The sequence below is a fragment of the Heptranchias perlo genome, unplaced genomic scaffold (assembly GCF_035084215.1).
Source record: "Heptranchias perlo isolate sHepPer1 unplaced genomic scaffold, sHepPer1.hap1 HAP1_SCAFFOLD_76, whole genome shotgun sequence".
Taxonomy (NCBI): Eukaryota; Metazoa; Chordata; class Chondrichthyes; order Hexanchiformes; family Hexanchidae; genus Heptranchias; species Heptranchias perlo.
The window spans coordinates 1,623,880-1,695,968 of NW_027139793.1; positions in this window are offsets into that span (position 1 = coordinate 1,623,880).

The following is a 72,089-nucleotide window of genomic DNA, read 5'->3' on the forward strand; positions in this document are numbered from 1 at the left end:
GCGTCAGATTTTATCTTCAAATACAAGAACTTTTCGTGGTTTTGTTGATTTTCAGCAAATGAACATGTTTCAGCGAGCGAGAAGTTTTTTCTTTAAAAGCGTCAGATTTTATCTTAAAATACAAGAACTTTTCGTGGTTCTTGTCAATTTTTGTTGGTTCTCATCGAATGAACTTATTTCAGTCAGCTGAATCTTTCTTCTTGAAAGCAAAAAGATTTTATCTTCAAATACAAGAACTTTTCGTGGTTTTGTTGATTTTCAGCAAATGAACATATTTCAGCGAGCTGGAAGTTTTTTCTTCAATAGCGTAAGATTTTATCTTAAAATACAAGAACTTTTCGGGTTCTTGTCAATTTTTGTTAGTTTTCATCTTATGAACTTATTTCAGTCAGCTAGATCTTTCTTCTTCAAAGCAAAAAGATTTTATCTTCAAATGCAAGAACTTTTCGTGGTTTTGTTGATTTTCAGCAAATGAACATATTTCAGCGAGCTAGAAGTTTTTTCTTCAATAGCGTAAGATTTTATCTTAAAATACAAGAACTTTTCGTGGTTCTTGTCAATTTTGGTTAGTTTTCATCTTGTGAACTTATTTCAGTCAGCGAGATCTTTCTTCTTCAAAGCAAAAAGATTTTATCTTCAAATACAAGAACTTTTCGTGGTTTTGTTGATTTTCAGCAAATGAACATATTTCAGCGAGCTAGAAGTTTTTTCTTCAATAGCGTAAGATTTTATCTTAATATACAAGAACTTTTCGTGGTTCTTGTCAATTTTTGTTGGTTTTCATCTGATGAACTTATTTCAGTCAGCTCGATCTTTCTTCTTCAAAGCAAAAAGATTTTATCTTCAAGTATAAGAACTTTTCGTGGTTTTGTTGATTTGCAGCAAATGAACATGTTTCAGCGAGCGAGAAGTTTTTTCTTTAAAAGCGTCAGATTTTATCTTAAAATACAAGAACTTTTCGTGGTTCTTGTCAATTTTTGTTGGTTTTCATCTTATGAACTTATTTCAGTCAGCTGGATCTTTCCTCTTCAAAGCAAAAAGATTTTATCTTCAAATACAAGAACTTATCGTGGTTTTGTTGATTTTCAGCAAATGAACATATTTCAGCGAGCGAGAAGTTTTTTCTTTAAAAGCGTCAGATTTTATCTTAAAATACAAGAACTTTTCGTGGTTCTTGTCAATTTTTGTTGGTTTTCATCCAATAAACTTATTTCAGTCAGCTAGATCTTTCTTCTTCAAAGCAAAAAGATTTTATCTTCAAATACAAGAACTTTTCGTGGTTTTGTTGATTTTCAGCAAATGAATATATTTCAGCGAGGGAGAAGTTTTTTCTTTAATAGCGTCAGATTTTATCTTAAAATACAAGAACTCTTTGTGGTTCTTGTCAATTTTTGTTGGTTTTCATCCAATGAACTTATTTCAGTCAGCCAGATCTTTCTTCTTCAAAGCAAAAAGATTTTATCTTCAAATGCAAGAACTTTTCGTGGTTTTGTTGATTTTCAGCAAATGAACATATTTCAGCGTGCTGGAAGTTTTTTCTTTAACAGCGTCAGATTTTATCTTCAAATACAAGAACTTTTCGTGGTTTTGTTGATTTTCAGCAAATGAACATGTTTCAGCGAGCGAGAAGTTTTTTCTTTAAAAGCGTAAGATTTTATCTTAAAATACAAAAACTTTTCGTGGTTCTTGTCAATTTTTGTTGATTTTCATCAAATGAACTTATTTCAGTCAGCTAGATCTTTCTTCTTCAAAGCAAAAAGATTTTATCTTCAAATACAAGAACTTTTCGTGGTTTTGTTGATTTTCAGCAAATGAACATATTTCAGCGAGCTGGAAGTTTTTTCTTCAATAGCGTAAGATTTTATCTTAAAATACAAGAACTTTTCGGGTTCTTGTCAATTTTTGTTAGTTTTCATCTTATGAACTTATTTCAGTCAGCTAGATCTTTCTTCTTCAAAGCAAAAAGACTTTATCTTCAAATACAAGAACTTTTCGTGGTTTTGTTGATTTTCAGCAAATGAACATATTTCAGCGAGCTAGAAGTTTTTTCTTCAATAGCGTAAGATTTTATCTTAATATACAAGAACTTTTCGTGGTTCTTGTCAATTTTTGTTGGTTTTCATCTGATGAACTTATTTCAGTCTGCTCGATCTTTCTTCTTCAAAGCAAAAAGATTTTATCTTCAAGTATAAGAACTTTTCGTGGTTTTGTTGATTTGCAGCAAATGAACATATTTCAGCGAGCGAGAAGTTTTTTCTTTAAAAGCGTCAGATTTTATCTTAAAATACAAGAACTTTTCGTGGTTCTTGTCAATTTTTGTTGGTTTTCATCTTATGAACTTATTTCAGTCAGCTCGATCTTTCTTCTTCAAAGCAAAAAGATTTTATCTTCAAATGCAAGAACTTTTCGTGGTTTTGTTGATTTTCAGCAAATGAACATATTTCAGCGAGCTAGAAGTTTTTTCTTCAATAGCGTAAGATTTTATCTTAAAATACAAGAACTTTTCGTGGTTCTTGTCAATTTTGGTTCGTTTTCATCTTGTGAACTTATTTCAGTCAGCGAGATCTTTCTTCTTCAAAGCAAAAAGATTTTATCTTCAAATACAAGAACTTTTCGTGGTTTTGTTGATTTGCAGCAAATGAACATGTTTCAGCGAGCGAGAAGTTTTTTCTTTAAAAGCGTCAGATTTTATCTTAAAATACAAGAACTTTTCGTGGTTCTTGTCAATTTTTGTTGGTTTTCATCTTATGAACTTATTTCAGTCAGCTAGATCTTTCCTCTTCAAAGCAAAAAGATTTTATCTTCAAATACAAGAACTTATCGTGGTTTTGTTGATTTTCAGCAAATGAACATATTTCAGCGAGCGAGAAGTTTTTTCTTTAAAAGCGTCAGATTTTATCTTAAAATACAAGAACTTTTCGTGGTTCTTGTCAATTTTTGTTGGTTTTCATCCAATAAACTTATTTCAGTCAGCTCGATCTTTCTTCTTCAAAGCAAAAAGATTTTATCTTCAAATGCAAGAACTTTTCGTGGTTTTGTTGATTTTCAGCAAATGAACATATTTCAGCGAGCTAGAAGTTTTTTCTTCAATAGCGTAAGATTTTATCTTAAAATACAAGAACTTTTCGTGGTTCTTGTCAATTTTGGTTCGTTTTCATCTTGTGAACTTATTTCAGTCAGCGAGATCTTTCTTCTTCAAAGCAAAAAGATTTTATCTTCAAATACAAGAACTTTTCGTGGTTTTGTTGATTTGCAGCAAATGAACATGTTTCAGCGAGCGAGAAGTTTTTTCTTTAAAAGCGTCAGATTTTATCTTAAAATACAAGAACTTTTCGTGGTTCTTGTCAATTTTTGTTGGTTTTCATCTTATGAACTTATTTCAGTCAGCTAGATCTTTCCTCTTCAAAGCAAAAAGATTTTATCTTCAAATACAAGAACTTATCGTGGTTTTGTTGATTTTCAGCAAATGAACATATTTCAGCGAGCGAGAAGTTTTTTCTTTAAAAGCGTCAGATTTTATCTTAAAATACAAGAACTTTTCGTGGTTCTTGTCAATTTTTGTTGGTTTTCATCCAATAAACTTATTTCAGTCAGCTAGATCTTTCATCTTCAAAGCAAAAAGATTTTATCTTCAAATACAAGAACTTTTCGTGGTTTTGTTGATTTTCAGCAAATGAATATATTTCAGCGAGGGAGAAGTTTTTTCTTTAATAGCGTCAGATTTTATCTTAAAATACAAGAACTCTTTGTGGTTCTTGTCAATTTTTGTTGGTTTTCATCCAATGAACTTATTTCAGTCAGCCAGATCTTTCTTCTTCAAAGCAAAAAGATTTTATCTTCAAATGCAAGAACTTTTCGTGGTTTTGTTGATTTTCAGCAAATGAACATATTTCAGCGTGCTGGAAGTTTTTTCTTTAACAGCGTCAGATTTTATCTTCAAATACAAGAACTTTTCGTGGTTTTGTTGATTTTCAGCAAATGAACATGTTTCAGCGAGCGAGAAGTTTTTTCTTTAAAAGCGTCAGATTTTATCTTAAAATACAAGAACTTTTCGTGGTTCTTGTCAATTTTTGTAGGTTCTCATCGAATGAACTTATTTCAGTCAGCTGAATCTTTCTTCTTGAAAGCAAAAAGATTTTATCTTCAAATACAAGAACTTTTCGTGGTTTTGTTGATTTTCAGCAAATGAACATATTTCAGCGAGCTCGAAGTTTTTTCTTCAATAGCGTAAGATTTTATCTTAAAATACAAGAACTTTTCGGGTTCTTGTCAATTTTTGTTAGTTTTCATCTTATGAACTTATTTCAGTCAGCTAGATCTTTCTTCTTCAAAGCAAAAAGATTTTATCTTCAAATGCAAGAACTTTTCGTGGTTTTGTTGATTTTCAGCAAATGAACATATTTCAGCGAGCTAGAAGTTTTTTCTTCAATAGCGTAAGATTTTATCTTAAAATACAAGAACTTTTCGTGGTTCTTGTCAATTTTGGTTAGTTTTCATCTTGTGAACTTATTTCAGTCAGCGAGATCTTTCTTCAAAGCAAAAAGATTTTATCTTCAAATACAAGATCTTTTCGTGGTTTTGTTGATTTTCAGCAAATGAACATATTTCAGCGAGCTCGAAGTTTTTTCTTCAATAGCGTAAGATTTTATCTTAATATACAAGAACTTTTCGTGGTTCTTGTCAATTTTTGTTGGTTTTCATCTGATGAACTTATTTCAGTCAGCTCGATCTTTCTTCTTCAAAGCAAAAAGATTTTATCTTCAAGTATAAGAACTTTTCGTGGTTTTGTTGATTTGCAGCAAATGAACATATTTCAGCGAGCGAGAAGTTTTTTCTTTAAAAGCGTCAGATTTTATCTTAAAATACAAGAACTTTTCGTGGTTCTTGTCAATTTTTGTTGGTTTTCATCTTATGAACTTATTTCAGTCAGCTAGATCTTTCCTCTTCAAAGCAAAAAGATTTTATCTTCAAATACAAGAACTTATCGTGGTTTTGTTGATTTTCAGCAAATGAACATATTTCAGCGAGCGAGAAGTTTTTTCTTTAAAAGCGTCAGATTTTATCTTAAAATACAAGAACTTTTCGTGGTTCTTGTCAATTTTTGTTGGTTTTCATCCAATAAACTTATTTCAGTCAGCTAGATCTTTCATCTTCAAAGCAAAAAGATTTTATCTTCAAATACAAGAACTTTTCGTGGTTTTGTTGATTTTCAGCAAATGAACATATTTCATTGAGGGAGAAACTTTTTCATTAATAGCGTCAGATTTTATCTTAAAATACAAGAACTTTTCGTGGTTCTTGTCAATTTTTGTTGGTTTTCATCCAATGAACTTATTTCAGTCAGCCAGATCTTTCTTCTTCAAAGCAAAAAGATTTTATGTTCAAATGCAAGAACTTTTCGTGGTTTTGTTGATTTTCAGCAAATGAACATATTTCAGCGAGCTGGAAGTTTTTTCTTTAACAGCGTCAGATTTTATCTTCAAATACAAGAACTTTTCGTGGTTTTGTTGATTTTCAGCAAATGAACATATTTCAGCGAGCGAGAAGTTTTTTCTTTAAAAGCGTCAGATTTTATCTTAAAATACAAGAACTTTTCGTGGTTCTTGTCAATTTTTGTTGGTTCTCATCGAATGAACTTATTTCAGTCAGCTGGATCTTTCTTCTTGAAAGCAAAAAGATTTTATCTTCAAATGCAAGAACTTTTCGTGGTTTTGTTGATTTTCAGCAAATGAACATATTTCAGCGAGCTAGAAGTTTTTTCTTCAATAGCGTAAGATTTTATCTTAATATACAAGAACTTTTCGTGGTTCTTGTCAATTTTGGTTAGTTTGCATCTTATGAACTTATTTCAGTCAGCTAGATCTTTCTTCTTCAAAGCAAAAAGATTTTATCTTCAAATACAAGAACTTTTCGTGGTTTTGTTGATTTTCAGCAAATGAATATATTTCAGCGAGGGAGAAGTTTTTTCTTTAATAGCGTCAGATTTTATCTTAAAATACAAGAACTCTTTGTGGTTCTTGTCAATTTTTGTTGGTTTTCATCCAATGAACTTATTTCAGTCAGCCAGATCTTTCTTCTTCAAAGCAAAAAGATTTTATCTTCAAATGCAAGAACTTTTCGTGGTTTTGTTGATTTTCAGCAAATGAACATATTTCAGCGTGCTGGAAGTTTTTTCTTTAACAGCGTCAGATTTTATCTTCAAATACAAGAACTTTTCGTGGTTTTGTTGATTTTCAGCAAATGAACATGTTTCAGCGAGCGAGAAGTTTTTTCTTTAAAAGCGTCAGATTTTATCTTAAAATACAAGAACTTTTCGTGGTTCTTGTCAATTTTTGTTGGTTCTCATCGAATGAACTTATTTCAGTCAGCTGAATCTTTCTTCTTGAAAGCAAAAAGATTTTATCTTCAAATACAAGAACTTTTCGTGGTTTTGTTGATTTTCAGCAAATGAACATATTTCAGCGAGCTCGATGTTTTTTCTTCAATAGCGTAAGATTTTATCTTAAAATACAAGAACTTTTCGGGTTCTTGTCAATTTTTGTTAGTTTTCATCTTATGAACTTATTTCAGTCAGCTCGATCTTTCTTCTTCAAAGCAAAAAGATTTTATCTTCAAATGCAAGAACTTTTCGTGGTTTTGTTGATTTTCAGCAAATGAACATATTTCAGCGAGCTAGAAGTTTTTTCTTCAATAGCGTAAGATTTTATCTTAAAATACAAGAACTTTTCGTGGTTCTTGTCAATTTTGGTTAGTTTTCATCTTGTGAACTTATTTCAGTCAGCGAGATCTTTCTTCTTCAAAGCAAAAAGATTTTATCTTCAAATACAAGATCTTTTCGTGGTTTTGTTGATTTTCAGCAAATGAACATATTTCAGCGAGCTCGAAGTTTTTTCTTCAATAGCGTAAGATTTTATCTTAATATACAAGAACTTTTCGTGGTTCTTGTCAATTTTTGTTGGTTTTCATCTGATGAACTTATTTCAGTCAGCTCGATCTTTCTTCTTCAAAGCAAAAAGATTTTATCTTCAAGTATAAGAACTTTTCGTGGTTTTGTTGATTTGCAGCAAATGAACATATTTCAGCGAGCGAGAAGTTTTTTCTTTAAAAGCGTCAGATTTTATCTTAAAATACAAGAACTTTTCGTGGTTCTTGTCAATTTTTGTTGGTTTTCATCTTATGAACTTATTTCAGTCAGCTAGATCTTTCCTCTTCAAAGCAAAAAGATTTTATCTTCAAATACAAGAACTTATCGTGGTTTTGTTGATTTTCAGCAAATGAACATATTTCAGCGAGCGAGAAGTTTTTTCTTTAAAAGCGTCAGATTTTATCTTAAAATACAAGAACTTTTCGTGGTTCTTGTCAATTTTTGTTGGTTTTCATCCAATAAACTTATTTCAGTCAGCTAGATCTTTCATCTTCAAAGCAAAAAGATTTTATCTTCAAATACAAGAACTTTTCGTGGTTTTGTTGATTTTCAGCAAATGAACATATTTAATTGAGGGAGAAACTTTTTCATTAATAGCGTCAGATTTTATCTTAAAATACAAGAACTTTTCGTGGTTCTTGTCAATTTTTGTTGGTTTTCATCCAATGAACTTATTTCAGTCAGCCAGATCTTTCTTCTTCAAAGCAAAAAGATTTTATGTTCAAATGCAAGAACTTTTCGTGGTTTTGTTGATTTTCAGCAAATGAACATATTTCAGCGAGCTGGAAGTTTTTTCTTTAACAGCGTCAGATTTTATCTTCAAATACAAGAACTTTTCGTGGTTTTGTTGATTTTCAGCAAATGAACATATTTCAGCGAGCGAGAAGTTTTTTCTTTAAAAGCGTCAGATTTTATCTTAAAATACAAGAACTTTTCGTGGTTCTTGTCAATTTTTGTTGGTTCTCATCGAATGAACTTATTTCAGTCAGCTGGATCTTTCTTCTTGAAAGCAAAAAGATTTTATCTTCAAATGCAAGAACTTTTCGTGGTTTTGTTGATTTTCAGCAAATGAACATATTTCAGCGAGCTAGAAGTTTTTTCTTCAATAGCGTAAGATTTTATCTTAATATACAAGAACTTTTCGTGGTTCTTGTCAATTTTGGTTAGTTTGCATCTTATGAACTTATTTCAGTCAGCTAGATCTTTCTTCTTCAAAGCAAAAAGATTTTATCTTCAAATACAAGAACTTTTCGTGGTTTTGTTGATTTTCAGCAAATGAACATATTTCAGCGAGCGAGAAGTTTTTTCTTTAAAAGCGTCAGATTTTATCTTAAAATACAAGAACTTTTCGTGGTTCTTGTCAATTTTTGTTGGTTTTCATCTGATGAACTTATTTCAGTCAGCTCGATCTTTCTTCTTCAAAGCAAAAAGATTTTATCTTCAAGTATAAGAACTTTTCGTGGTTTTGTTGATTTGCAGCAAATGAACATATTTCAGCGAGCGAGAAGTTTTTTCTTTAAAAGCGTCAGATTTTATCTTAAAATACAAGAACTTTTCGTGGTTCTTGTCAATTTTTGTTGGTTTTCATCTTATGAACTTATTTCAGTCAGCTAGATCTTTCCTCTTCAAAGCAAAAAGATTTTATCTTCAAATACAAGAACTTATCGTGGTTTTGTTGATTTTCAGCAAATGAACATATTTCAGCGAGCGAGAAGTTTTTTCTTTAAAAGCGTCAGATTTTATCTTAAAATACAAGAACTTTTCGTGGTTCTTGTCAATTTTTGTTGGTTTTCATCCAATAAACTTATTTCAGTCAGCGAGATCTTACATCTTCAAAGCAAAAAGATTTTATCTTCAAATACAAGAACTTTTCGTGGTTTTGTTGATTTTCAGCAAATGAACATATTTCATTGAGGGAGAAACTTTTTCATTAATAGCGTCAGATTTTATCTTAAAATACAAGAACTTTTCGTGGTTCTTGTCAATTTTTGTTGGTTTTCATCCAATGAACTTATTTCAGTCAGCCAGATCTTTCTTCTTCAAAGCAAAAAGATTTTATGTTCAAATGCAAGAACTTTTCGTGGTTTTGTTGATTTTCAGCAAATGAACATATTTCAGCGAGCTGGAAGTTTTTTCTTTAACAGCGTCAGATTTTATCTTCAAATACAAGAACTTTTCGTGGTTTTGTTGATTTTCAGCAAATGAACATATTTCAGCGAGCTAGAAGTTTTTTCTTCAATAGCGTAAGATTTTATCTTAAAATACAAGAACTTTTCGTGGTTCTTGTCAATTTTGGTTAGTTTTCATCTTCTGAACTTATTTCAGTCAGCGAGATCTTTCTTCTTCAAAGCAAAAAGATTTTATCTTCAAATACAAGAACTTTTCGTGGTTTTGTTGATTTTCAGCAAATGAACATATTTCAGCGAGCTAGAAGTTTTTTCTTCAATAGCGTAAGATTTTATCTTAATATACAAGAACTTTTCGTGGTTCTTGTCAATTTTGGTTAGTTTGCATCTTATGAACTTATTTCAGTCAGCTAGATCTTTCTTCTTCAAAGCAAAAAGATTTTATCTTCAAATACAAGAACTTTTCGTGGTTTTGTTGATTTTCAGCAAATGAACATATTTCAGCGAGCGAGAAGTTTTTTCTTTAAAAGCGTCAGATTTTATCTTAAAATACAAGAACTTTTCGTGGTTCTTGTCAATTTTTGTTGGTTTTCATCTGATGAACTTATTTCAGTCAGCTCGATCTTTCTTCTTCAAAGCAAAAAGATTTTATCTTCAAATATAAGAACTTTTCGTGGTTTTGTTGATTTGCAGCAAATGAACATATTTCAGCGAGCGAGAAGTTTTTTCTTTAAAAGCGTCAGATTTTATCTTAAAATACAAGAACTTTTCGTGGTTCTTGTCAATTTTTGTTGGTTTTCATCTTATGAACTTATTTCAGTCAGCTAGATCTTTCCTCTTCAAAGCAAAAAGATTTTATCTTCAAATACAAGAACTTATCGTGGTTTTGTTGATTTTCAGCAAATGAACATATTTCAGCGAGCGAGAAGTTTTTTCTTTAAAAGCGTCAGATTTTATCTTAAAATACAAGAACTTTTCGTGGTTCTTGTCAATTTTTGTTGGTTTTCATCCAATAAACTTATTTCAGTCAGCTAGATCTTTCATCTTCAAAGCAAAAAGATTTTATGTTCAAATGCAAGAACTTTTCGTGGTTTTGTTGATTTTCAGCAAATGAACATATTTCAGCGAGCTGGAAGTTTTTTCTTTAACAGCGTCAGATTTTATCTTAAAATACAAGAACTTTTCGTGGTTCTTGTCAATTTTTGTTGGTTTTCATCCAATGAACTTATTTCAGTCAGCTAGATCTTTCTTCTTGAAAGCAAAAAGATTTTATCTTCAAATACAAGAACTTTTCATGGTTTTGTTGATTTTCAGCAAATGAACATATTTCAGCGAGCTAGAAGTTTTTTCTTTAATAGCGTAAGATTTTATCTTAAAATACAAAAACTTTTCGTGGTTCTTGTCAATTTTTGTTGATTTTCATCAAATGAACTTATTTCAGTCAGCTAGATCTTTCTTCTTCAAAGCAAAAAGATTTTATCTTCAAATACAAGAACTTTTCGTGGTTTTGTTGATTTTCAGCAAATGAACATATTTCAGCGAGGGAGAAGATTTTTCTTTATTAGCGTCAGATTTTATCTTAAAATACAAGAACTTTTCGTGGTTCTTGTCAATTTTTGTTGGTTTTCATCCAATGAACTTATTTCAGTCAGCTAGATCTTTCTTCTTGAAAGCAAAAAGATTTAATCTTCAAATACAAGAACTTTTCGTGGTTTTGTTGATTTTCAGCAAATGAACATATTTCAGCGAGCTGGAAGTTTTTTCTTTAATAGCGTCAGATTTTATCTTAAAATACAAGAACTTTTCGTGGTTCTGGTCAATTTTTGTTGGTTTTCATCCAATGAACTTATTTCAGTCAGCTCGATCTTTCTTCTTCAAAGCAAAAAGATTTTATCTTCAAATACAAGAACTTTTCGTGGTTTTGTTGATTTTCAGCAAATGAACATATTTCAGTGAGCAAGAAGTTTTTTCTTTAATCGCGTCAGATTTTATCTTAAAATACAAGAACATTTCGTGGTTCTTGTCAATGTTTGTTGGTTTTCATCCAATGAACTTATTTCAGTCAGCTCGATCTTTCTTCTTCAAAGCAAAAAGATTTTATCTTCAAATACAAGAACTTTTCGTGGTTTTGTTGATTTTCAGCAAATGAACATATTTCAGCGAGCGAGAAGTTTTTTCTTTCATCGCGTCAGATTTTATCTTAAAATACAAGAACTTTTCTTGGTTCTTGTCAATTTTTGTTGGTTTTCATCCAATGAACTTATTTCAGTCAGCTAGATCTTTCTTCTTCAAAGCAAAAAGATTTTATCTTCAAATACAAGAACTTTTCGTGGTTTTGTTGATTTTCAGCAAATGAACATATTTCAGCGAGCGAGAAGTTTTTTCTTTAAAAGCGTAAGATTTTATCTTAAAATACAAGAACTTTTCGTGGTTCTTGTCAATTTTTGTTGGTTTTCATCTTATCAACTTATTTCAGTAAGCTAGATCTTTCCTCTTCAAAGCAAAAAGATTTTATCTTCAAATACAAGAACTTTTCGTGGTTTTGTTGATTTTCAGCAAATGAACATATTTCAGCGAGCGAGAAGTTTTTTCTTCAAAAGCGTCAGATTTTATCTTAAAATACAAGAACTTTTCGTGGTTCTTGTCAATTTTTGTTGGTTTTCATCTTATGAACTTATTTCAGTCAACTAGATCTTTCTTCTTCAAAGCAAAAAGATTTTATCTTCAAATACAAGAACTTTTCGTGGTTTTGTTGATTTTCAGCAAATGAACATATTTCAGCGAGGGAGAAGTTTTTTCTTTAATAGCGTCAGATTTTATCTTAAAATACAAGAACTCTTTGTGGTTCTTGTCAATTTTTGTTGGTTTTCATCCAATGAACTTATTTCAGTCAGCCAGATCTTTCTTCTTCAAAGCAAAAAGATTTTATCTTCAAATGCAAGAACTTTTCGTGGTTTTGTTGATTTTCAGCAAATGAACATATTTCAGCGTGCTGGAAGTTTTTTCTTTAACAGCGTCAGATTTTATCTTCAAATACAAGAACTTTTCGTGGTTTTGTTGATTTTCAGCAAATGAACATGTTTCAGCGAGCGAGAAGTTTTTTCTTTAAAAGCGTCAGATTTTATCTTAAAATACAAGAACTTTTCGTGGTTCTTATCAATTTTTGTTGGTTTTCATCTTATGAACTTATTTCAGTCAGCTAGATCTTTCCTCTTCAAAGCAAAAAGATTTTATCTTCAAATACAAGAACTTATCGTGGTTTTGTTGATTTTCAGCAAATGAACATATTTCAGCGAGCGAGAAGTTTTTTCTTTAAAAGCGTCAGATTTTATCTTAAAATACAAGAACTTTTCGTGGTTCTTGTCAATTTTTGTTGGTTTTCATCCAATAAACTTATTTCAGTCAGCTAGATCTTTCATCTTCAAAGCAAAAAGATTTATCTTCAAACACAAGAACTTTTCGTGGTTTTGTTGATTTTCAGCAAATGAACATATTTCATTGAGGGAGAAACTTTTTCATTAATAGCGTCAGATTTTATCTCAAAATACAAGAACTTTTCGTGGTTCTTGTCAATTTTTGTTGGTTTTCATCCAATGAACTTATTTCAGTCAGCCAGATCTTTCTTCTTCAAAGCAAAAAGATTTTATGTTCAAATGCAAGAACTTTTCGTGGTTTTGTTGATTTTCAGCAAATGAACATATTTCAGCGAGCTGGAAGTTTTTTCTTTAACAGCGTCAGATTTTATCTTAAAATACAAAAACTTTTCGTGGTTCTTGTCAATTTTTGTTGATTTTCATCAAATGAACTTATTTCAGTCAGCTAGATCTTTCTTCTTCAAAGCAAAAAGATTTTATCTTCAAATACAAGAACTTTTCGTGGTTTTGTTGATTTTCAGCAAATGAACATATTTCAGCGAGTGAGAAGATTTTTCTTTATTAGCGTCAGTTTTTATCTTAAAATACAAGAACTTTTCGTGGTTCTTGTCAATTTTTGTTGGTTTTCATCCAATGAACTTATTTCAGTCAGCTAGATCTTTCTTCTTGAAAGCAAAAAGATTTAATCTTCAAATACAAGAACTTTTCGTGGTTTTGTTGATTTTCAGCAAATGAACATATTTCAGCGAGCTGGAAGTTTTTTCTTTCATCGCGTCAGATTTTATCTTAAAATACAAGAACTTTTCGTGGTTCTGGTCAATTTTTATTGGTTTTCATCCAATGAACTTATTTCAGTCAGCTCGATCTCTCTTCTTCAAAGCAAAAAGATTTTATCTTCAAATACAAGAACCTTTCGTGGTTTTGTTGATTTTCAGCAAATGAACATATTTCAGTGAGCAAGAAGTTTTTTCTTTAATCGCGTCAGATTTTATCTTAAAATACAAGAACATTTCGTGGTTCTTGTCAATTTTTGTTGGTTTTCATCCAATGAACTTATTTCAGTCAGCTCGATCTTTCTTCTTCAAAGCAAAAAGATTTTATCTTCAAATACAAGAACTTTTCGTGGTTTTGTTGATTTTCAGCAAATGAACATATTTCAGCGAGGGAGAAGTTTTTTCTTTAATAGCGTCAGATTTTATCTTAAAATACAAGAACTTTTCGTGGTTCTTGTCAATTTTTGTTGGTTTTCATCTTATGAACTTATTTCAGTCAACTAGATCTTTCTTCTTCAAAGCAAAAAGATTTTATCTTCAAATACAAGAACTTTTCGTGGTTTTGTTGATTTTCAGCAAATGAACATATTTCAGCGAGGGAGAAGTTTTTTCTTTAATAGCGTCAGATTTTATCTTAAAATACAAGAACTCTTTGTGGTTCTTGTCAATTTTTGTTGGTTTTCATCCAATGAACTTATTTCAGTCAGCCAGATCTTTCTTCTTCAAAGCAAAAAGATTTTATCTTCAAATGCAAGAACTTTTCGTGGTTTTGTTGATTTTCAGCAAATGAACATATTTCAGCGTGCTGGAAGTTTTTTCTTTAACAGCGTCAGATTTTATCTTCAAATACAAGAACTTTTCGTGGTTTTGTTGATTTTCAGCAAATGAACATGTTTCAGCGAGCGCGAAGTTTTTTCTTTAAAAGCGTCAGATTTTATCTTAAAATACAAGAACTTTTCGTGGTTCTTATCAATTTTTGTTGGTTTTCATCTTATGAACTTATTTCAGTCAGCTAGATCTTTCCTCTTCAAAGCAAAAAGATTTTATCTTCAAATACAAGAACTTATCGTGGTTTTGTTGATTTTCAGCAAATGAACATATTTCAGCGAGCGAGAAGTTTTTTCTTTAAAAGCGTCAGATTTTATCTTAAAATACAAGAACTTTTCGTGGTTCTTGTCAATTTTTGTTGGTTTTCATCCAATAAACTTATTTCAGTCAGCTAGATCTTTCATCTTCAAAGCAAAAAGATTTATCTTCAAACACAAGAACTTTTCGTGGTTTTGTTGATTTTCAGCAAATGAACATATTTCATTGAGGGAGAAACTTTTTCATTAATAGCGTCAGATTTTATCTCAAAATACAAGAACTTTTCGTGGTTCTTGTCAATTTTTGTTGGTTTTCATCCAATGAACTTATTTCAGTCAGCCAGATCTTTCTTCTTCAAAGCAAAAAGATTTTATGTTCAAATGCAAGAACTTTTCGTGGTTTTGTTGATTTTCAGCAAATGAACATATTTCAGCGAGCTGGAAGTTTTTTCTTTAACAGCGTCAGATTTTATCTTAAAATACAAGAACTTTTCGTGGTTCTTGTCAATTTTTGTTGGTTTTCATCCAATGAACTTATTTCAGTCAGCTCGATCTTTCTTCTTGAAAGCAAAAAGATTTTATCTTCAAATACAAGAACTTTTCATGGTTTTGTTGATTTTCAGCAAATGAACATATTTCAGCGAGCTAGAAGTTTTTTCTTTAATAGCGTAAGATTTTATCTTAAAATACAAAAACTTTTCGTGGTTCTTGTCAATTTTTGTTGATTTTCATCAAATGAACTTATTTCAGTCAGCTAGATCTTTCTTCTTCAAAGCAAAAAGATTTTATCTTCAAATACAAGAACTTTTCGTGGTTTTGTTGATTTTCAGCAAATGAACATATTTCAGCGAGTGAGAAGATTTTTCTTTATTAGCGTCAGTTTTTATCTTAAAATACAAGAACTTTTCGTGGTTCTTGTCAATTTTTGTTGGTTTTCATCCAATGAACTTATTTCAGTCAGCTAGATCTTTCTTCTTGAAAGCAAAAAGATTTAATCTTCAAATACAAGAACTTTTCGTGGTTTTGTTGATTTTCAGCAAATGAACATATTTCAGCGAGCTGGAAGTTTTTTCTTTCATCGCGTCAGATTTTATCTTAAAATACAAGAACTTTTCGTGGTTCTGGTCAATTTTTATTGGTTTTCATCCAATGAACTTATTTCAGTCAGCTCGATCTCTCTTCTTCAAAGCAAAAAGATTTTATCTTCAAATACAAGAACCTTTCGTGGTTTTGTTGATTTTCAGCAAATGAACATATTTCAGTGAGCAAGAAGTTTTTTCTTTAATCGCGTCAGATTTTATCTTAAAATACAAGAACATTTCGTGGTTCTTGTCAATTTTTGTTGGTTTTCATCCAATGAACTTATTTCAGTCAGCTCGATCTTTCTTCTTCAAAGCAAAAAGATTTTATCTTCAAATACAAGAACTTTTCGTGGTTTTGTTGATTTTCAGCAAATGAACATATTTCAGCGAGCGAGAAGTTTTTTCTTTCATCGCGTCAGATTTTATCTTAAAATACAAGAACTTTTCTTGGTTCTTGTCAATTTTTGTTGGTTTTCATCCAATGAACTTATTTCAGTCAGCTAGATCTTTCTTCTTCAAAGCAAAAAGATTTTATCTTCAAATACAAGAACTTTTCGTGGTTTTGTTGATTTTCAGCAAATGAACATATTTCGGCGAGCGAGAAGTTTTTTCTTTAAAAGCGTAAGATTTTATCTTAAAATACAAGAACTTTTCGTGGTTCTTGTCAATTTTTGTTGGTTTTCATCTGATGAACTTATTTCATTCAGCTAGATCTTTCTTCTTCAAAGCAAAAAGATTTTATCTTCAAATACAAGAACTTTTCGGGTTCTTGTCAATTTTTGTTAGTTTTCACCTTATGAACTTATTTCAGTCAGCTCGATCTTTCTTCTTCAAAGCAAAAAGATTTTATCTTCAAATGCAAGAACTTTTCGTGGTTTTGTTGATTTTCAGCAAATGAACATATTTCAGCGAGCTAGAAGTTTTTTCTTCAATAGCGTAAGATTTTATCTTAAAATACAAGAACTTTTCGTGGTTCTTGTCAATTTTGGTTAGTTTGCATCTTATGAACTTATTTCAGTCAGCCAGATCTTTCTTCTTCAAAGCAAAAAAGATTTTATCTTCAAATACAAGAACTTTTCGTGGTTTTGTTGATTTTCAGCAAATGAACATATTTCAGCGAGCGAGAAGTTTTTTCTTTAAAAGCGTCAGATTTTATCTTAAAATACAAGAACTTTTCGTGGTTCTTGTCAATTTTTGTTGGTTTTCATCTGATGAACTTATTTCAGTCAGCTCGATCTTTCTTCTTCAAAGCAAAAAGATTTTATCTTCAAATATAAGAACTTTTCGTGGTTTTGTTGATTTGCAGCAAATGAACATATTTCAGCGAGCGAGAAGTTTTTTCTTCAATAGCGTAAGATTTTATCTTAAAATACAAGAACTTTTCGTGGTTCTTGTCAATTTTGGTTAGTTTTCATCTTATGAACTTATTTCAGTCAGCTAGATCTTTCTTCTTCAAAGCAAAAAGATTTTATCTTCAAATACAAGAACTTTTCGTGGTTTTGTTGATTTTCAGCAAATGAACATGTTTCAGCGAGCGAGAAGTTTTTTCTTTAAAAGCGTCAGATTTTATCTTAAAATACAAGAACTTTTCGTGGTTCTTGTCAATTTTTGTTGGTTTTCATCTTATGAACTTATTTCAGTCAGCTAGATCTTTCCTCTTCAAAGCAAAAAGATTTTATCTTCAAATACAAGAACTTATTGTGGTTTTGTTGATTTTCAGCAAATGAACATATTTCAGCGAGCGAGAAGTTTTTTCTTTAAAAGCGTCAGATTTTATCTTAAAATACAAGAACTTTTCGTGGTTCTTGTCAATTTTTGTTGGTTTTCATCCAATAAACTTATTTCAGTCAGCTAGATCTTTCATCTTCAAAGCAAAAAGATTTATCTTCAAACACAAGAACTTTTCGTGGTTTTGTTGATTTTCAGCAAATGAACATATTTCATTGAGGGAGAAACTTTTTCATTAATAGCGTCAGATTTTATCTCAAAATACAAGAACTTTTCGTGGTTCTTGTCAATTTTTGTTGGTTTTCATCCAATGAACTTATTTCAGTCAGCCAGATCTTTCTTCTTCAAAGCAAAAAGATTTTATGTTCAAATGCAAGAACTTTTCGTGGTTTTGTTGATTTTCAGCAAATGAACATATTTCAGCGAGCTGGAAGTTTTTTCTTTAACAGCGTCAGATTTTATCTTAAAATACAAGAACTTTTCGTGGTTCTTGTCAATTTTTGTTGGTTTTCATCCAATGAACTTATTTCAGTCAGCTCGATCTTTCTTCTTGAAAGCAAAAAGATTTTATCTTCAAATACAAGAACTTTTCATGGTTTTGTTGATTTTCAGCAAATGAACATATTTCAGCGAGCTAGAAGTTTTTTCTTTAATAGCGTAAGATTTTATCTTAAAATACAAAAACTTTTCGTGGTTCTTGTCAATTTTTGTTGATTTTCATCAAATGAACTTATTTCAGTCAGCTAGATCTTTCTTCTTCAAAGCAAAAAGATTTTATCTTCAAATACAAGAACTTTTCGTGGTTTTGTTGATTTTCAGCAAATGAACATATTTCAGCGAGGGAGAAGATTTTTCTTTATTAGCGTCAGTTTTTATCTTAAAATACAAGAACTTTTCGTGGTTCTTGTCAATTTTTGTTGGTTTTCATCCAATGAACTTATTTCAGTCAGCTAGATCTTTCTTCTTGAAAGCAAAAAGATTTAATCTTCAAATACAAGAACTTTTCGTGGTTTTGTTGATTTTCAGCAAATGAACATATTTCAGCGAGCTGGAAGTTTTTTCTTTCATCGCGTCAGATTTTATCTTAAAATACAAGAACTTTTCGTGGTTCTGGTCAATTTTTATTGGTTTTCATCCAATGAACTTATTTCAGTCAGCTCGATCTTTCTTCTTCAAAGCAAAAAGATTTTATCTTCAAATACAAGAACCTTTCGTGGTTTTGTTGATTTTCAGCAAATGAACATATTTCAGTGAGCAAGAAGTTTTTTCTTTAATCGCGTCAGATTTTATCTTAAAATACAAGAACATTTCGTGGTTCTTGTCAATTTTTGTTGGTTTTCATCCAATGAACTTATTTCAGTCAGCTCGATCTTTCTTCTTCAAAGCAAAAAGATTTTATCTTCAAATACAAGAACTTTTCGTGGTTTTGTTGATTTTCAGCAAATGAACATATTTCAGCGAGCGAGAAGTTTTTTCTTTCATCGCGTCAGATTTTATCTTAAAATACAAGAACTTTTCTTGGTTCTTGTCAATTTTTGTTGGTTTTCATCCAATGAACTTATTTCAGTCAGCTAGATCTTTCTTCTTCAAAGCAAAAAGATTTTATCTTCAAATACAAGAACTTTTCGGGTTCTTGTCAATTTTTGTTAGTTTTCACCTTATGAACTTATTTCAGTCAGCTCGATCTTTCTTCTTCAAAGCAAAAAGATTTTATCTTCAAATGCAAGAACTTTTCGTTGTTTTGTTGATTTTCAGCAAATGAACATATTTCAGCGAGCTAGAAGTTTTTTCTTCAATAGCGTAAGATTTTATCTTAAAATACAAGAACTTTTCGTGGTTCTTGTCAATTTTGGTTAGTTTGCATCTTATGAACTTATTTCAGTCAGCCAGATCTTTCTTCTTCAAAGCAAAAAAGATTTTATCTTCAAATACAAGAACTTTTCGTGGTTTTGTTGATTTTCAGCAAATGAACATATTTCAGCGAGCGAGAAGTTTTTTCTTTAAAAGCGTCAGATTTTATCTTAAAATACAAGAACTTTTCGTGGTTCTTGTCAATTTTTGTTGGTTTTCATCTGATGAACTTATTTCAGTCAGCTCGATCTTTCTTCTTCAAAGCAAAAAGATTTTATCTTAAAATATAAGAACTTTTTGTGGTTTTGTTGATTTTCAGCAAATGAACATATTTCAGCGAGCGAGAAGTTTTTTCTTTAAAAGCGTCAGATTTTATCTTAAAATACAAGAACTTTTCGTGGTTCTTGTCAATTTTTGTTGGTTTTCATCCAATGAACTTATTTCAGTCAGCCAGATGTTTCTTCTTCAAAGCAAAAAGATTTAATGTTCAAATTCAAGAACTTTTCGTGGTTTTGTTGATTTTCAGCAAATGAACATATTTCAGCGAGCTGGAAGTTTTTTCTTTAACAGCGTCAGATTTTATCTTAAAATACAAGAACTTTTCGTGGTTCTTGTCAATTTTTGTTGGTTTTCATCCAATGAACTTATTTCAGTCAGCGAGATCTTTCTTCTTGAAAGCAAAAAGATTTAATCTTCAAATACAAGAACATTTCGTGGTTTTGTTGATTTTCAGCAAATGAACATATTTCAGCGAGCTGGAAGTTTTTTCTTTATTAGCGTAAGATTTTATCTTAAAATACAAGAACTTTTCGTGGTTCTTGTTAATTTTTGTTGGTTTTCATCAGATGAACTTATTTCATTCAGCTAGATCTTTCTTCTTCAAAACAAAAAGATTTTATCTTCAAATACAAGAACTTTTCGTGGTTTTGTTGATTTTCAGCAAATGAACATATTTCAGCGAGCGAGAAGTTTTTTGTTTAATAGCGTCAGATTTAATCTTAAAATACAAAAACCTTTCGTGGTTCTTGTCAATTTTTGTTGATTTTCATCAAATGAACTTATTTCAGTCAGCTCGATCTATCTTCTTTAAAGCAAAAAGATTTTATCTTCAAATATAAGAACTTTTCGTGGTTTTGTTGATTTGCAGCAAATGAACATATTTCAGCGAGCGAGAAGTTTTTTCTTTAAAAGCGTCAGATTTTATCTTAAAATACAAGAACTTTTCGTGGTTCTTGTCAATTTTTGTTGGTTTTCATCCAATAAACTTATTTCAGTCAGCTAGATCTTTCATCTTCAAAGCAAAAAGATTTTATCTTCAAATACAAGAACTTTTCGTGGTTTTGTTGATTTTCAGCAAATGAACATATTTCATTGAGGGAGAAACTTTTTCATTAATAGCGTCAGATTTTATCTTAAAATACAAGAACTTTTCGTGGTTCTTGTCAATTTTTGTTGGTTTTCATCCAATGAACTTATTTCAGTCAGCCAGATCTTTCTTCTTCAAAGCAAAAAGATTTTATGTTCAAATGCAAGAACTTTTCGTGGTTTTGTTGATTTTCAGCAAATGAACATATTTCAGCGAGCTGGAAGTTTTTTCTTTGACAGCGTCAGATTTTATCTTAAAATACAAGAACTTTTCGTGGTTCTTGTCAATTTTTGTTGGTTTTCATCCAATGAACTTATTTCAGTTAGCTAGATCTTTCTTCTTGAAAGCAAAAAGATTTTATCTTCAAATACAAGAACTTTTCATGGTTTTGTTGATTTTCAGTAAATGAACATATTTCAGCGAGCTAGAAGTTTTTTCTTTAATAGCGTAAGATTTTATCTTAAAATACAAAAACTTTTCGTGGTTCTTGTCAATTTTTGTTGATTTTCATCCAATGAACTTATTTCAGTCAGCTAGATCTTTCTTCTTGAAAGCAAAAAGATTTTATCTTCAAATACAAGAACTTTTCGTGGTTTTGTTGATTTTCAGCAAATGAACATATTTCAGTGAGCAAGAAGTTTTTTCTTTAATCGCGTCAGATTTTATCTTAAAATACAAGAACATTTCGTGGTTCTTGTCAATTTTTGTTGGTTTTCATCCAATGAACTTATTTCAGTCAGCTCGATCTTTCTTCTTCAAAGCAAAAAGATTTTATCTTCAAATACAAGAACTTTTCGTGGTTTTGTTGATTTTCAGCAAATGAACATATTTCAGCGAGCGAGAAGTTTTTTCTTTCATCGCGTCAGATTTTATCTTATAATACAAGAACTTTTCTTGGTTCTTGTCAATTTTTGTTGGTTTTCATCCAATGAACTTATTTCAGTCAGCTAGATCTTTCTTCTTCAAAGCAAAAAGATTTTATCTTCAAATACAAGAACTTTTCGTGGTTTTGTTGATTTTCAGCAAATGAACATATTTCAGCGAGCGAGAAGTTTTTTCTTTAAAAGCGTCAGATTTTATCTTAAAATACAAGAACTTTTCGTGGTTCTTGTCAATTTTTGTTGGTTTTCATCTGATGAACTTATTTCAGTCAGCTCGATCTTTCTTCTTCAAAGCAAAAAGATTTTATCTTCAAATATAAGAACTTTTCGTGGTTTTGTTGATTTGCAGCAAATGAACATATTTCAGCGAGCGAGAAGTTTTTTCTTCAATAGCGTAAGATTTTATCTTAAAATACAAGAACGTTTCGTGGTTCTTGTCAATTTTGGTTAGTTTTCATCTTATGAACTTATTTCAGTCAGCTAGATCTTTCTTCTTCAAAGCAAAAAGATTTTATCTTCAAATACAAGAACTTTTCGTGGTTTTGTTGATTTTCAGCAAATGAACATATTTCAGCGAGCTAGAAGTTTTTTCTTCAATAGCGTAAGATTTTATCTTAATATACAAGAACTTTTCGTGGTTCTTGTCAATTTTGGTTCGTTTGCATCTTATGAACTTATTTCAGTCAGCTAGATCTTTCTTCTTCAAAGCAAAAAGATTTTATCTTCAAATACAAGAACTTTTCGTGGTTTTGTTGATTTTCAGCAAATGAACATATTTCAGCGAGCGAGAAGTTTTTTCTTTAAAAGCGTCAGATTTTATCTTAAAATACAAGAACTTTTCGTGGTTCTTGTCAATTTTTGTTGGTTTTCATCTGATGAACTTATTTCAGTCAGCTCGATCTTTCTTCTTCAAAGCAAAAAGATTTTATCTTCAAATATAAGAACTTTTTGTGGTTTTGTTGATTTTCAGCAAATGAACATATTTCAGCGAGCGAGAAGTTTTTTCTTTAAAAGCGTCAGATTTTATCTTAAAATACAAGAACTTTTCGTGGTTCTTGTCAATTTTTGTTGGTTTTCATCTTATGAACTTATTTCAGTCAGCTAGATCTTTCCTCTTCAAAGCAAAAAGATTTTATCTTCAAATACAAGAACTTTTCGTGGTTTTGTTGATTTTCAGCAAATGAACATATTTCAGCGAGGGAGAAGATTTTTCTTTGTTAGCGTCAGATTTTATCTTAAAATACAAGAACTTTTCGTGGTTCTTGTCAATTTTTGTTGGTTTTCATCCAATGAACTTATTTCAGTCAGCTCGATCTTTCTTCTTGAAAGCAAAAAGATTTAATCTTCAAATACAAGAACTTTTCGTGGTTTTGTTGATTTTCAGCAAATGAACATATTTCAGCGAGCGAGAAGTTTTTTCTTTAAAAGCGTCAGATTTTATCTTAAAATACAAGAACTTTTCGTGGTTCTTGTCAATTTTTGTTGGTTTTCATCCAATGAACTTATTTCAGTCAGCCAGATCTTTCTTCTTCAAAGCAAAAAGATTTAATGTTCAAATTCAAGAACTTTTCGTGGTTTTGTTGATTTTCAGCAAATGAACATATTTCAGCGAGCTGGAAGTTTTTTCTTTAACAGCGTCAGATTTTATCTTAAAATACAAGAACTTTTCGTGGTTCTTGTCAATTTTTGTTGGTTTTCATCCAATGAACTTATTTCAGTCAGCGAGATCTTTCTTCTTCAAAGCAAAAAGATTTTATCTTCAAATACAAGAACTTTTCGTGGTTTTGTTGATTTTCAGCAAATGAACATATTTCAGCGAGCGAGAAGTTTTTTCTTTCATCGCGTCAGATTTTATCTTAAAATACAAGAACTTTTCTTGGTTCTTGTCAATTTTTGTTGGTTTTCATCTGATGAACTTATTTCAGTCAGCTCGATCTTTCTTCTTCAAAGCAAAAAGATTTTCTCTTCAAATATAAGAACTTTTCGTGGTTTTGTTGATTTGCAGCAAATGAACATATTTCAGCGAGCGAGAAGTTTTTTCTTCAATAGCGTAAGATTTTATCTTAAAATACAAGAACGTTTCGTGGTTCTTGTCAATTTTGGTTAGTTTTCATCTTATGAACTTATTTCAGTCAGCTAGATCTTTCTTCTTCAAAGCAAAAAGATTTTATCTTCAAATACAAGAACTTTTCGTGGTTTTGTTGATTTTCAGCAAATGAACATATTTCAGCGAGCTAGAAGTTTTTTCTTCAATCGCGTAAGATTTTATCTTAATATACAAGAACTTTTCGTGGTTCTTGTCAATTTTGGTTCGTTTGCATCTTATGAACTTATTTCAGTCAGCTAGATCTTTCTTCTTCAAAGCAAAAAGATTTTATCTTCAAATACAAGAACTTTTCGTGGTTTTGTTGATTTTCAGCAAATGAACATATTTCAGCGAGCGAGAAGTTTTTTCTTTAAAAGCGTCAGATTTTATCTTAAAATACAAGAACTTTTCGTGGTTCTTGTCAATTTTTGTTGGTTTTCATCTGATGAACTTATTTCAGTCAGCTCGATCTTTCTTCTTCAAAGCAAAAAGATTTTATCTTCAAATATAAGAACTTTTTGTGGTTTTGTTGATTTTCAGCAAATGAACATATTTCAGCGAGCGAGAAGTTTTTTCTTTAAAAGCGTCAGATTTTATCTTAAAATACAAGAACTTTTCGTGGTTCTTGTCAATTTTTGTTGGTTTTCATCTTATGAACTTATTTCAGTCAGCTAGATCTTTCCTCTTCAAAGCAAAAAGATTTTATCTTCAAATACAAGAACTTTTCGTGGTTTTGTTGATTTTCAGCAAATGAACATATTTCAGCGAGGGAGAAGATTTTTCTTTGTTAGCGTCAGATTTTATCTTAAAATACAAGAACTTTTCGTGGTTCTTGTCAATTTTTGTTGGTTTTCATCCAATGAACTTATTTCAGTCAGCTAGATCTTTCTTCTTGAAAGCAAAAAGATTTAATCTTCAAATACAAGAACTTTTCGTGGTTTTGTTGATTTTCAGCAAATGAACATATTTCAGCGAGCGAGAAGTTTTTTCTTTAAAAGCGTCAGATTTTATCTTAAAATACAAGAACTTTTCGTGGTTCTTGTCAATTTTTGTTGGTTTTCATCCAATGAACTTATTTCAGTCAGCCAGATCTTTCTTCTTCAAAGCAAAAAGATTTAATGTTCAAATTCAAGAACTTTTCGTGGTTTTGTTGATTTTCAGCAAATGAACATATTTCAGCGAGCTGGAAGTTTTTTCTTTAACAGCGTCAGATTTTATCTTAAAATACAAGAACTTTTCGTGGTTCTTGTCAATTTTTGTTGGTTTTCATCCAATGAACTTATTTCAGTCAGCGAGATCTTTCTTCTTCAAAGCAAAAAGATTTGATCTTCAAATACAAGAACTTTTCGTGGTTTTGTTGATTTTCAGCAAATGAACATATTTCAGCGAGCGAGAAGTTTTTTCTTTCATCGCGTCAGATTTTATCTTAAAATACAAGAACTTTTCTTGGTTCTTGTCAATTTTTGTTGGTTTTCATCTGATGAACTTATTTCAGTCAGCTCGATCTTTCTTCTTCAAAGCAAAAAGATTTTATCTTCAAATATAAGAACTTTTCGTGGTTTTGTTGATTTGCAGCAAATGAACATATTTCAGCGAGCGAGAAGTTTTTTCTTCAATAGCGTAAGATTTTATCTTAAAATACAAGAACGTTTCGTGGTTCTTGTCAATTTTGGTTAGTTTTCATCTTATGAACTTATTTCAGTCAGCTAGATCTTTCTTCTTCAAAGCAAAAAGATTTTATCTTCAAATACAAGACCTTTTCGTGGTTTTGTTGATTTTCAGCAAATGAACATATTTCAGCGAGCTAGAAGTTTTTTCTTCAATAGCGTAAGATTTTATCTTAATATACAAGAACTTTTCGTGGTTCTTGTCAATTTTGGTTCGTTTGCATCTTATGAACTTATTTCAGTCAGCTAGATCTTTCTTCTTCAAAGCAAAAAGATTTTATCTTCAAATACAAGAACTTTTCGTGGTTTTGTTGATTTTCAGCAAATGAACATATTTCAGCGAGCGAGAAGTTTTTTCTTTAAAAGCGTCAGATTTTATCTTAAAATACAAGAACTTTTCGTGGTTCTTGTCAATTTTTGTTGGTTTTCATCTGATGAACTTATTTCAGTCAGCTCGATCTTTCTTCTTCAAAGCAAAAAGATTTTATCTTCAAATATAAGAACTTTTTGTGGTTTTGTTGATTTTCAGCAAATGAACATATTTCAGCGAGCGAGAAGTTTTTTCTTTAAAAGCGTCAGATTTTATCTTAAAATACAAGAACTTTTCGTGGTTCTTGTCAATTTTTGTTGGTTTTCATCTTATGAACTTATTTCAGTCAGCTAGATCTTTCCTCTTCAAAGCAAAAAGATTTTATCTTCAAATACAAGAACTTTTCGTGGTTTTGTTGATTTTCAGCAAATGAACATATTTCAGCGAGGGAGAAGATTTTTCTTTGTTAGCGTCAGATTTTATCTTAAAATACAAGAACTTTTCGTGGTTCTTCTCAATTTTTGTTGGTTTTCATCCAATGAACTTATTTCAGTCAGCTAGATCTTTCTTCTTGAAAGCAAAAAGATTTAATCTTCAAATACAAGAACTTTTCGTGGTTTTGTTGATTTTCAGCAAATGAACATATTTCAGCGAGCGAGAAGTTTTTTCTTTAAAAGCGTCAGATTTTATCTTAAAATACAAGAACTTTTCGTGGTTCTTGTCAATTTTTGTTGGTTTTCATCCAATGAACTTATTTCAGTCAGCCAGATCTTTCTTCTTCAAAGCAAAAAGATTTAATGTTCAAATTCAAGAACTTTTCGTGGTTTTGTTGATTTTCAGCAAATGAACATATTTCAGCGAGCTGGAAGTTTTTTCTTTAACAGCGTCAGATTTTATCTTAAAATACAAGAACTTTTCGTGGTTCTTGTCAATTTTTGTTGGTTTTCATCCAATGAACTTATTTCAGTCAGCGAGATCTTTCTTCTTCAAAGCAAAAAGATTTTATCTTCAAATACAAGAACTTTTCGTGGTTTTGTTGATTTTCAGCAAATGAACATATTTCAGCGAGCGAGAAGTTTTTTCTTTCATCGCGTCAGATTTTATCTTAAAATACAAGAACTTTTCTTGGTTCTTGTCAATTTTTGTTGGTTTTCATCCAATGAACTTATTTCAGTCAGCTAGATCTTTCTTCTTCAAAGCAAAAAGATTTTATCTTCAAATACAAGAACTTTTCGTGGTTTTGTTGATTTTCAGCAAATGAACATATTTCAGCGAGCGAGAAGTTTTTTGTTTAATAGCGTCAGATTTAATCTTAAAATACAAAAACCTTTCGTGGTTCTTGTCAATTTTTGTTGATTTTCATCAAATGAACTTATTTCAGTCAGCTCGATCTATCTTCTTTAAAGCAAAAAGATTTTATCTTCAAATATAAGAACTTTTCGTGGTTTTGTTGATTTGCAGCCAATGAACATATTTCAGCGAGCGAGAAGTTTTTTCTTTAAAAGCGTCAGATTTTATCTTAAAATACAAGAACTTTTCGTGGTTCTTGTCAATTTTGGTTCGTTTGCATCTTATGAACTTGTTTGAGTCAGCTAGATCTTTCTTCTTCATAGCAAAAAGATTTTATCTTCAAATGCAAGAACTTTTCGTGGTTTTGTTGATTTTCAGCAAATGAACATATTTCATTGAGGGAGAAACTTTTTCATTAATAGCGTCAGATTTTATCTTAAAATACAAGAACTTTTCGTGGTTCTTGTCAATTTTTGTTGGTTTTCATCCAATGAACTTATTTCAGTCAGCCAGATCTTTCTTCTTCAAAGCAAAAAGATTTTATGTTCAAATGCAAGAACTTTTCGTGGTTTTGTTGATTTTCAGCAAATTAACATATTTCAGCGAGCTGGAAGTTTTTTCTTTGACAGCGTCAGATTTTATCTTAAAATACAAGAACTTTTCGTGGTTCTTGTCAATTTTTGTTGGTTTTCATCCAATGAACTTATTTCAGTTAGCTAGATCTTTCTTCTTGAAAGCAAAAAGATTTTATCTTCAAATACAAGAACTTTTCATGGTTTTGTTGATTTTCAGCAAATGAACATATTTCAGCGAGCTAGAAGTTTTTTCTTTAATAGCGTAAGATTTTATCTTAAAATACAAAAACTTTTCGTGGTTCTTGTCAATTTTTGTTGATTTTCATCCAATGAACTTATTTCAGTCAGCTAGATCTTTCTTCTTGAAAGCAAAAAGATTTTATCTTCAAATACAAGAACTTTTCGTGGTTTTGTTGATTTTCAGCAAATGAACATATTTCAGTGAGCAAGAAGTTTTTTCTTTAATCGCGTCAGATTTTATCTTAAAATACAAGAACATTTCGTGGTTCTTGTCAATTTTTGTTGGTTTTCATCCAATGAACTTATTTCAGTCAGCTCGATCTTTCTTCTTCAAAGCAAAAAGATTTTATCTTCAAATACAAGAACTTTTCGTGGTTTTGTTGATTTTCAGCAAATGAACATATTTCAGCGAGCGAGAAGTTTTTTCTTTAAAAGCGTAAGATTTTATCTTAAAATACAAGAACTTTTCGTGGTTCTTGTCAATTTTTGTTGGTTTTCATCTGATGAACTTATTTCATTCAGCTGGATCTTTCTTCTTCAAATCAAAAAGATTTTATCTTCAAATACAAGAACTTTTCGGGTTCTTGTCAATTTTTGTTAGTTTTCACCTTATGAACTTATTTCAGTCAGCTAGATCTTTCTTCTTCAAAGCAAAAAGATTTTATCTTCAAATGCAAGAACTTTTCGTGGTTTGGTTGATTTTCAGCAAATGAACATATTTCAGCGAGCGAGAAGTTTTTTCTTCAATAGCGTAAGATTTTATCTTAAAATACAAGAACTTTTCGTGGTTCTTGTCAATTTTGGTTAGTTTTCATCTTATGAACTTATTTCAGTCAGCTAGATCTTTCTTCTTCAAAGCAAAAAGATTTTATCTTCAAATACAAGAACTTTTCGTGGTTTTGTTGATTTTCAGCAAATGAACATATTTCAGCGAGCGAGAAGTTTTTTCTTTAAAAGCGTCAGATTTTATCTTAAAATACAAGAACTTTTCGTGGTTCTTGTCAATTTTTGTTGGTTTTCATCTGATGAACTTATTTCAGTCAGCCAGATCTTTCTTCTTCAAAGCAAAAAGATTTTATCTTCAAATATAAGAACTTTTCGTGGTTTTGTTGATTTGCAGCAAATGAACATATTTCAGCGAGCGAGAAGTTTTTTCTTTAAAAGCGTCAGATTTTATCTTAAAATACAAGAACTTTTCGTGGTTCTTGTCAATTTTTGTTGGTTTTCATCTTATGAACTTATTTCAGTCAGCTAGATCTTTCCTCTTCAAAGCAAAAAGATTTTATCTTCAAATAAAAGAACTTATCGTGGTTTTGTTGATTTTCAGCAAATGAACATATTTCAGCGAGCGAGAAGTTTTTTCTTTAAAAGCGTCAGATTTTATCTTAATACAAGAACTTTTTGTGGTTCTTGTCAATTTTTGTTGGTTTTCATCTTATCAACTTATTTCAGTAAGCTAGACCTTTCCTCTTCAAAGCAAAAAGATTTTATCTTCAAATACAAGAACTTTTCGTGTTTTTGTTGATTTTCAGCAAATGAACATATTTCAGCGAGCGAGAAGTTTTTTCTTTAAAAGCGTCAGATTTTATCTTAAAATACAAGAACTTTTCGTGGTTCTTGTCAATTTTTGTTGGTTTTCATCCAATGAACTTATTTCAGTCAGCTAGATCTTTCTTCTTGAAAGCAAAAAGATTTTATTTTCAAATACAAGAACTTTTCGTGGTTTTGTTGATTTGCAGCAAATGAACATATTTCAGCGAGCGAGAAGTTTTTTCTTCAATAGCGTAAGATTTTAACTTAAAATACAAGAACTTTTCGTGGTTCTTGTCAATTTTTGTTGGTTTTCATCCAATAAACTTATTTCAGTCAGCGAGATCTTTCTTCTTCAAAGCAAAAAGATTTTATCTTCAAATGCAAGAACTTTTCGTGGTTTTGTTGATTTTCAGCAAATGAACATATTTCATTGAGGGAGAAACTTTTTCATTAATAGCGTCAGATTTTATCTTAAAATACAAGAACCTTTCGTGGTTCTTGTCAATTTTTGTTGGTTTTCATCCAATGAACTTATTTCAGTCAGCCAGATCTTTCTTCTTCAAAGCAAAAAGATTTTATCTTCAAATACAAGAACTTTTCGTGGTTTTGTTGATTTTCAGCAAATGAACATATTTCAGCGAGCTGGAAGTTTTTTCTTTAACAGCATCAGATTTTATCTTAAAATACAAGAACTTTTCGTGGTTCTTGTCAATTTTTGTTGATTTTCATCCAATGAACTTATTTCAGTCAGCTAGATCTTTCTTCTTGAAAGCAAAAAGATTTTATCTTCAAATACAAGAACTTTTCGTGGTTTTGTTGATTTTCAGCAAATGAACATATTTCAGTGAGCAAGAAGTTTTTTCTTTAATCGCGTCAGATTTTATCTTAAAATACAAGAACATTTCGTGGTTCTTGTCAATTTTTGTTGGTTTTCATCCAATGAACTTATTTCAGTCAGCTCGATCTTTCTTCTTCAAAGCAAAAAGATTTTATCTTCAAATACAAGAACTTTTCGTGGTTTTGTTGATTTTCAGCAAATGAACATATTTCAGCGAGCGAGAAGTTTTTTCTTTCATCGCGTCAGATTTTATCTTAAAATACAAGAACTTTTCTTGGTTCTTGTCAATTTTTGTTGGTTTTCATCCAATGAACTTATTTCAGTCAGCAAGATCTTTCTTCTTCAAAGCAAAAAGATTTTATCTTCAAATACAAGAACTTTTCTTGGTTCTTGTCAATTTTTGTTGGTTTTCATCTGATGAACTTATTTCATTCAGCTAGATCTTTCTTCTTCAAAGCAAAAAGATTTTAACAAGAACCACGAAAAGTTCTTGTATTTTAAGATAAAATCTGACGCTATTAAAGAAAAAACTTCTCGCTCGCTGAAATATGTTCATTTGCTGAAAATCAACAAAATCACGAAAAGTTCTTGTATATGAAGATAAAATCTTTTTGCTTTGAAGAAGAAAGATCCAGCTGACTGAAATAAGTTCATTGGATGAAAACCAACAAAAATTGACAAGAACCACGAAAAGTTCTTGTATTTTAAGATAAAATCTGACGCTAATAAAGAAAAAACTTCTCGCTCGCTGAAATATGTTCATTTGCTGAAAATCAACAAAACCACGAAAAGTTCTTGCATTTGAAGATAAAACATTTTTGCTTTGAAGAAGAAAGGTCTGGCTGACTGAAATAAGTTCATTGGATGAAAACCAACAAAAATTGACAAGAACCACGAAAAGTTCTTGTATTTTAAGATAAAATCTGACGCTATTAAAGAAAAAACTTCTCCCTCGCTGAAATATGTTCATTTGCTGAAAATCAACAAAACCACGAAAAGTTCTTGTATTTGAAGATAAAATCTTTTTGCTTTGAAGAAGAAAGATCTAGCTGACTGAAATAAGTTCATAAGATGAAAACCAACAAAAATTGACAAGAGCCACGAAAAGTTCTTGTATTTTAAGATAAAATCTGACGCTAATAAAGAAAAAACTTCTCGCTCGCTGAAATATGTTCATTTGCTGAAAATCAACAAAACCACGAAAAGTTCTTGCATTTGAAGATAAAATCTTTTTGGTTTCCAGAAGAAAGATCTTGCTGACTGAAATAAGTTCATTGGATGAAAACGAACAAAAATTGACAAGAACCACGAAAAGTTCTTGTATTTTAAGATAAAATCTGACGCTTTTAAAGAAAAAACTTCTCGCTCGCTGAAATATGTTCATTTGCTGAAAATCAACAAAACCACGAAAAGTTCTTGTATTTGAAGATAAAATCTTTTTGCTTTGAAGAAGAAAGATCCAGCTGACTGAAATAAGTTCATCAGATGAAAACTAACAAAAATTGACAAGAACCACAAAAAGTTCTTGTATTTTAAGATAAAATCTTACGCTATTGAAGAAAAAACTTCTAGCTCGCTGAAATATGTTCATTTGCTGAAAATCAACAAAACCACGAAAAGTTCTTGTATTTGAAGATAAAATCTTTTTGCTTTCAAGAAGAAAGATCGAGCTGACTGAAATAAGTTCATTGGATGAAAACCAACAAAAATTGAAAAGAACCACGAAAAGTTCTTGTATTTGAAGATAAAATCTGACGCGATTAAAGAAAAAACTTCTCGCTCGCTGAAATATGTTCATTTGCTGAAAATCAACAAAACCACGAAAAGTTCTTGTATTTGAAGATAAAACCTTTTTGCATTGAAGAAGAAAGGTCTGGCTGACTGAAATAAGTTCATTGGATGAAAACCAACAAAAATTGACAAGAACCACGAAAAGTTCTTGTATTTTAAGATAAAATCTGACGCTATTAAAGAAAAAACTTCTCCCTCGCTGAAATATGTTCATTTGCTGAAAATCAACAAAACCACGAAAAGTTCTTGTATTTGAAGATAAAATCTTTTTGCTTTGAAGAAGAAAGATCGAGCTGACTGAAATAAGTTCATAAGATGAAAACCAACAAAAATTGACAAGAACCACGAAAAGTTCTTGTATTTTAAGATAAAATCTTACGCTTTTAAAGAAAAAACTTCTCGCTCGCTGAAATATGTTCATTTGCTGAAAATCAACAAAACCACGAAAAGTTCTTGTATTTGAAGATAAAATCTTTTTGCTTTGAAGAAGAAAGATCTAGCTGACTGAAATAAGTTCATAAGATGAAAACCAACAAAAATTGACAAGAACCACGAAAAGTTCTTGTATTTTAAGATAAAATCTGATGCTATTCAAGAAAAAACTTCTCCCTCGCTGAAATATGTTCATTTGCTGAAAATCAACAAAACCACGAAAATTTCTTGTATTTGAAGATAAAATCTTTTTGCTTTGAAGAAGAAAGATCTGGCTGACTGAAATAAGTTCATTGGATGAAAACCAACAAATATTGACAAGAACCACGAAATGTTCTTGTATTTTAAGATAAAATCTGTCGCTATTAAAGAAAAAACTTCTCCCTCGCTGAAATATGTTCATTTGCTGAAAATCAACAAAACCACAAAAAGTTCTTGTATTTGAAGATAAAATCTTTTTGCTTTGAAGAAGAAAATCGAGCTGACTGAAATAAGTTCATAAGATGAAAACTAACAAAAATTGACAAGAACCACGAAAAGTTCTTGTATTTTAAGATAAAAATCTTACGCTATTGAAGAAAAAACTTCTAGCTCGGTGAAATATGTTCATTTGCTGAAAATCAACAAAACCACGAAAAGTTCTTGTATTTGAAGATAAAATCTTTTTGCTTTGAAGAAAATCTAGCTGACTGAAATAAGTTCATTGGATGAAAACCAACAAAAATTGACAACAACCACGAAAAGTTCTTGTATTTTAAGATAAAATCTGACGCTATTAAAGAAAAAACTTCTTCCTCGCTGAAATATGTTCATTTGCTTAAAATCAACAAAACCACGAAAAGTTCTTGTATTTGAAGATAAAATCTTTTTGCTTTGAAGAAGAAAGATCTAGCTGACTGAAATAAGTTCATTTGATGAAAACTAACAAAAATTGACAAGAACCACGAAAAGTTCTTGTATTTTAAGATAAAATCTTACGCTATTGAAGAAAAAACTTCTAGCTCGCTGAAATATGTTCATTTGCTGAAAATCAACAAAACCACGAAAAGTTCTTGTATTTGAAGATAAAATCTTTTTGCTTTCAAGAAGAAAGATCGAGCTGACTGAAATAAGTTCATTGGATGAAAACCAACAAAAATTGACAAGAACCACGAAAAGTTCTTGTATTTTAAGATAAAATCTGACGCTATTAAAGAAAAAACTTCTCCCTCGCTGAAATATGTTCATTTGCTGAAAATCAACAAAACCACGAAAAGTTCTTGTATTTGAAGATAAAATCTTTTTGCTTTGAAGAAGAAAGATCGAGCTGACTGAAATAAGTTCATAACATGAAAACCAACAAAAATTGACAAGAACCACGAAAAGTTCTTGTATTTTAAGATAAAATCTTACGCTTTTAAAGAAAAAACTTCTCACTCGCTGAAATATGTTCATTTGCTGAAAATCAACAAAACCACGAACAGTTCTTGTATTTGAAGATAAAATCTTTTTGCTTTGAAGAAGAAAGATCTAGCTGACTGAAATAAGTTCATAAGATGAAAACCAACAAGAATTGACAAGAACCACGAAAATTTCTTGTATTTTAAGATAAAATCTGACGCTATTAAAGAAAAAACTTCTCGCTCGCTGAAATATGTTCATTTGCTGAAAATCAACAAAATCACGAAAAGTTCTTGTATTTGAAGATAAAATCTTTTTGCTTTGAAGAAGAAAGATCTGGCTGAATGAAGTCAGTTCATTGGATGAAAACCAACAAAAATTGACAAGAACCACGAAAAGTTCTTGTATTTTAAGATAAAATCTGACGCGATTAAAGAAAAAACTTCTCCCTCGCTGAAATATGTTCATTTGCTGAAAATCAACAAAACCACGAAAAGTTCTTGTATTTGAAGATAAAAATCTATTTGCTTTGAAGAAGAAAGATCGAGCTGACTGAAATAAGTTCATTGGATGAAAACGAACAAAAATTGACAAGAACCACGAAAAGTTCTTGTATTTTAAGATAAAATCTTACGCTTTCAAGGAAAAAACTTCTCGCTCGCTGAAATATGTTAATTTGCTGAAAATCAACAAAACCACGAAAAGTTCTTGTATTTGAAGATAAAATCTTTTTGCTTTGAAGAAGAAAGATCTAGCTGAATGAAATAAGTTCATTGGATGAAAACCAACAAAAATTGACAAGAACCACGAAAAGTTCTTGTATTTTAAGATAAAATCTGACGCTAATAAAGAAAAAACTTCTCGCTCGCTGAAATATGTTCATTTGCTGAAAATCAACAAAACCACGAAAAGTTCTTGCATTTGAAGATAAAATCTTTTTGCTTTCAAGAAAGATCTTGCTGACTGAAATAAGTTCATTGGATGAAAACGAACAAAAATTGACAAGAACCACGAAAAGTTCTTGTATTTTAAGATAAAATCTGACGCTTTTAAAGAAAAAACTTCTCGCTCGCTGAAATATGTTCATTTGCTGAAAATCAACAAAACCACGAAAAGTTCTTGTATTTGAAGATAAAATCTTTTTGCTTTCAAGAAGAAAGATCTAGCTGACTGAAATAAGTTTATGGGATGAAAACCAACAAAAATTGACAAGAACCACGAAAAGTTCTTGTATTTTAAGATAAAATCTGATGCTATTAAAGAAAAAACTTCTCCCTCGCTGAAATATGTTCATTTGCTGAAAATCAACAAAACCACGAAAAGTTCTTGTATTTGAAGATAAAATCTTTTTGCTTTAAAGAAGAAAGATCCAGCTGACTGAAATAAGTTCATTGGATGAAAACCAACAAAAATTGACAAGAACCACGAAAAGTTCTTGTATTTTAAGCTAAAATCTAACGCTTTTAAAGAAAAAACTTCTCGCTCGCTGAAATATGTTCATTTGCTGAAAATCAACAAAACCACGAAAAGTTCTTGTATTTGAAGATAAAATCTTTTTGCTTTGAAGAAGAAAGATCTGGCTGACTGAAATAAGTTCATTGGATGAAAGCCAACAAAAATTGAGAAGAACCACGAAAAGTTCTTGTATTTTAAGATAAAATCTGACGCGATTAAAGAAAAAACTTCTCCCTCGCTGAAATATCTTCATTTGCTGAAAATCAACAAAACTACGAAAAGTTCTTGTATTTGAAGATAAAATCTTTTTGCTTTGAAGAAGAAAGATCGAGCTGACTGAAATAAGTTGATAAGATGAAAACCAACAAAAATTGACAAGAACCACGAAAAGTTCTTGTATTTTAAGATAAAATCTTACGCTTTTAAAGAAAAAACTTCTCGCTCGCTGAAATATGTTCATTTGCTGAAAATCAACAAAACCACGAAAAATTCTTGTATTTGAAGATAAAATCTTTTTGCTTTGAAGAAGAAAGATCTAGCTGACTGAAATAAGTTCATAAGATGAAAACCAACAAAAATTGACAAGAACCACGAAAAGTTCTTGTATTTTAAGATAAAATCTGACGCTATTAAAGAAAAAACGTCTCGCTCGCTGAAATATGTTCATTTGCTGAAAATCAACAAAACCACGAAAAGTTCTTGTATTTGAAGATAAAATCTTTTTGCTTTGAAGAAGAAAGATCTAGCTGACTGAAATAAGTTCATCAGATGAAAACTAACAAAAATTGACAAGAACCACAAAAAGTTCTTGTATTTTAAGATAAAATCTTACGCTATTGAAGAAAAAACTTCTAGCTCGCTGAAATATGTTCATTTGCTGAAAATCAACAAAACCACGAAAAGTTCTTGTATTTGAAGATAAAATCTTTTTGCTTTCAAGAAGAAAGATCGAGCTGACTGAAATAAGTTCATTGGATGAAAACCAACAAAAATTGACAAGAACCACGAAAAGTTCTTGTATTTTAAGATAAAATCTGACGCTATGAAAGAAAAAACGTCTCCCTCGCTGAAATATGTTCATTTGCTGAAAATCAACAAAACCACGAAAAGTTCTTGTATTTGAAGATAAAATCTTTTTGCTTTGAAGAAGAAAGATCGAGCTGACTGAAATAAGTTCATAAGATGAAAACCAACAAAAATTGACAAGAACCACGAAAAGTTCTTGTATTTTAAGATAAAATCTTACGCTTTTGAAGAAAAAACTTCTCGCTCGCTGAAATATGTTCATTTGCTGAAAATCAATAAAACCACGAAAAGTTCTTGTATTTGAAGATAAAATCTTTTTGCTTTGAAGAAGAAAGATCTAGCTGACTGAAATAAGTTCATAAGATGAAAACCAACAAAAATTGACAAGAACCACGAAAAGTTCTTGTATTTTAAGATAAAATCTTACGCGATTAAAGAAAAAAATTCTCCCTCGCTGAAATATGTTCATTTGCTGAAAATCAACAAAACCACGAAAATTTCTTGTATTTGAAGATAAAATCTTTTTGCTTTGAAGAAGAAAGATCTGGCTGACTGAAATAAGTTCATTGGATGAAAACCAACAAAAATTGACAAGAACCACGAAAAGTTCTTGTATTTTAAGATAAAATCTGACGCTATTAAAGAAAAAACTTCTCCCTCGCTGAAATATGTTCATTTGCTGAAAATCAACAAAACCACAAAAAGTTCTTGTATTTGAAGATAAAATCTTTTTGCTTTGAAGAAGAAAATCGAGCTGACTGAAATAAGTTCATCAGATGAAAACCAACAAAAATTGACAAGAACCACGAAAAGTTCTTGTATTTTAAGATAAAATCTGACGCTATTGAAGAAAAAACTTCTAGCTCGCTGAAGTTTCATTTGCTGAAAATTTTCAGCAAATTTTCATTTTCATTTGCTGAATTTTCATTTGCTGAATTTTCATTTGCTGAAAATCAACAAAACCACGAAAAGTTCTTGTATTTGAAGATAAAATCTTTTTGCTTTGAAGAAGAAAGATCTTGCTGACTGAAATAAGTTCATAAGATGAAAACTAACAAAAATTGACAAGAACCAAGAAAAGTTCTTGTATTTTAAGATAAAATCTTACGCTATTGAAGAAAAAACTTCTAGCTCGCTGAAATATGTTCATTTGCTGAAAATCAACAAAACCACGAAAAGTTCTTGTATTTGAAGATAAAATCTTTTTGCTTTGAAGAAGAAAGATCTGGCTGACTGAAATAAGTTCATTGGATGAAAACCAACAAAAATTGACAAGAGCCACGAAAAGTTCTTGTATTTTAAGATAAAATCTGACGCTATTAAAGAAAAAACTTCTCGCTCGCTGAAATATGTTCATTTGCTGAAAATCAACAAAATCACGAAAAGTTCTTGTATTTGAAGATAAAATCTTTTTGCTTTGAAGAAGAAAGATCAAGCTGAATGAAATAAGTTCATCAGATAAAAACCAACAAAAATTGACAAGAACCACGAAAAGTTCTTGTATTTTAAGATAAAATCTTACGCTTTTAAAGAAAAAACTTCCAGCTCGCTGAAATATGTTCATTTGCTGAAAATCAACAAAACCACGAAAAGTTCTTGTATTTGAAGATAAAATCTTTTTGCTTTGAAGAAGAAAGATCCAGCTGACTGAAATAAGTTCATTGGATGAAAACCAACAAAAATTGACAAGAACCACGAAAAGTTCTTGTATTTTAAGATAAAATCTGACGCTATTAAAGAAAAAACTTCTCGCTCGCTGAAATATGTTCATTTGCTGAAAATCAACAAAACCACGAAAAGTTCTTGCATTTGAAGATAAAATCTTTTTGCTTTGAAGAAGAAAGATCTAGCTGACTGAAATAAGTTTATGGGATGAAAACCAACAATAATTGACAAGAACCACGAAAAGTTCTTGTATTTTAAGATAAAATCTGACGGTATTAAAGAAAAAACTTCTCCCTCGCTAAACTATGTTCATTTGCTGAAAATCAACAAAATCACGAAAAGTTCTTGTATTTGAAGATAAAATCTTTTTGCTTTGAAGAAGAAAGATCTAGCTGAATGAAATAAGTTTATCAGATGAAAACCAACAAAAATTGACAAGAACCACGAAAAGTTCTTGTATTTTAAGATAAAATCTGACGCTATTAAAGAAAAAACTTCTCCCTCGCTGAAATATGTTCATTTGCTGAAAATCAACAAAACCACGAAAAGTTCTTGTATTTGAAGATAAAATCTTTTTGCTTTGAAGAAGAAAGATCGAGCTGACTGAAATAAGTTCATAAGATGAAAACCAACAAAAATTGACAAGAACCACGAAAAGTTCTTGTATTTTAAGATAAAATCTTACGCAATTAAAGAAAAAACTTCTCGCTCGCTGAAATATGTTCATTTGCTGAAAATCAACAAAATCACGAAAAGTTCTTGTATTTGAAGATAAAATCTTTTTGCTTTGAAGAAGAAAGATCTGGCTGAATGAAATAAGTTCATTGGATGAAAACGAACAAAAATTGACAAGAACCACGAAAAGTTCTTGTATTTTAAGATAAAATCTGACGCTAATAAAGAAAAAACTTCTCGCTCGCTGAAATATGTTAATTTGCTGAAAATCAACAAAACCACAAAAAGTTCTTCTATTTGAAGATAAAATCTTTTTGCTTTGAAGAAGAAAATCGAGCTGACTGAAATAAGTTCATCAGATGAAAACCAACAAAAATTGACAAGAACCACGAAAAGTTCTTGTATTTTAAGATAAAATCTGACGCTATTGAAGAAAAAACTTCTAGCTCGCTGAAATATGTTCATTTGCTGAAAATCAACAAAACCACGAAAAGTTCTTGTATTTGAAGATAAAATCTTTTTGCTTTGAAGAAGAAAGATCTAGCTGACTGAAATAAGTTCATAAGATGAAAACTAACAAAAATTGACAAGAACCAAGAAAAGTTCTTGTATTTTAAGATAAAATCTTACGCTATTGAAGAAAAAACTTCTAGCTCGCTGAAATATGTTCATTTGCTGAAAATCAACAAAACCACGAAAAGTTCTTGTATTTGAAGATAAAATCTTTTTGCTTTGAAGAAGAAAGATCTGGCTGACTGAAATAAGTTCATTGGATGAAAACCAACAAAAATTGACAAGAGCCACGAAAAGTTCTTGTATTTTAAGATAAAATCTGACGCTATTAAAGAAAAAACTTCTCGCTCGCTGAAATATGTTCATTTGCTGAAAATCAACAAAATCACGAAAAGTTCTTGTATTTGAAGATAAAATCTTTTTGCTTTGAAGAAGAAAGATCAAGCTGAATGAAATAAGTTCATCAGATGAAAACCAACAAAAATTGACAAGAACCACGAAAAGTTCTTGTATTTTAAGATAAAATCTTACGCTATTAAAGAAAAAACTTCCAGCTCGCTGAAATATGTTCATTTGCTGAAAATCAACAAAACCACGAAAAGTTCTTGTATTTGAAGATAAAATCTTTTTGCTTTGAAGAAGAAAGATCCAGCTGACTGAAATAAGTTCATTGGATGAAAACCAACAAAAATTGACAAGAACCACGAAAAGTTCTTGTATTTTAAGATAAAATCTGACGCTATTAAAGAAAAAACTTCTCGCTCGCTGAAATATGTTCATTTGCTGAAAATCAACAAAACCACGAAAAGTTCTTGCATTTGAAGATAAAATCTTTTTGCTTTGAAGAAGAAAGATCTAGCTGACTGAAATAAGTTTATGGGATGAAAACCAACAATAATTGACAAGAACCACGAAAAGTTCTTGTATTTTAAGATAAAATCTGACGGTATCAAAGAAAAAACTTCTCCCTCGCTGAACTATGTTCATTTGCTGAAAATCAACAAAATCACGAAAAGTTCTTGTATTTGAAGATAAAATCTTTTTGCTTTGAAGAAGAAAGATCTCGCTGAATGAAATAAGTTCATTGGATGAAAACCAACACAAATTGACAAGAACCACGAAAAGTTCTTGTATTTTAAGATAAAATCTGACACTAATAAAGAAAAAACTTCTCGCTCGCTGAAATATGTTCATTTGCTGAAAATCAACAAAACCACGAAAAGTTCTTGCAATTGAAGATAAAATCTTTTTGCTTTCAAGAAGAAAGATCTTGCTGACTGAAATAAGTTCATTGGATGAAAGCCAACAAAAATTGACAAGAACCACGAAAAGTTCTTGTATTTTAAGATAAAATCTTACGCTTTTAAAGAAAAAACTTCTCGCTCGCTTAAATATGTTCATTTGCTGAAAATCAACAAAATCACGAAAAGTTCTTGTATTTGAAGATAAAATCTTTTTGCTTTGAAGAAGAAAGATCTAGCTGAATGAAATAAGTTTATCAGATGAAAACCAACAAAAATTGACAAGAACCACGAAAAGTTCTTGTATTTTAAGATAAAATCTGACGCTATTAAAGAAAAAACTTCTCCCTCGCTGAAATATGTTCATTTGCTGAAAATCAACAAAACCACGAAAAGTTCTTGTATTTGAAGATAAAATCTTTTTGCTTTGAAGAAGAAAGATCGAGCTGACTGAAATAAGTTCATAAGATGAAAACCAACAAAAATTGACAAGAACCACGAAAAGTTCTTGTATTTTAAGATAAAATCTTACGCTATTAAAGAAAAAACTTCTCGCTCGCTGAAATATGTTCATTTGCTGAAAATCAACAAAATCACGAAAAGTTCTTGTATTTGAAGATAAAATCTTTTTGCTTTGAAGAAGAAAGATCTGGCTGAATGAAATAAGTTCATTGGATGAAAACGAACAAAAATTGACAAGAACCACGAAAAGTTCTTGTATTTTAAGATAAAATCTGACGCTAATAAAGAAAAAACTTCTCGCTCGCTGAAATATGTTCATTTGCTGAAAATCAACAAAACCACGAAAAGTTCTTGTATTTGAAGATAAAATCTTTTTGCTTTGAAGAAGAAAGATCGAGCTGACTGAAATAAGTTCATAACATGAAAACCAACAAAAATTGACAAGAACCACGAAAAGTTCTTGTATTTTAAGATAAAATCTTACGCTTTTAAGGAAAAAACTTCTCGCTCGCTGAAATATGTTCATTTGCTGAAAATCAACAAAACCACGAAAATTTCTTGTATTTGAAGATAAAATCTTTTTGCTTTGAAGAAGAAAGATCTGGCTGACTGAAATAAGTTCATTGGATGAAAGCCAACAAAAATTGAGAAGAACCACGAAAAGTTCTTGTATTTTAAGATAAAATCTGACTCGATTAAAGAAAAAACTTCTCCCTCGCTGAAATATCTTCATTTGCTGAAAATCAACAAAACTACGAAAAGTTCTTGTATTTGAAGATAAAATCTTTTTGCTTTGAAGAAGAAAGATCGAGCTGACTGAAATAAGTTGATAAGATGAAAACCAACAAAAATTGACAAGAACCACGAAAAGTTCTTGTATTTTAAGATAAAATCTTACGCTTTTAAAGAAAAAACGTCTCGCTCGCTGAAATATGTTCATTTGCTGAAAATCAACAAAACCACGAAAAGTTCTTGTATTTGAAGATAAAATCTTTTTGCTTTGAAGAAGAAAGATCTAGCTGACTGAAATAAGTTCATCAGATGAAAACTAACAAAAATTGACAAGAACCACAAAAAGTTCTTGTATTTTAAGATAAAATCTTACGCTATTGAAGAAAAAACTTCTAGCTCGCTGAAATATGTTCATTTGCTGAAAATCAACAAAACCACGAAAAGTTCTTGTATTTGAAGATAAAATCTTTTTGCTTTCAAGAAGAAAGATCGAGCTGACTGAAATAAGTTCATTGGATGAAAACCAACAAAAATTGACAAGAACCACGAAAAGTTCTTGTATTTTAAGATAAAATCTGACGCGATGAAAGAAAAAACTTCTCGCTCGCTGAAATATGTTCATTTGCTGAAAATCAACAAAACCACGAAAAGTTCTTGTATTTGAAGATAAAATCTTTTTGCTTTGTAGAAGAAAGATCGAGCTGACTGAAATAAGTTCATAAGATGAAAACCAACAAAAATTGACAAGAACCACGAAAAGTTCTTGTATTTTAAGATAAAATCTTACGCTTTTAAAGAAAAAACTTCTCGCTCGCTGAAATATGTTCATTTGCTGAAAATCAACAAAACCACGAAAAGTTCTTGTATTTGAAGATAAAATCTTTTTGCATTGAAGAGGAAAGATCTAGCTGACTGAAATAAGTTCATAAGATGAAAACCAACAAAAATTGAGAAGAACCACGAAAAGTTCTTGTATTTTAAGATAAAATCTGACTCGATTAAAGAAAAATTTCTCCCTCGCTGAAATATCTTCATTTGCTGAAAATCAACAAAACTACGAAAAGTTCTTGTATTTGAAGATAAAATCTTTTTGCTTTGAAGAAGAAAGATCGAGCTGACTGAAATAAGTTGATAAGATGAAAACCAACAAAAATTGACAAGAACCACGAAAAGTTCTTGTATTTTAAGATAAAATCTTACGCTTTTAAAGAAAAAACGTCTCGCTCGCTGAAATATGTTCATTTGCTGAAAATCAACAAAACCACGAAAAGTTCTTGTATTTGAAGATAAAATCTTTTTGCTTTGAAGAAGAAAGATCTAGCTGACTGAAATAAGTTCATCAGATGAAAACTAACAAAAATTGACAAGAACCACAAAAAGTTCTTGTATTTTAAGATAAAATCTTACGCTATTGAAGAAAAAACTTCTAGCTCGCTGAAATATGTTCATTTGCTGAAAATCAACAAAACCACGAAAAGTTCTTGTATTTGAAGATAAAATCTTTTTGCTTTCAAGAAGAAAGATCGAGCTGACTGAAATAAGTTCATTGGATGAAAACCAACAAAAATTGACAAGAACCACGAAAAGTTCTTGTATTTTAAGATAAAATCTGACGCGATGAAAGAAAAAACTTCTCGCTCGCTGAAATATGTTCATTTGCTGAAAATCAACAAAACCACGAAAAGTTCTTGTATTTGAAGATAAAATCTTTTTGCTTTGAAGAAGAAAGATCTGGCTGAATGAAATAAGTTCATTGGATGAAAACGAACAAAAATTGACAAGAACCACGAAAAGTTCTTGTATTTTAAGATAAAATCTGACGCTAATAAAGAAAAAACTTCTCGCTCGCTGAAATATGTTCATTTGCTGAAAATCAACAAAACCACGAAAAGTTCTTGTATTTGAAGATAAAATCTTTTTGCTTTGAAGAAGAAAGATCGAGCTGACTGAAATAAGTTCATAAGATGAAAACCAACAAAAATTGACAAGAACCACGAAAAGTTCTTGTATTTTAAGATAAAATCTTACGCTTTTAAAGAAAAAACTTCTCGCTCGCTGAAATATGTTCATTTGCTGAAAATCAACAAAACCACGAAAAGTTCTTGTATTTGAAGATAAAATCTTTTTGCATTGAAGAGGAAAGATCTAGCTGACTGAAATAAGTTCATAAGATGAAAACCAACAAAAATTGACAAGAACCACGAAAAGTTCTTGTATTTTAAGATAAAATCTTACGCGATTAAAGAAAAAACTTCTCCCTCGCTGAAATATGTTCATTTGCTGAAAATCAACAAAACCACGAAAATTTCTTGTATTTGAAGATAAAATCTTTTTGCTTTGAAGAAGAAAGATCTGGCTGACTGAAATAAGTTCATTGGATGAAAACCAACAAAAATTGTCAAGAACCACGAAAAGTTCTTGTATTTTAAGATAAAATCTGACGCTATTAAAGAAAAAACTTCTCCCTCGCTGAAATATGTTCATTTGCTGAAAATCAACAAAACCACAAAAAGTTCTTGTATTTGAAGATAAAATCTTTTTGCTTTGAAGAAGAAAATCGAGCTGACTGAAATAAGTTCATCAGATGAAAACCAACAAAAATTGACAAGAGCCACGAAAAGTTCTTGTATTTTAAGATAAAATCTGACGCTATTGAAGAAAAAACTTCTAGCTCGCTGAAATATGTTCATTTGTTGAAAATCAACAAAACCACGAAAAGTTCTTGTATTTGAAGATAAAATCTTTTTGCTTTGAAGAAGAAAGATCTAGCTGACTGAAATAAGTTCATAAGATGAAAACTAACAAAAATTGACAAGAACCACGAAAAGTTCTTGTATTTTAAGATAAAATCTTACGCTATTGAAGAAAAAACTTCTAGCTCGCTGAAATATGTTCATTTGCTGAAAATCAACAAAACCACGAAAAGTTCTTGTATTTGAAGATAAAATCTTTTTGCTTTGAAGAAGAAAGATCTGGCTGACTGAAATAAGTTCATTGGATGAAAACCAACAAAAATTGACAAGAGCCACGAAAAGTTCTTGTATTTTAAGATAAAATCTGACGCTATTAAAGAAAAAACTTCTCGCTCGCTGAAATATGTTCATTTGCTGAAAATCAAGAAAACCACGAAAAGTTCTTGTATTTGAAGAGAAAATCTTTTTGCTTTGAAGAAGAAAGATCAAGCTGAATGAAATAAGTTCATCAGATGAAAACCAATAAAAATTGACAAGAACCACGAAAAGTTCTTGTATTTTAAGATAAAATCTTACGCTATTAAAGAAAAAACTTCCAGCTCGCTGAAATATGTTCAATTGCTGAAAATCAACAAAACCACGAAAAGTTCTTGTATTTGAAGATAAAATCTTTTTGCTTTGAAGAAGAAAGATCCAGCTGACTGAAATAAGTTCATTGGATGAAAACCAACAAAAATTGACAAGAACCACGAAAAGTTCTTGTATTTTAAGATAAAATCTGACGCTATTAAAGAAAAAACTTCTCGCTCGCTGAAATATGTTCATTTGCTGAAAATCAACAAAACCACGAAAAGTTCTTGCATTTGAAGATAAAATCTTTTTGCTTTGAAGAAGAAAGATCTAGCTGACTGAAATAAGTTTATGGGATGAAAACCAACAATAATTGACAAGAACCACGAAAAGTTCTTGTATTTTAAGATAAAATCTGACGGTATTAAAGAAAAAACTTCTCCCTCGCTGAACTATGTTCATTTGCTGAAAATCAACAAAATCACGAAAAGTTCTTGTATTTGAAGATAAAATCTTTTTGCTTTGAAGAAGAAAGATCTCGCTGAATGAAATAAGTTCATTGGATGAAAACCAACAAAAATTGACAAGAACCACGAAAAGTTCTTGTATTTTAAGATAAAATCTGACGCGATTAAAGAAAAAACTTCTCCCTCGCTGAAATATGTTCATTTGCTGAAAATCAACAAAACCACAAAAAGTTCTTGTATTTGAAGATAAAATCTTTTTGCTTTGAAGAAGAAAATCGAGCTGACTGAAATAAGTTCATCAGATGAAAACCAACAAAAATTGACAAGAACCACGAAAAGTTCTTGTATTTTTGGATAAAATCTGACGCTATTGAAGAAAAAACTTCTAGCTCGCTGAAATATGTTCATTTGCTGAAAATCAACAAAACCACGAAAAGTTCTTGTATTTGAAGATAAAATCTTTTTGCTTTGAAGAAGAAAGATCTAGCTGACTGAAATAAGTTCATAAGATGAAAACCAACAAAAATTGACAAGAACCACGAAAAGTTCTTGTATTTTAAGATAAAATCTGACGCTATTAAAGAAAAAACTTCTCGCTCGCTGAAATATGTTCATTTGCTGAAAATCAACAAAATCACGAAAAGTTCTTGTATTTGAAGATAAAATCTTTTTGCTTTGAAGAAGAAAGATCAAGCTGAATGAAATAAGTTCATCAGATGAAAACCAACAAAAATTGACAAGAACCACGAAAAGTTCTTGTATTTTAAGATAAAATCTTACGCTATTAAAGAAAAAACTTCCAGCTCGCTGAAATATGTTCATTTGCTGAAAATCAACAAAACCACGAAAAGTTCTTGTATTTGAAGATAAAATCTTTTTGCTTTCAAGAAGAAAGATCCAGCTGACTGAAATAAGTTCATTGGATGAAAACCAACAAAAATTGACAAGAACCACGAAAAGTTCTTGTATTTTAAGATAAAATCTGACGCGATTAAAGAAAAAACTTCTCGCTCGCTGAAATATGTTCATTTGCTGAAAATCAACAAAACCACGAAAAGTTCTTGCATTTGAAGATAAAATCTTTTTGCTTTGAAGAAGAAAGATCTATCTGACTGAAATAAGTTTATGGGATGAAAACCAACAATAATTGACAAGAACCACGAAAAGTTCTTGTATTTTAAGATAAAATCTGACGGTATTAAAGAAAAAACTTTTCCCTCGCTGAACTATGTTCATTTGCTGAAAATCAACAAAATCACGAAAAGTTCTTGTATTTGAAGATAAAATCTTTTTGCTTTCAAGAAGAAAGATCTCGCTGAATGAAATAAGTTCATTGGATGAAAACCAACAAAAATTGACAAGAACCACGAAAAGTTCTTGTATTTTAAGATAAAATCTGACGCTAATAAAGAAAAAACTTCTCGCTCGCTGAAATACGTTCATTTGCTGAAAATCAACAAAACCACGAAAAGTTCTTGCATTTGAAGATAAAATCTTTTTGCTTTCAAGAAGAAAGATCTTGCTGACTGAAATAAGTTCATTGGATGAAAGCCAACAAAAATTGACAAGAACCACGAAAAGTTCTTGTATTTTAAGATAAAATCTTACGCTTTTAAAGAAAAAACTTCTCGCTCGCTGAAATATGTTCATTTGCTGAAAATCAACAAAACCACGAAAAGTTCTTGTATTTGAAGATAAAATCTTTTTGCTTTGAAGAAGAAAGATCGAGCTGACTGAAATAAGTTCATAACATGAAAACCAACAAAAATTGACAAGAACCACGAAAAGTTCTTGTATTTTAAGATAAAATCTTACGCTTTTAAAGAAAAAACTTCTCGCTCGCTGAAATATGTTCATTTGCTGAAAATCAACAAAACCACGAAAATTTCTTGTATTTGAAGATAAAATCTTTTTGCTTTGAAGAAGAAAGATCTGGCTGACTGAAATAAGTTCATTGGATGAAAACCAACAAAAATTGACAAGAACCACGAAAAGTTCTTGTATTTTAAGATAAAATCTGACGCGATTAAAGAAAAAACTTCTCCCTCGCTGAAATATGTTCATTTGCCGAAAATCAACAAAACCACAAAATGTTCTTGTATTTGAAGATAAAATCTTTTTGCTTTGAAGAAGAAAATCGAGCTGACTGAAATAAGTTCATCAGATGAAAACCAACAAAAATTGACAAGAACCACGAAAAGTTCTTGTATTTTTGGATAAAATCTGACGCTATTGAAGAAAAAACTTCTAGCTCGCTGAAATATGTTCATTTGCTGAAAATCAACAAAACCACGAAAAGTTCTTGTATTTGAAGATAAAATCTTTTTGCTTTGAAGAAGAAAGATCTAGCTGACTGAAATAAGTTCATAAGATGAAAACCAACAAAAATTGACAAGAACCACGAAAAGTTCTTGTATTTTAAGATAAAATCTTACGCTATTGAAGAAAAAACTTCTAGCTCGCTGAAATATGTTCATTTGCTGAAAATCAACAAAACCACGAAAAGTTCTTGTATTTGAAGATAAAATCTTTTTGCTTTGAAGAAGAAAGATCTGGCTGACTGAAATAAGTTCATTGGATGAAAACCAACAAAAATTGACAAGAGCCACGAAAAGTTCTTGTATTTTAAGATAAAATCTGACGCTATTAAAGAAAAAACTTCTCGCTCGCTGAAATATGTTCATTTGCTGAAAATCAACAAAATCACGAAAAGTTCTTGTATTTGAAGATAAAATCTTTTTGCTTTGAAGAAGAAAGATCAAGCTGAATGAAATAAGTTCATCAGATGAAAACCAACAAAAATTGACAAGAACCACGAAAAGTTCTTGTATTTTAAGATAAAATCTTACGCTAATAAAGAAAAAACTTCCAGCTCGCTGAAATATGTTCATTTGCTGAAAATCAACAAAACCACGAAAAGTTCTTGTATTTGAAGAGAAAATCTTTTTGCTTTCAAGAAGAAAGATCCAGCTGACTGAAATAAGTTCATTGGATGAAAACCAACAAAAATTGACAAGAACCACGAAAAGTTCTTGTATTTTAAGATAAAATCTGACGCTATTAAAGAAAAAACTTCTCGCTCGCTGAAATATGTTCATTTGCTGAAAATCAACAAAACCACGAAAAGTTCTTGCATTTGAAGATAAAATCTTTTTGCTTTGAAGAAGAAAGATCTATCTGACTGAAATAAGTTTATGGGATGAAAACCAACAATAATTGACAAGAACCACGAAAAGTTCTTGTATTTTAAGATAAAATCTGACGGTATTAAAGAAAAAACCTCTCCCTCGCTGAACTATGTTCATTTGCTGAAAATCAACAAAATCACGAAAAGTTCTTGTATTTGAAGATAAAATCTTTTTGCTTTCAAGAAGAAAGATCTCGCTGAATGAAATAAGTTCATTGGATGAAAACCAACAAAAATTGACAAGAACCACGAAAAGTTCTTGTATTTTAAGATAAAATCTGACGCTAATAAAGAAAAAACTTCTCGCTCGCTGAAATACGTTCATTTGCTGAAAATCAACAAAACCACGAAAAGTTCTTGCATTTGAAGATAAAATCTTTTTGCTTTCAAGAAGAAAGATCTTGCTGACTGAAATAAGTTCATTGGATGAAAGCCAACAAAAATTGACAAGAACCACGAAAAGTTCTTGTATTTTAAGATAAAATCTTACGCTTTTAAAGAAAAAACTTCTCGCTCGCTGAAATATGTTCATTTGCTGAAAATCAACAAAATCACGAAAAGTTCTTGTATTTGCAGATAAAATCTTTTTGCTTTGAAGAAGAAAGATCTAGCTGAATGAAATAAGTTTATCAGATGAAAACCAACAAAAATTGACAAGAACCACGAAAAGTTCTTGTATTTGAAGATAAAATCTTTTTGCTTTGAAGAAGAAAGATCTGGCTGAATGAAATAAGTTCATTGGATGAAAACGAACAAAAATTGACAAGAACCACGAAAAGTTCTTGTATTTTAAGATAAAATCTGACGCTAATAAAGAAAAAACTTCTCGCTCGCTGAAATATGTTCATTTGCTGAAAATCAACAAAACCACGAAAAGTTCTTGTATTTGAAGATAAAATCTTTTTGCTTTGAAGAAGAAAGATCGAGCTGACTGAAATAAGTTCATAACATGAAAACCAACAAAAATTGACAAGAACCACGAAAAGTTCTTGTATTTTAAGATAGAATCTTACGCTTTTAAGGAAAAAACTTCTCGCTCGCTGAAATATGTTCATTTGCTGAAAATCAACAAAACCACGAAAATTTCTTGTATTTGAAGATAAAATCTTTTTGCTTTGAAGAATAAAGATCTGGCTGACTGAAATAAGTTCATTGGATGAAAACCAACAAAAATTGACAAGAGCCACGAAAAGTTCTTGTATTTTAAGATAAAATCTGACGCTATTAAAGAAAAAACTTCTCGCTCGCTGAAATATGTTCATTTGCTGAAAATCAACAAAACCACGAAAAGTTCTTGTATTTGAAGATAAAATCTTTTTGCTTTCAAGAAGAAAGATCGAGCTGACTGAAATAAGTTCATTGGATGAAAACCAACAAAAATTGACAAGAACCACGAAAAGTTCTTGTATTTTAAGATAAAATCTGACGCGATTAAAGAAAAAACTTCTCGCTCGCTGAAATATGTTCATTTGCTGAAAATCAACAAAATCACGAAAAGTTCTTGTATTTGCAGATAAAATCTTTTTGCTTTGAAGAAGAAAGATCTGGCTGAATGAAATAAGTTCATTGGATGAAAACGAACAAAAATTGACAAGAACCACGAAAAGTTCTTGTATTTTAAGATAAAATCTGACGCTAATAAAGAAAAAACTTCTCGCTCGCTGAAATATGTTCATTTGCTGAAAATCAACAAAACCACGAAAAGTTCTTGTATTTGAAGATAAAATCTTTTTGCTTTGAAGAAGAAAGATCGAGCTGACTGAAATAAGTTCATAACATGAAAACCAACAAAAATTGACAAGAACCACGAAAAGTTCTTGTATTTTAAGATAAAATCTTACGCTTTTAAGGAAAAAACTTCTCGCTCGCTGAAATATGTTCATTTGCTGAAAATCAACAAAACCACGAAAATTTCCTGTATTTGAAGATAAAATCTTTTTGCTTTGAAGAAGAAAGATCTGGCTGACTGAAATAAGTTCATTGGATGAAAACCAACAAAAATTGACAAGAGCCACGAAAAGTTCTTGTATTTTAAGATAAAATCTGACGCTATTAAAGAAAAAACTTCTCGCTCGCTGAAATATGTTCATTTGCTGAAAATCAACAAAACCACGAAAAGTTCTTGTATTTGAAGATAAAATCTTTTTGCTTTCAAGAAGAAAGATCAAGCTGACTGAAATAAGTTCATTGGATGAAAACCAACAAAAATTGACAAGAACCACGAAAAGTTCTTGTATTTTAAGATAAAATCTGACGCGATTAAAGAAAAAACTTCTCGCTCGCTGAAATATGTTCATTTGCTGAAAATCAACAAAACCACGAAAAGTTCTTGTATTTGAAGATAAAACCTTTTTGCTTTGAAGAAGAAAGGTCTGGCTGACTGAAATAAGTTCATTGGATGAAAACCAACAAAAATTGACAAGAACCACGAAAAGTTCTTGTATTTTAAGATAAAATCTGACGCTATTAAAGCAAAAACTTCTCCCTCGCTGAAATATGTTCATTTGCTGAAAATCAACAAAACCACGAAAAGTTCTTGTATTTGAAGATAAAATCTTTTTGCTTTGAAGAAGAAAGATCGAGCTGACTGAAATAAGTTCATAACATGAAAACCAACAAAAATTGACAAGAACCACGAAAAGTTCTTGTATTTTAAGATAAAATCTTACGCTTTTAAAGAAAAAACTTCTCACTCGCTGAAATATGTTCATTTGCTGAAATTCAACAAAACCACGAAAAGTTCTTGTATTTGAAGATAAAATCTTTTTGCTTTCAAGAAGAAAGATCTAGCTGACTGAAATAAGTTCATAAGATGAAAACCAACAAAAATTGACAAGAACCACGAAAAGTTCTTGTATTTTAAGATAAAATCTGACGCGATTAAAGAAAAAACTTCTCCCTCGCTGAAATATGTTCATTTGCTGAAAATCAACAAAACCACGAAAATTTCTTGTATTTGAAGATAAAATCTTTTTGCTTTGAAGAAGAAAGATCTGGCTGACTGAAATAAGTTCATTGGATGAAAACCAACAAAAATTGACAAGAACCACGAAAAGTTCTTGTATTTTAAGATAAAATCTGACGCTATTAAAGAAAAAACTTCTCCCTCGCTGAAATATGTTCATTTGCTGAAAATCAACAAAACCACAAAAAGTTCTTGTATTTGAAGATAAAATCTTTTTGCTTTGAAGAAGAAAATCGAGCTGACTGAAATAAGTTCATCAGATGAAAACCAACAAAAATTGACAAGAACCACGAAAAGTTCTTGTATTTTAGGATAAAATCTGACGCTATTGAAGAAAAAACTTCTAGCTCGCTGAAATATGTTCATTTGCTGAAAATCAACAAAACCATGAAAAGTTCTTGTATTTGAAGATAAAATCTTTTTGCTTTGAAGAAGAAAGATCTAGCTGACTGAAATAAGTTCATAAGATGAAAACTAACAAAAATTGACAAGAACCACGAAAAGTTCTTGTATTTTAAGATAAAATCTTACGCTATTGAAGAAAAAACTTCTAGCTCGCTGAAATATGTTCATTTGCTGAAAATCAACAAAACCACGAAAAGTTCTTGTATTTGAAGATAAAATCTTTTTGCTTTGAAGAAGAAAGATCTGGCTGACTGAAATAAGTTCATTGGATGAAAACCAACAAAAATTGACAAGAGCCACGAAAAGTTCTTGTATTTTAAGATAAAATCTGACGCTATTAAAGAAAAAACTTCTCGCTCGCTGAAATATGTTCATTTGCTGAAAATCAACAAAATCACGAAAAGTTCTTGTATTTGAAGATAAAATCTTTTTGCTTTGAAGAAGAAAGATCAAGCTGAATGAAATAAGTTCATCAGATGAAAACCAACAAAAATTGACAAGAACCACGAAAAGTTCTTGTATTTTAAGATAAAATCTTACGCTATTAAAGAAAAAACTTCCAGCTCGCTGAAATATGTTCATTTGCTGAAAATCAACAAAACCACGAAAAGTTCTTGTATTTGAAGATAAAATCTTTTTGCATTGAAGAGGAAAGATCTAGCTGACTGAAATAAGTTCATAAGATGAAAACCAACAAAAATTGAGAAGAACCACGAAAAGTTCTTGTATTTTAAGATAAAATCTGACTCGATTAAAGAAAAATTTCTCCCTCGCTGAAATATCTTCATTTGCTGAAAATCAACAAAACTACGAAAAGTTCTTGTATTTGAAGATAAAATCTTTTTGCTTTGAAGAAGAAAGATCGAGCTGACTGAAATAAGTTGATAAGATGAAAACCAACAAAAATTGACAAGAACCACGAAAAGTTCTTGTATTTTAAGATAAAATCTTACGCTTTTAAAGAAAAAACGTCTCGCTCGCTGAAATATGTTCATTTGCTGAAAATCAACAAAACCACGAAAAGTTCTTGTATTTGAAGATAAAATCTTTTTGCTTTGAAGAAGAAAGATCTAGCTGACTGAAATAAGTTCATCAGATGAAAACTAACAAAAATTGACAAGAACCACAAAAAGTTCTTGTATTTTAAGATAAAATCTTACGCTATTGAAGAAAAAACTTCTAGCTCGCTGAAATATGTTCATTTGCTGAAAATCAACAAAACCACGAAAAGTTCTTGTATTTGAAGATAAAATCTTTTTGCTTTCAAGAAGAAAGATCGAGCTGACTGAAATAAGTTCATTGGATGAAAACCAACAAAAATTGACAAGAACCACGAAAAGTTCTTGTATTTTAAGATAAAATCTGACGCGATGAAAGAAAAAACTTCTCGCTCGCTGAAATATGTTCATTTGCTGAAAATCAACAAAACCACGAAAAGTTCTTGTATTTGAAGATAAAATCTTTTTGCTTTGAAGAAGAAAGATCTGGCTGAATGAAATAAGTTCATTGGATGAAAACGAACAAAAATTGACAAGAACCACGAAAAGTTCTTGTATTTTAAGATAAAATCTGACGCTAATAAAGAAAAAACTTCTCGCTCGCTGAAATATGTTCATTTGCTGAAAATCAACAAAACCACGAAAAGTTCTTGTATTTGAAGATAAAATCTTTTTGCTTTGAAGAAGAAAGATCGAGCTGACTGAAATAAGTTCATAAGATGAAAACCAACAAAAATTGACAAGAACCACGAAAAGTTCTTGTATTTTAAGATAAAATCTTACGCTTTTAAAGAAAAAACTTCTCGCTCGCTGAAATATGTTCATTTGCTGAAAATCAACAAAACCACGAAAAGTTCTTGTATTTGAAGATAAAATCTTTTTGCATTGAAGAGGAAAGATCTAGCTGACTGAAATAAGTTCATAAGATGAAAACCAACAAAAATTGACAAGAACCACGAAAAGTTCTTGTATTTTAAGATAAAATCTTACGCGATTAAAGAAAAAACTTCTCCCTCGCTGAAATATGTTCATTTGCTGAAAATCAACAAAACCACGAAAATTTCTTGTATTTGAAGATAAAATCTTTTTGCTTTGAAGAAGAAAGATCTGGCTGACTGAAATAAGTTCATTGGATGAAAACCAACAAAAATTGTCAAGAACCACGAAAAGTTCTTGTATTTTAAGATAAAATCTGACGCTATTAAAGAAAAAACTTCTCCCTCGCTGAAATATGTTCATTTGCTGAAAATCAACAAAACCACAAAAAGTTCTTGTATTTGAAGATAAAATCTTTTTGCTTTGAAGAAGAAAATCGAGCTGACTGAAATAAGTTCATCAGATGAAAACCAACAAAAATTGACAAGAGCCACGAAAAGTTCTTGTATTTTAAGATAAAATCTGACGCTATTGAAGAAAAAACTTCTAGCTCGCTGAAATATGTTCATTTGTTGAAAATCAACAAAACCACGAAAAGTTCTTGTATTTGAAGATAAAATCTTTTTGCTTTGAAGAAGAAAGATCTAGCTGACTGAAATAAGTTCATAAGATGAAAACTAACAAAAATTGACAAGAACCACGAAAAGTTCTTGTATTTTAAGATAAAATCTTACGCTATTGAAGAAAAAACTTCTCGCTCGCTGAAATATGTTCATTTGCTGAAAATCAACAAAACCACGAAAAGTTCTTGTATTTGAAGATAAAATCTTTTTGCTTTGAAGAAGAAAGATCTGGCTGACTGAAATAAGTTCATTGGATGAAAACCAACAAAAATTGACAAGAGCCACGAAAAGTTCTTGTATTTTAAGATAAAATCTGACGCTATTAAAGAAAAAACTTCTCGCTCGCTGAAATATGTTCATTTGCTGAAAATCAAGAAAACCACGAAAAGTTCTTGTATTTGAAGAGAAAATCTTTTTGCTTTGAAGAAGAAAGATCAAGCTGAATGAAATAAGTTCATCAGATGAAAACCAATAAAAATTGACAAGAACCACGAAAAGTTCTTGTATTTTAAGATAAAATCTTACGCTATTAAAGAAAAAACTTCCAGCTCGCTGAAATATGTTCAATTGCTGAAAATCAACAAAACCACGAAAAGTTCTTGTATTTGAAGATAAAATCTTTTTGCTTTGAAGAAGAAAGATCCAGCTGACTGAAATAAGTTCATTGGATGAAAACCAACAAAAATTGACAAGAACCACGAAAAGTTCTTGTATTTTAAGATAAAATCTGACGCTATTAAAGAAAAAACTTCTCGCTCGCTGAAATATGTTCATTTGCTGAAAATCAACAAAACCACGAAAAGTTCTTGCATTTGAAGATAAAATCTTTTTGCTTTGAAGAAGAAAGATCTAGCTGACTGAAATAAGTTTATGGGATGAAAACCAACAATAATTGACAAGAACCACGAAAAGTTCTTGTATTTTAAGATAAAATCTGACGGTATTAAAGAAAAAACTTCTCCCTCGCTGAACTATGTTCATTTGCTGAAAATCAACAAAATCACGAAAAGTTCTTGTATTTGAAGATAAAATCTTTTTGCTTTGAAGAAGAAAGATCTCGCTGAATGAAATAAGTTCATTGGATGAAAACCAACAAAAATTGACAAGAACCACGAAAAGTTCTTGTATTTTAAGATAAAATCTGACGCGATTAAAGAAAAAACTTCTCCCTCGCTGAAATATGTTCATTTGCTGAAAATCAACAAAACCACAAAAAGTTCTTGTATTTGAAGATAAAATCTTTTTGCTTTGAAGAAGAAAATCGAGCTGACTGAAATAAGTTCATCAGATGAAAACCAACAAAAATTGACAAGAACCACGAAAAGTTCTTGTATTTTTGGATAAAATCTGACGCTATTGAAGAAAAAACTTCTAGCTCGCTGAAATATGTTCATTTGCTGAAAATCAACAAAACCACGAAAAGTTCTTGTATTTGAAGATAAAATCTTTTTGCTTTGAAGAAGAAAGATCTAGCTGACTGAAATAAGTTCATAAGATGAAAACCAACAAAAATTGACAAGAACCACGAAAAGTTCTTGTATTTTAAGATAAAATCTGACGCTATTAAAGAAAAAACTTCTCGCTCGCTGAAATATGTTCATTTGCTGAAAATCAACAAAATCACGAAAAGTTCTTGTATTTGAAGATAAAATCTTTTTGCTTTGAAGAAGAAAGATCAAGCTGAATGAAATAAGTTCATCAGATGAAAACCAACAAAAATTGACAAGAACCACGAAAAGTTCTTGTATTTTAAGATAAAATCTTACGCTATTAAAGAAAAAACTTCCAGCTCGCTGAAATATGTTCATTTGCTGAAAATCAACAAAACCACGAAAAGTTCTTGTATTTGAAGATAAAATCTTTTTGCTTTCAAGAAGAAAGATCCAGCTGACTGAAATAAGTTCATTGGATGAAAACCAACAAAAATTGACAAGAACCACGAAAAGTTCTTGTATTTTAAGATAAAATCTGACGCGATTAAAGAAAAAACTTCTCGCTCGCTGAAATATGTTCATTTGCTGAAAATCAACAAAACCACGAAAAGTTCTTGCATTTGAAGATAAAATCTTTTTGCTTTGAAGAAGAAAGATCTATCTGACTGAAATAAGTTTATGGGATGAAAACCAACAATAATTGACAAGAACCACGAAAAGTTCTTGTATTTTAAGATAAAATCTGACGGTATTAAAGAAAAAACTTTTCCCTCGCTGAACTATGTTCATTTGCTGAAAATCAACAAAATCACGAAAAGTTCTTGTATTTGAAGATAAAATCTTTTTGCTTTCAAGAAGAAAGATCTCGCTGAATGAAATAAGTTCATTGGATGAAAACCAACAAAAATTGACAAGAACCACGAAAAGTTCTTGTATTTTAAGATAAAATCTGACGCTAATAAAGAAAAAACTTCTCGCTCGCTGAAATACGTTCATTTGCTGAAAATCAACAAAACCACGAAAAGTTCTTGCATTTGAAGATAAAATCTTTTTGCTTTCAAGAAGAAAGATCTTGCTGACTGAAATAAGTTCATTGGATGAAAGCCAACAAAAATTGACAAGAACCACGAAAAGTTCTTGTATTTTAAGATAAAATCTTACGCTTTTAAAGAAAAAACTTCTCGCTCGCTGAAATATGTTCATTTGCTGAAAATCAACAAAACCACGAAAAGTTCTTGTATTTGAAGATAAAATCTTTTTGCTTTGAAGAAGAAAGATCGAGCTGACTGAAATAAGTTCATAACATGAAAACCAACAAAAATTGACAAGAACCACGAAAAGTTCTTGTATTTTAAGATAAAATCTTACGCTTTTAAAGAAAAAACTTCTCGCTCGCTGAAATATGTTCATTTGCTGAAAATCAACAAAACCACGAAAATTTCTTGTATTTGAAGATAAAATCTTTTTGCTTTGAAGAAGAAAGATCTGGCTGACTGAAATAAGTTCATTGGATGAAAACCAACAAAAATTGACAAGAACCACGAAAAGTTCTTGTATTTTAAGATAAAATCTGACGCGATTAAAGAAAAAACTTCTCCCTCGCTGAAATATGTTCATTTGCCGAAAATCAACAAAACCACAAAATGTTCTTGTATTTGAAGATAAAATCTTTTTGCTTTGAAGAAGAAAATCGAGCTGACTGAAATAAGTTCATCAGATGAAAACCAACAAAAATTGACAAGAACCACGAAAAGTTCTTGTATTTTTGGATAAAATCTGACGCTATTGAAGAAAAAACTTCTAGCTCGCTGAAATATGTTCATTTGCTGAAAATCAACAAAACCACGAAAAGTTCTTGTATTTGAAGATAAAATCTTTTTGCTTTGAAGAAGAAAGATCTAGCTGACTGAAATAAGTTCATAAGATGAAAACCAACAAAAATTGACAAGAACCACGAAAAGTTCTTGTATTTTAAGATAAAATCTTACGCTATTGAAGAAAAAACTTCTAGCTCGCTGAAATATGTTCATTTGCTGAAAATCAACAAAACCACGAAAAGTTCTTGTATTTGAAGATAAAATCTTTTTGCTTTGAAGAAGAAAGATCTGGCTGACTGAAATAAGTTCATTGGATGAAAACCAACAAAAATTGACAAGAGCCACGAAAAGTTCTTGTATTTTAAGATAAAATCTGACGCTATTAAAGAAAAAACTTCTCGCTCGCTGAAATATGTTCATTTGCTGAAAATCAACAAAATCACGAAAAGTTCTTGTATTTGAAGATAAAATCTTTTTGCTTTGAAGAAGAAAGATCAAGCTGAATGAAATAAGTTCATCAGATGAAAACCAACAAAAATTGACAAGAACCACGAAAAGTTCTTGTATTTTAAGATAAAATCTTACGCTAATAAAGAAAAAACTTCCAGCTCGCTGAAATATGTTCATTTGCTGAAAATCAACAAAACCACGAAAAGTTCTTGTATTTGAAGAGAAAATCTTTTTGCTTTCAAGAAGAAAGATCCAGCTGACTGAAATAAGTTCATTGGATGAAAACCAACAAAAATTGACAAGAACCACGAAAAGTTCTTGTATTTTAAGATAAAATCTGACGCTATTAAAGAAAAAACTTCTCGCTCGCTGAAATATGTTCATTTGCTGAAAATCAACAAAACCACGAAAAGTTCTTGCATTTGAAGATAAAATCTTTTTGCTTTGAAGAAGAAAGATCTATCTGACTGAAATAAGTTTATGGGATGAAAACCAACAATAATTGACAAGAACCACGAAAAGTTCTTGTATTTTAAGATAAAATCTGACGGTATTAAAGAAAAAACCTCTCCCTCGCTGAACTATGTTCATTTGCTGAAAATCAACAAAATCACGAAAAGTTCTTGTATTTGAAGATAAAATCTTTTTGCTTTCAAGAAGAAAGATCTCGCTGAATGAAATAAGTTCATTGGATGAAAACCAACAAAAATTGACAAGAACCACGAAAAGTTCTTGTATTTTAAGATAAAATCTGACGCTAATAAAGAAAAAACTTCTCGCTCGCTGAAATACGTTCATTTGCTGAAAATCAACAAAACCACGAAAAGTTCTTGCATTTGAAGATAAAATCTTTTTGCTTTCAAGAAGAAAGATCTTGCTGACTGAAATAAGTTCATTGGATGAAAGCCAACAAAAATTGACAAGAACCACGAAAAGTTCTTGTATTTTAAGATAAAATCTTACGCTTTTAAAGAAAAAACTTCTCGCTCGCTGAAATATGTTCATTTGCTGAAAATCAACAAAATCACGAAAAGTTCTTGTATTTGCAGATAAAATCTTTTTGCTTTGAAGAAGAAAGATCTAGCTGAATGAAATAAGTTTATCAGATGAAAACCAACAAAAATTGACAAGAACCACGAAAAGTTCTTGTATTTGAAGATAAAATCTTTTTGCTTTGAAGAAGAAAGATCTGGCTGAATGAAATAAGTTCATTGGATGAAAACGAACAAAAATTGACAAGAACCACGAAAAGTTCTTGTATTTTAAGATAAAATCTGACGCTAATAAAGAAAAAACTTCTCGCTCGCTGAAATATGTTCATTTGCTGAAAATCAACAAAACCACGAAAAGTTCTTGTATTTGAAGATAAAATCTTTTTGCTTTGAAGAAGAAAGATCGAGCTGACTGAAATAAGTTCATAACATGAAAACCAACAAAAATTGACAAGAACCACGAAAAGTTCTTGTATTTTAAGATAGAATCTTACGCTTTTAAGGAAAAAACTTCTCGCTCGCTGAAATATGTTCATTTGCTGAAAATCAACAAAACCACGAAAATTTCTTGTATTTGAAGATAAAATCTTTTTGCTTTGAAGAATAAAGATCTGGCTGACTGAAATAAGTTCATTGGATGAAAACCAACAAAAATTGACAAGAGCCACGAAAAGTTCTTGTATTTTAAGATAAAATCTGACGCTATTAAAGAAAAAACTTCTCGCTCGCTGAAATATGTTCATTTGCTGAAAATCAACAAAACCACGAAAAGTTCTTGTATTTGAAGATAAAATCTTTTTGCTTTCAAGAAGAAAGATCGAGCTGACTGAAATAAGTTCATTGGATGAAAACCAACAAAAATTGACAAGAACCACGAAAAGTTCTTGTATTTTAAGATAAAATCTGACGCGATTAAAGAAAAAACTTCTCGCTCGCTGAAATATGTTCATTTGCTGAAAATCAACAAAATCACGAAAAGTTCTTGTATTTGCAGATAAAATCTTTTTGCTTTGAAGAAGAAAGATCTGGCTGAATGAAATAAGTTCATTGGATGAAAACGAACAAAAATTGACAAGAACCACGAAAAGTTCTTGTATTTTAAGATAAAATCTGACGCTAATAAAGAAAAAACTTCTCGCTCGCTGAAATATGTTCATTTGCTGAAAATCAACAAAACCACGAAAAGTTCTTGTATTTGAAGATAAAATCTTTTTGCTTTGAAGAAGAAAGATCGAGCTGACTGAAATAAGTTCATAACATGAAAACCAACAAAAATTGACAAGAACCACGAAAAGTTCTTGTATTTTAAGATAAAATCTTACGCTTTTAAGGAAAAAACTTCTCGCTCGCTGAAATATGTTCATTTGCTGAAAATCAACAAAACCACGAAAATTTCCTGTATTTGAAGATAAAATCTTTTTGCTTTGAAGAAGAAAGATCTGGCTGACTGAAATAAGTTCATTGGATGAAAACCAACAAAAATTGACAAGAGCCACGAAAAGTTCTTGTATTTTAAGATAAAATCTGACGCTATTAAAGAAAAAACTTCTCGCTCGCTGAAATATGTTCATTTGCTGAAAATCAACAAAACCACGAAAAGTTCTTGTATTTGAAGATAAAATCTTTTTGCTTTCAAGAAGAAAGATCAAGCTGACTGAAATAAGTTCATTGGATGAAAACCAACAAAAATTGACAAGAACCACGAAAAGTTCTTGTATTTTAAGATAAAATCTGACGCGATTAAAGAAAAAACTTCTCGCTCGCTGAAATATGTTCATTTGCTGAAAATCAACAAAACCACGAAAAGTTCTTGTATTTGAAGATAAAACCTTTTTGCTTTGAAGAAGAAAGGTCTGGCTGACTGAAATAAGTTCATTGGATGAAAACCAACAAAAATTGACAAGAACCACGAAAAGTTCTTGTATTTTAAGATAAAATCTGACGCTATTAAAGCAAAAACTTCTCCCTCGCTGAAATATGTTCATTTGCTGAAAATCAACAAAACCACGAAAAGTTCTTGTATTTGAAGATAAAATCTTTTTGCTTTGAAGAAGAAAGATCGAGCTGACTGAAATAAGTTCATAACATGAAAACCAACAAAAATTGACAAGAACCACGAAAAGTTCTTGTATTTTAAGATAAAATCTTACGCTTTTAAAGAAAAAACTTCTCACTCGCTGAAATATGTTCATTTGCTGAAATTCAACAAAACCACGAAAAGTTCTTGTATTTGAAGATAAAATCTTTTTGCTTTCAAGAAGAAAGATCTAGCTGACTGAAATAAGTTCATAAGATGAAAACCAACAAAAATTGACAAGAACCACGAAAAGTTCTTGTATTTTAAGATAAAATCTGACGCGATTAAAGAAAAAACTTCTCCCTCGCTGAAATATGTTCATTTGCTGAAAATCAACAAAACCACGAAAATTTCTTGTATTTGAAGATAAAATCTTTTTGCTTTGAAGAAGAAAGATCTGGCTGACTGAAATAAGTTCATTGGATGAAAACCAACAAAAATTGACAAGAACCACGAAAAGTTCTTGTATTTTAAGATAAAATCTGACGCTATTAAAGAAAAAACTTCTCCCTCGCTGAAATATGTTCATTTGCTGAAAATCAACAAAACCACAAAAAGTTCTTGTATTTGAAGATAAAATCTTTTTGCTTTGAAGAAGAAAATCGAGCTGACTGAAATAAGTTCATCAGATGAAAACCAACAAAAATTGACAAGAACCACGAAAAGTTCTTGTATTTTAGGATAAAATCTGACGCTATTGAAGAAAAAACTTCTAGCTCGCTGAAATATGTTCATTTGCTGAAAATCAACAAAACCATGAAAAGTTCTTGTATTTGAAGATAAAATCTTTTTGCTTTGAAGAAGAAAGATCTAGCTGACTGAAATAAGTTCATAAGATGAAAACTAACAAAAATTGACAAGAACCACGAAAAGTTCTTGTATTTTAAGATAAAATCTTACGCTATTGAAGAAAAAACTTCTAGCTCGCTGAAATATGTTCATTTGCTGAAAATCAACAAAACCACGAAAAGTTCTTGTATTTGAAGATAAAATCTTTTTGCTTTGAAGAAGAAAGATCTGGCTGACTGAAATAAGTTCATTGGATGAAAACCAACAAAAATTGACAAGAGCCACGAAAAGTTCTTGTATTTTAAGATAAAATCTGACGCTATTAAAGAAAAAACTTCTCGCTCGCTGAAATATGTTCATTTGCTGAAAATCAACAAAATCACGAAAAGTTCTTGTATTTGAAGATAAAATCTTTTTGCTTTGAAGAAGAAAGATCAAGCTGAATGAAATAAGTTCATCAGATGAAAACCAACAAAAATTGACAAGAACCACGAAAAGTTCTTGTATTTTAAGATAAAATCTTACGCTATTAAAGAAAAAACTTCCAGCTCGCTGAAATATGTTCATTTGCTGAAAATCAACAAAACCACGAAAAGTTCTTGTATTTGAAGATAAAATCTTTTTGCTTTCAAGAAGAAAGATCCAGCTGACTGAAATAAGTTCATTGGATGAAAACCAACAAAAATTGACAAGAACCACGAAAAGTTCTTGTATTTTAATATAAAATCTGACGCTATTAAAGAAAAAACTTCTCGCTCGCTGAAATATGTTCATTTGCTGAAAATCAACAAAACCACGAAAAGTTCTTGCATTTGAAGATAAAATCTTTTTGCTTTGAAGAAGAAAGATCTATCTGACTGAAATAAGTTTATGGGATGAAAACCAACAATAATTGACAAGAACCACGAAAAGTTCTTGTATTTTAAGATAAAATCTGACGGTATTAAAGAAAAAACCTCTCCCTCGCTGAACTATGTTCATTTGCTGAAAATCAACAAAATCACGAAAAGTTCTTGTATTTGAAGATAAAATCTTTTTGCTTTCAAGAAGAAAGATCTCGCTGAATGAAATAAGTTCATTGGATGAAAACCAACAAAAATTGACAAGAACCACGAAAAGTTCTTGTATTTTAAGATAAAATCTGACGCTAATAAAGAAAAAACTTCTCGCTCGCTGAAATATGTTCATTTGCTGAAAATCAACAAAACCACGAAAAGTTCTTGCATTTGAAGATAAAATCTTTTTGCTTTCAAGAAGAAAGATCTTGCTGACTGAAATAAGTTCATTGGATGAAAGCCAACAAAAATTGACAAGAACCACGAAAAGTTCTTGTATTTTAAGATAAAATCTTACGCTTTTAAAGAAAAAACTTCTCGCTCGCTGAAATATGTTCATTTGCTGAAAATCAACAAAATCACGAAAAGTTCTTGTATTTGCAGATAAAATCTTTTTGCTTTGAAGAAGAAAGATCTAGCTGAATGAAATAAGTTTATCAGATGAAAACCAACAAAAATTGACAAGAACCACGAAAAGTTCTTGTATTTGAAGATAAAATCTTTTTGCTTTGAAGAAGAAAGATCTGGCTGAATGAAATAAGTTCATTGGATGAAAACGAACAAAAATTGACAAGAACCACGAAAAGTTCTTGTATTTTAAGATAAAATCTGACGCTAATAAAGAAAAAACTTCTCGCTCGCTGAAATATGTTCATTTGCTGAAAATCAACAAAACCACGAAAAGTTCTTGTATTTGAAGATAAAATCTTTTTGCTTTGAAGAAGAAAGATCGAGCTGACTGAAATAAGTTCATAACATGAAAACCAACAAAAATTGACAAGAACCACGAAAAGTTCTTGTATTTTAAGATAAAATCTTACGCTTTTAAGGAAAAAACTTCTCGCTCGCTGAAATATGTTCATTTGCTGAAAATCAACAAAACCACGAAAATTTCTTGTATTTGAAGATAAAATCTTTTTGCTTTGAAGAATAAAGATCTGGCTGACTGAAATAAGTTCATTGGATGAAAACCAACAAAAATTGACAAGAGCCACGAAAAGTTCTTGTATTTTAAGATAAAATCTGACGCTATTAAAGAAAAAACTTCTCGCTCGCTGAAATATGTTCATTTGCTGAAAATCAACAAAACCACGAAAAGTTCTTGTATTTGAAGATAAAATCTTTTTGCTTTCAAGAAGAAAGATCGAGCTGACTGAAATAAGTTCATTGGATGAAAACCAACAAAAATTGACAAGAACCACGAAAAGTTCTTGTATTTTAAGATAAAATCTGACGCGATTAAAGAAAAAACTTCTCGCTCGCTGAAATATGTTCATTTGCTGAAAATCAACAAAATCACGAAAAGTTCTTGTATTTGCAGATAAAATCTTTTTGCTTTGAAGAAGAAAGATCTGGCTGAATGAAATAAGTTCATTGGATGAAAACGAACAAAAATTGACAAGAACCACGAAAAGTTCTTGTATTTTAAGATAAAATCTGACGCTAATAAAGAAAAAACTTCTCGCTCGCTGAAATATGTTCATTTGCTGAAAATCAACAAAACCACGAAAAGTTCTTGTATTTGAAGATAAAATCTTTTTGCTTTGAAGAAGAAAGATCGAGCTGACTGAAATAAGTTCATAACATGAAAACCAACAAAAATTGACAAGAACCACGAAAAGTTCTTGTATTTTAAGATAAAATCTGACGCTATTAAAGAAAAAACTTCTCGCTCGCTGAAATATGTTCATTTGCTGAAAATCAACAAAACCACGAAAAGTTCTTGTATTTGAAGATAAAATCTTTTTGCTTTCAAGAAGAAAGATCGAGCTGACTGAAATAAGTTTATGGGATGAAAACCAACAAAAATTGACAAGAACCACGAAAAGTTCTTGTATTTTAAGATAAAATCTGACGCTATTAAAGAAAAAACTTCTCCCTCGCTGAAATATGTTCATTTGCTGAAAATCAACAAAACCACGAAAAGTTCTTGTATTTGAAGATAAAATCTTTTTGCTTTAAAGAAGAAAGATCGAGCTGACTGAAATAAGTTCATAAGATGAAAACCAACAAAAATTGACAAGAACCACGAAAAGTTCTTGTATTTTACGATAAAATCTGACGCTATTAAAGAAAAAACTTCTCCCTCGCTGAAATATGTTCATTTGCTGAAAATCAACAAAACCACGAAAAGTTCTTGTATTTGAAGATAAAATCTTTTTGCTTTGAAGAAGAAAGATCTAGCTGACTGAAATAAGTTCATAAGATGAAAACCAACAAAAATTGACAAGAACCACGAAAAGTTCTTGTATTTTAAGATAAAATCTGACGCTATTAAAGAAAAAACGTCTCGCTCGCTGAAATATGTTCATTTGCTGAAAATCAACAAAACCACGAAAAGTTCTTGCATTTGAAGATAAAATCTTTTTGCTTTCAAGAAGAAAGATCTTGCTGACTGAAATAAGTTCATTGGATGAAAACGAACAAAAATTGACAAGAACCACGAAAAGTTCTTGTATTTTAAGATAAAATCTGACGCTTTTAAAGAAAAAACTTCTCGCTCGCTGAAATATGTTCATTTGCTGAAAATCAACAAAACCATGAAAAGTTCTTGTATTTGAAGATAAAATCTTTTTGCTTTGAAGAAGAAAGATCGAGCTGACTGAAATAAGTTTATGGGATGAAAACCAACAAAAATTGACAAGAACCACGAAAAGTTCTTGTATTTTAAGATAAAATCTGACGCTATTAAAGAAAAAACTTCTCCCTCGCTGGAATATGTTCATTTGCTGAAAATCAACAAAACCACGAAAAGTTCTTGTATTTGAAGATAAAATCTTTTTGCTTTAAAGAAGAAAGATCCAGCTAACTGAAATAAGTTCATTGGATGAAAACCAACAAAAATTGACAGGAACCACGAAAAGTTCTTGTATTTTAAGATAAAATCTGACGCTTTTTGAGGAAAAAACTTCTCGCTCGCTGAAATATGTTCATTTGCTGAAAATCAACAAAATCACGAAAAGTTCTTGTATTTGCAGATAAAATCTTTTTGCTTTGAAGAAGAAAGATCGAGCTGACTGAAATAAGTTTATGGGATGAAAACCAACAAAAATTGACAAGAACCACGAAAAGTTCTTGTATTTTAAGATAAAATCTGACGCTATTAAAGAAAAAACTTCTCCCTCGCTGAAATATGTTCATTTGCTGAAAATCAACAAAACCACAAAAAGTTCTTGTATTTGAAGATAAAATCTTTTTGCTTTGAAGAAGAAAGATCTGGCTGACTGAAATAAGTTCATTGGATGAAAACCAACAAAAATTGACAAGAGCCACGAAAAGTTCTTGTATTTTAAGATAAAATCTGACGCTATTAAAGAAAAAACTTCTCCCTCACTGAAATATGTTCATTTGCTGAAAATCAACAAAACCACAAAAAGTTCTTGTATTTGAAGATAAAATCTTTTTGCTTTGAAGAAGAAAGATCTGGCTGACTGAAATAAGTTCATTGGATGAAAACCAACAAAAATTGACAAGAACCACGAAAACTTCTTGTATTTTAAGATAAAATCTGACGCTATTAAAGAAAAAACTTCTCGCTCGCTGAAATATGTTCATTTGCTGAAAATCAACAAAATCACGAAAAGTTCTTGTATTTGAAGATAAAATCTTTTTGCTTTGAAGAAGAAAGATCTCGCTGAATGAAATAAGTTCATTGGATGAAAACCAACAAAAATTGACAAGAACCACGAAAAGTTCTTGTATTTTAAGATAAAATCTGACGCCAATCAAGAAAAAACTTCTCGCTCGCTGAAATATGTTCATTTGCTGAAAATCAACAAAACCACGAAAAGTTCTTGCATTTGAAGATGAAATCTTTTTGCTTTGAAGAAGAAAATCGAGCTGACTGAAATAAGTTCATCAGATGAAAACCAACAAAAATTGACAAGAACCACGAAAAGTTCTTGTATTTTAAGATAAAATCTGACGCCATTGAAGAAAAAACTTCTAGCTCGCTGAAATATGTTCATTTGCTGAAAATCAACAAAATCACGAAAAGTTCTTGTATTTGAAGATAAAATCTTTTTCCTTTGAAGAAGAAAGATCTAGCTGAATGAAATAAGTTCATCAGATGAAAACCAGCAAAAATTGACAAGAACCACGAAAAGTTCTTGTATTTTAAGATAAAATCTTACGCTATTAAAGAAAAAACTTCCAGCTCGCTGAAATATGTTCATTTGCTGAAAATCAACAAAATCACGAAAAGTTCTTGTATTTGAAGATAAAATCTTTTTGCTTTGAAGAAGAATGATCTAGCTGACTGAAATAAGTTCATTGGATGAAAACCAACAAAAATTGACAAGAACCACGAAAAGTTCTTGTATTTTAAGATAAAATCTGACGCTATTAAAGAAAAAACTTCTCGCTCGCTCAAATATGTTCATTTGCTGAAAATCAACAAAACCACGAAAAGTTCTTGCATTTGAAGATAAAATCTTTTTGCTTTCAAGAAGAAAGATCTTGCTGACTGAAATAAGTTCATTGGATGAAAACCAACAAAAATTGACAAGAACCACGAAAAGTTCTTGTATTTCAAGATAAAATCTGACGGTATTAAAGAAAAAACTTCTCCCTCGCTGAAATATGTTCATTTGCTGAAAATCAACAAAACCACGAAAAGTTCTTGTATATGAAGATAAAATCTTTTTGCTTTGAAGAAGAAAGATCGAGATGACTGAAATAAGTTCATAAGATGAAAACCAACAAAAATTGACAAGAACCACGAAAAGTTCTTGTATTTTAAGATAAAATCTTACGCTTTTAAAGAAAAAACTTCTCGCTCGCTGAAATATATTCATTTGCTGAAACTCAACAAAACCACGAAAAGTTCTTGTATTTGAAGATAAAATCTTTTTGCTTTCAAGAAGAAAGATCGAGCTGACTGAAATAAGTTCATTGGATGAAAACCAACAAAAATTGACAAGAACCACGAAAAGTTCTTGTATTTTAAGATAAAATCTTACGCTATTAAAGAAAAAACTTCCAGCTCGCTGAAATATGTTCATTTGCTGAAAATCAACAAAATCACGAAATGTTCTTGTATTTGAAGATAAAATCTTTTTGCTTTGAAGAAGAATGATCCAGCTGACTGAAATAAGTTCATTGGATGAAAACCAACAAAAATTGACAAGAACCACGAAAAGTTCTTGTATTTTAAGATAAAATCTGACGCTATTAAAGAAAAAACTTCTCGCTCGCTCAAATATGTTCATTTGCTGAAAATCAACAAAACCACGAAAAGTTCTTGCATTTGAAGATAAAATCTTTTTGCTTTCAAGAAGAAAGATCTTGCTGACTGAAATAAGTTCATTGGATGAAAACCAACAAAAATTGACAAGAACCACGAAAAGTTCTTGTATTTCAAGATAAAATCTGACGCTTTTAAAGAAAAAACTTCTCGCTCGCTGAAATATGTTCATTTGCTGAAAATCAACAAAACCACGAAAAGTTCTTGTATTTGAAGATAAAATCTTTTTGCTTTGAAGAAGAAAGATCCAGCTGACTGAAATAAGTTAATGGGATGAAAACCAACAAAAATTGACAAGAACCACGAAAAGTTCTTGTATTTTAAGATAAAATCTGACGGTATTAAAGAAAAAACTTCTCCCTCGCTGAAATATGTTCATTTGCTGAAAATCAACAAAACCACGAAAAGTTCTTGTATTTGAAGATAAAATCTTTTTGCTTTGAAGAAGAAAGATCTGGCTGACTGAAATAAGTTCATTGGATGAAAGCCAACAAAAATTGACAAGAACCACGAAAAGTTCTTGTATTTTAAGATAAAATCTGACGCGATTAAAGAAAAAACTTCTCCCTCGCTGAAATATCTTCATTTGCTGAAAATCAACAAAACCACGAAAAGTTCTTGTATTTGAAGATAAAATCTTTTTGCTTTGAAGAAGAAAGATCGAGATGACTGAAATAAGTTCATAAGATGAAAACCAACAAAAATTGACAAGAACCACGAAAAGTTCTTGTATTTTAAGATAAAATCTTACGCTTTTAAAGAAAAAACTTCTCGCTCGCTGAAATATGTTCATTTGCTGAAAATCAACAAAACCACGAAAAGTTCTTGTATTTGAAGATAAAATCTTTTTGCTTTCAAGAAGAAAGATCGAGCTGACTGAAATAAGTTCATTGGATGAAAACCAACAAAAATTGACAAGAACCACGAAAAGTTCTTGTATTTTAAGATAAAATCTGACGCTATTAAAGAAAAAACTTCTCCCTCGCTGAAATATGTTCATTTGCTGAAAATCAACAAAACCACGAAAAGTTCTTGTATTTCAAGATAAAATCTTTTTGCTTTCAAGAAGAAAGATCGAGCTGACTGAAATAAGTTCATAAGATGAAAACCAACAAAAATTGACAAGAACCACGAAAAGTTCTTGTATTTTAAGATAAAATCTTACGCTTTTAAAGAAAAAACTTCTCGCTCGCTGAAATATGTTCATTTGCTGAAAATCAACAAAACCACGAAAAGTTCTTTTATTTGAAGATAAAATCTTTTTGCTTTGAAGAAGAAAGATCCAGGTAACCGAAATAAGTTCATAAAATGAAAACCAACAAAAATTGACAAAAACCACGAAAAGTTCTTGTATTTTAAGATAAAATCTGACGCTAATAAAGAAAAAACTTCTCGCTCGCTGAAATATGTTCATTTGCTGAAAATCAACAAAACCACGAAAAGTTCTTGCATTTGAAGATAAAATCTTTTTGCTTTCAAGAAGAACGATCTTGCTGACTGAAATAAGTTCATTGGATGAAACCCAACAAAAATTGACAAGAACCACGAAAAGTTCTTGTATTTTAAGATAAAATCTGACGCTTTTTGAGGAAAAAACTTCTCGCTCGCTGAAATATGTTCATTTGCTGAAAATCAACAAAATCACGAAAAGTTCTTGTATTTGAAGATAAAATCTTTTTGCTTTGAAGAAGAAAGATCGAGATGACTGAAATAAGTTCATAAGATGAAAACCAACAAAAATTGACAAGAACCACGAAAAGTTCTTGTATTTTAAGATAAAATCTTACGCTTTTAAAGAAAAAACGTCTCGCTCGCTGAAATATGTTCATTTGCTGAAAATCAACAAAACCACGAAAAGTTCTTGCATTTGAAGATAAAATCTTTTTGCTTTCAAGAAGAAAGATCTTGCTGACTGAAATAAGTTCATTGGATGAAAACGAACAAAAATTGACAAGAACCACGAAAAGTTCTTGTATTTTAAGATAAAATCTGACGCTTTTAAAGAAAAAACTTCTCGCTCGCTGAAATATGTTCATTTGCTGAAAATCAACAAAACCATGAAAAGTTCTTGTATTTGAAGATAAAATCTTTTTGCTTTGAAGAAGAAAGATCGAGCTGACTGAAATAAGTTTATGGGATGAAAACCAACAAAAATTGACAAGAACCACGAAAAGTTCTTGTATTTTAAGATAAAATCTGACGCTATTAAAGAAAAAACTTCTCCCTCGCTGGAATATGTTCATTTGCTGAAAATCAACAAAACCACGAAAAGTTCTTGTATTTGAAGATAAAATCTTTTTGCTTTAAAGAAGAAAGATCCAGCTAACTGAAATAAGTTCATTGGATGAAAACCAACAAAAATTGACAGGAACCACGAAAAGTTCTTGTATTTTAAGATAAAATCTGACGCTTTTTGAGGAAAAAACTTCTCGCTCGCTGAAATATGTTCATTTGCTGAAAATCAACAAAATCACGAAAAGTTCTTGTATTTGAAGATAAAATCTTTTTGCTTTGAAGAAGAAAGATCGAGCTGACTGAAATAAGTTTATGGGATGAAAACCAACAAAAATTGACAAGAACCACGAAAAGTTCTTGTATTTTAAGATAAAATCTGACGCTATTAAAGAAAAAACTTCTCCCTCGCTGAAATATGTTCATTTGCTGAAAATCAACAAAACCACAAAAAGTTCTTGTATTTGAAGATAAAATCTTTTTGCTTTGAAGAAGAAAGATCTGGCTGACTGAAATAAGTTCATTGGATGAAAACCAACAAAAATTGACAAGAGCCACGAAAAGTTCTTGTATTTTAAGATAAAATCTGACGCTATTAAAGAAAAAACTTCTCCCTCACTGAAATATGTTCATTTGCTGAAAATCAACAAAACCACAAAAAGTTCTTGTATTTGAAGATAAAATCTTTTTGCTTTGAAGAAGAAAGATCTGGCTGACTGAAATAAGTTCATTGGATGAAAACCAACAAAAATTGACAAGAACCACGAAAAGTTCTTGTATTTTAAGATAAAATCTGACGCCAATCAAGAAAAAACTTCTCGCTCGCTGAAATATGTTCATTTGCTGAAAATCAACAAAACCACGAAAAGTTCTTGCATTTGAAGATGAAATCTTTTTGCTTTGAAGAAGAAAATCGAGCTGACTGAAATAAGTTCATCAGATGAAAACCAACAAAAATTGACAAGAACCACGAAAAGTTCTTGTATTTTAAGATAAAATCTGACGCCATTGAAGAAAAAACTTCTAGCTCGCTGAAATATGTTCATTTGCTGAAAATCAACAAAATCACGAAAAGTTCTTGTATTTGAAGATAAAATCTTTTTCCTTTGAAGAAGAAAGATCTAGCTGAATGAAATAAGTTCATCAGATGAAAACCAGCAAAAATTGACAAGAACCACGAAAAGTTCTTGTATTTTAAGATAAAATCTTACGCTATTAAAGAAAAAACTTCCAGCTCGCTGAAATATGTTCATTTGCTGAAAATCAACAAAATCACGAAAAGTTCTTGTATTTGAAGATAAAATCTTTTTGCTTTGAAGAAGAATGATCTAGCTGACTGAAATAAGTTCATTGGATGAAAACCAACAAAAATTGACAAGAACCACGAAAAGTTCTTGTATTTTAAGATAAAATCTGACGCTATTAAAGAAAAAACTTCTCGCTCGCTCAAATATGTTCATTTGCTGAAAATCAACAAAACCACGAAAAGTTCTTGCATTTGAAGATAAAATCTTTTTGCTTTCAAGAAGAAAGATCTTGCTGACTGAAATAAGTTCATTGGATGAAAACCAACAAAAATTGACAAGAACCACGAAAAGTTCTTGTATTTCAAGATAAAATCTGACGGTATTAAAGAAAAAACTTCTCCCTCGCTGAAATATGTTCATTTGCTGAAAATCAACAAAACCACGAAAAGTTCTTGTATATGAAGATAAAATCTTTTTGCTTTGAAGAAGAAAGATCGAGATGACTGAAATAAGTTCATAAGATGAAAACCAACAAAAATTGACAAGAACCACGAAAAGTTCTTGTATTTTAAGATAAAATCTTACGCTTTTAAAGAAAAAACTTCTCGCTCGCTGAAATATATTCATTTGCTGAAACTCAACAAAACCACGAAAAGTTCTTGTATTTGAAGATAAAATCTTTTTGCTTTCAAGAAGAAAGATCGAGCTGACTGAAATAAGTTCATTGGATGAAAACCAACAAAAATTGACAAGAACCACGAAAAGTTCTTGTATTTTAAGATAAAATCTTACGCTATTAAAGAAAAAACTTCCAGCTCACTGAAATATGTTCATTTGCTGAAAATCAACAAAATCACGAAATGTTC